The 60,948-nt window shown below is 47.9% G+C and overlaps 3 protein-coding genes across 5 annotated transcripts in view; all 3 read right to left on the reverse strand.

The window, feature by feature from the left end:
- rasal2 (RAS protein activator like 2) overlaps positions 1–8,359 on the reverse strand; it is an 83,076-nt gene extending 74,717 nt beyond the window's left edge. For 2 of the 3 annotated variants that reach the window (XM_054743784.2, XM_054743782.2), the window contains exon 1: positions 959–1,605. In XM_054743784.2, coding sequence (XP_054599759.2) covers positions 959–1,421 — 463 coding nt within the window. In that variant the 5' untranslated portion in view covers positions 1,422–1,605. Of the gene's footprint in view, positions 1–958; positions 1,606–8,016 lie in introns of those variants that run through there. The other variant, XM_054743787.2, reaches the window with a different exon arrangement.
- Positions 8,360–14,016: 5,657 nt separating this feature from the next.
- On the reverse strand, positions 14,017–58,310 carry lamc1 (laminin, gamma 1). The gene is made up of 28 exons (XM_015956425.3): positions 57,719–58,310; positions 48,420–48,724; positions 42,740–42,870; positions 39,204–39,367; positions 38,622–38,810; positions 38,429–38,546; positions 35,294–35,392; positions 35,080–35,216; positions 34,872–34,994; positions 34,605–34,794; positions 34,290–34,402; positions 26,355–26,576; positions 25,264–25,452; positions 24,901–25,146; positions 24,164–24,317; positions 21,949–22,091; positions 20,939–21,117; positions 20,711–20,867; positions 20,398–20,603; positions 20,246–20,325; positions 20,031–20,168; positions 19,724–19,868; positions 19,504–19,653; positions 19,320–19,434; positions 18,810–19,009; positions 18,584–18,742; positions 18,410–18,509; positions 14,017–14,501 (listed from the first exon to the last, which is right to left on the reverse strand). The coding sequence occupies exons 1-28, from the start codon at positions 58,080–58,082 to the stop codon at positions 14,245–14,247; spliced, it is 4,773 nt and encodes a 1,590-aa protein (XP_015811911.3). The 5' UTR covers positions 58,083–58,310; the 3' UTR covers positions 14,017–14,244.
- On the reverse strand, positions 36,484–38,182 carry LOC139061673 (uncharacterized protein PF3D7_0210200-like). Its single transcript, XM_070541512.1, has 4 exons — positions 37,640–38,182; positions 37,283–37,597; positions 36,842–37,240; positions 36,484–36,799 (listed from the first exon to the last, which is right to left on the reverse strand). Exons 1-4 carry the CDS (start codon positions 37,994–37,996, stop codon positions 36,614–36,616), a joined length of 1,257 nt encoding a protein of 418 aa, XP_070397613.1. The 5' UTR covers positions 37,997–38,182; the 3' UTR covers positions 36,484–36,613.
- Positions 58,311–60,948: the final 2,638 nt, after the last annotated feature.

The raw sequence follows: 60,948 nt of genomic DNA on the forward strand, positions 1-60,948 counted from the left end.
CCATACTCCCCACAGGGCTCCCCACAGGGCTCCCCAAAGGACGCGGTCAAACACCTTCTCCAAATCCACAAAACACATGTAGATTGGTTGGGCGAACTCCCACGCACCCTTCAGGACCCCCTAAGGGTATAGAGCTGGTCCAGTGTTCTACGGCCAGGACGAACACCACATTGGTCCTCCTGAATCTGAAGTTTGACAATCCGACGGACCATCACCTCCAGAACCCTGAATAGACCTTACCAGGAAGACTCAGGAGTGTGATCCCCTGTAGTTGGAACACACTCTACATACAAGTTGTAGAGCTGGTTTAGTCATGAAAGAAATTACTGATGGGGGTATCTTCTCTTACAGCAAAGTTTTTTATCTAACAGTTAGGAATATCAGACCTAGAACTTAGGGCTGGGTGATATGGCCTCTCAGATCTATATTGCGATATAATCTGAAGCATGTGCGGTAACGATATATATTGCGATATATTTTTTCCTCTGTTTATATATGTCAAAATGACATGCTTTTAAATATCCTCATGTGGCAAATATATGCCACTTGAGGCATATAGGCCTCCTCCTCCACCCACTCCTTGCTTGCAGTCACTGCCATTCTGTTGCCCCAATGTCAGCAGGGTGCACATCTTAAGTGACGTCATGTGTTATCGTGATATTGCGATATAGCCAAAAACTATCATGACCCAATTTTATATTGTTTCTACCTTATATCGTTTATATTGCCCACCCCTACTAGAACTTTTATTGTTTTTACACTCACACAAGCGCGCGCGCGCACACACACACACACACACACACACACACACACACACACACACACACACACACACACACACACACACACACACACACACACACACACACACACACACACACACACACACACACACACACACACACACACACACACACACACACACACACACACACAGGGATCAGATAAACTGCCCTACCCGACTGTGGTTCCGGTCCATCCCTCAGAACTCGGCTGATCCGATGAGTCAGCGAACTGATGAAGCCCCTGACGGAAGGTTGGTGCTGCTCTGCATCTGATTCCGCCTTCCTGAGCAGCGCCCTCTCCGGACCAGCAGAACCAGGCTCAGATAGGGACCTGAAGAACCTATGCAAGGATCTGGGTCGGTCTGGGCTTTCTGGAGGCTGGGCCAGGTTCTGGTTCTGAGGATGTGGTAGAGTCCTAGACCTCAGAAGGCCAAACAGCTGGGGAAGGACCAGGTTCTGGTCTACATCTTGAACTGTCATCTGGGTCATGGTTTCCCACTGGTACCGATCCATGGGTTTGTTAGGAACGAGCTGAGGCTCAAACATCCTCCAGGATGTTGCGCAGTGGTGCCATAGGTACTGACTGGGCTGAACCGGGCCCTCACAGCCGTGTGGAATGTTTCCGGTTCTACTCATGGTCCAGAACCAACGGGATTGTTCCTGGAATCAGCAGAACCGGGCAGACAGTTGTGGCCTAACAGAGTCATTGTCTAAACCCGAACTAGATGACTCTGATCCATCGTCATGCTGTCATTTCTCAACAGACCGAGTGTCTTCCTGACAGGAAGTATGTGTCGGGCCAGCCAATCAGAGCGCAGCTCAGAGGAGCCTGTGGTTTTGTCTGAAACTGATCTCGGATCAGATCATTTGTTCCACTTCCTGGTGAGTCTCTGACAGACAGAACCAGGCCTGCAGGTCATGCGAGTCTCGTGTGGGAGCATCCAGAGTTTCTGATTCCTGCTGGAAACCACCTCCCAGTGAAGTAGTTCTGTGGCTCACATCAGAACCACACCCTCATGGGGGTTCTGGTGAATCCGACCTTCTCCATCTAAGACCAGAACCAGACAGGAGAGACACACATGACTGTCATCCAGTCAGCAGAACAAAGGTCCAAATCAGCCGAACTACAAACTCCAGTGAATCAGACCAATGAGACCGTAGTCCCGGTTCTTCTGGTCCAGTTGGACCAAAATGGGTCGGGTTATACCAGGTGACCATTTTCCTTTGGTCCCTCTGGGCTTTAGGAAGCACTCTGCTGGCTGACCCATTTACGAGTTATAGGATGACAACACTGCTGGTGTCCTGGACCGCACCGCATGTAGGTCAGAGGCTGATCCGAGGAATCCAGAACCGGGCCAAGTTCTCCAGGAGCCTGAAAAGGCTGATCTGAGGAAGCTAGAACCAGATTCAGGGAGCTGAGAAGACCCAATTCTGGATCCAGGAAACGTCAGAATAATTTAGATCATCGTCTGTGACAGAATCGGACCAGAACCTCATTGAGTCATGACATAAAAGCACACTTTCATCCTTTATTCATGAGCCACTCAGGGGGTGGGGCTCCAGGGATCAAAATCATATTACTGATGGCATCACTGCAGCAGGTGGAGGTGCTGCTGGTCTCACAACATCTGGATCGGACAGGAGAGCAATTCTGCTGCCGTACATCTGGGTTTAAGATCACACACACACACTCAAATACACACACACACACACAATTCTGCTGCTGTACATCTGGGTTTAAGATCACACACTCAAATACACACACACACACACACACAATTCTGCTGCTGTACATCTGGGTTTAAGATCACACACGCGCGCGCGCGCACGCACACACACACACACACACACACACACACACACACACACACACACACACACACACACACACACACACACACACACACACACACACACACACACACACACACACACACACACACACACACACACACACACACACACACACACACACACACACACACACACACACACACACACACACACACACACACACACACACACACACAATTCTGCTGCTGTACATCTGGGTTTAAGATCACACACACACACAAATACACACACACACAGATACACACACGAACACACACACACATACACACACCTTCCTATCATAGTGAGGACCCTCCATTGCCTTCCATCCATGTTGGCGACTCCACCGTACCTGACCCTGACCCTGACCCGTACCCCAACCCTAACTAAAACATAATTCACAACAAACCTCTGAAACCAAATGGACCACAAACATGTCCTCACTTTGTAGGGAAAATAGTGAAAAACTTCATCAGTACCAGAACACACACACACACATACACACAAGTGTTACATGTTTTCAGGAGGAACGGGGTCCACAGGGAATCCATCACACCTGCAGCAGCACCTGGATGGTTCCCAGGTGCTGCTGCAGGTGTGATGTCCTAAAGGTCCAACATGATGGACTCCAGAGATGTGAAGAGGAGCTTTAGACCTGGTACAGATTAGCTAATCCATTTAAAAATCAAGTCCCCGTGAGACCGGTCCAGAAGAACACACAGTTCTGGATCTGACCGGGTTGCTTCCTGCTGTGGGAGCCTTCATCTGAGCCATAAGGTTCTGGCTCTGGGCGGGCTGCTACGTCAGCAGCACAGCCGCAGTCTGACCCAATGCTGGAATCTCAGTCGTTTCCTGGCTCCCATCCCAAAAACATTCCAACTCGGTATCATCAGACAGGAAATGACACAGGAGAACGGGTCGGCACCAGAACCAAGCAGGAGCAGCAGCTGAGAGGATTAAAGCTCCTCAGACTTATTGGACTGATTGGGGGGGGGACTATTTTCCAGGCCTGTAAATAAATAGTTCCTGTTTTCCAAGTCGTGACTGAAGCTTTGAAAGGTTTGGGCTCATGAGGCTAAAAGCAGAACCAGAACCAGAACTTGCTGCTTCTATCTTCTTCAAGTTATAAATAACAGGAACATGTTTCTGCGTAATGTTTCCTCTTTTACTTCCTGTTTTCATCTGAGCTGATTATGTCATAGATGAGCTCACACATTCCATCTGAGCTGATGATGTCATAGATGAGCTCACACATTCCATCGGAGCTGATTATGTCATAGTTAAAACTTTTCTGAGACACAAAATCCAGAATCCTTCAGCTGGAGGTCAAGGGTTCAGATCTGCTGCTGCGGGTCTCTGATCCACTTCCTGTTGGGAGACTAGAAGACCTGTAGCAGCTTCTGACAAAAACAGACCAGCAGGGGAGGGTCCTGGACCTAGACCTGGACCAAGGGGATCAGGGGCCTGGTGGTCTACTACGGCTGGATGGACCTCCATAATTGGTCCAACTTCAGGAAAATCATCTGAAAAGAAACATAAGCTTGGACCCATCTGATCTGATCCTGTACTGAAACAGAACCGTTAGTCCAGAGAGAATCAGACAACCTCCACATCAGCTGAAGTAATCAGATTACTTCCTGTTGATAACAAGAAGTTGTCATATGGAACAACCTTTAATCAGCCTGAGGAGGAAACGGGAAGAGAACCCGAACATGTTAGAGGACCTGACTTGTCTCTGGACCTGGTTGTCTCTAGTCCAGAACACAGGTACGGTTCAGTAACCCGCTACAGCCCTGAGACTTTACAGAACCATTAACACGTTTTTCCTGGACTGGGGTCAGGAGCTCTGGACCAGACTGTAGAACCTGTGTTTGTCCACTCTGTGTCCTGAAATAGAAACCCGGTGGTTCTGGTTCGGACTTGTCCATCGGAGGGGAAATCCTGCTGACCCCCATCCTGATAACAGCCGGCTGCTGAGGAACTTTCTATTTCCTGCCCCATCAGAACCCATTGTCCTGATGCGCACCCAGAACCGGGTCCAGCGGCAAACCAAACAGACTGTTTCTGACCATGTTTGCTGGTCTGAGACCAGAACAGAACCGGTCTGAGACCAGAACAGAACCGGCAGGAGACCAGAACAGAACCGGCAGGAGACCAAAACAGAATCGGTCTGAGACCAGAACAGAACCGGCCGGAAACCAGAACAGAACGAGAAAAGGTCAAACAGAACATTATTACCCAGAAGCATCAGAACCTGGACCGGGCCAAGAGAACACAGGCACAAACAATCCACAGCCTGGCAACAGCTGAACCACAAACTACCCACAATGCAACAGGGCACTGAGGCAACACCTGGGTGTAATCCGGAGCCTGCCCACGTCTGCATTCCCAGGACAACATCCTTGTCTCGTGGCCCGCCGGCGCCAAAGCAAACAAACCAGGTCTGGGTTCTGTTTCCTGTCAACACCAGGATGACACGCCTCGTCTGTGCGGTCCAGTCCTGGTTCTGTTTAGACTCTGGGACTGCCAGGTTCTGATCTGATGAACAAACTCCAACAATGACAGCACAGGACTTTGTAATCAATCAGAACCCTCTCCTTCCAGAACTTTCAGGAAGGACCAGAAGGAAGAACCTGGAGTTCAGCATCAGAACCCGTCCGGGTTTCAGGATCACCTGAAGAACATCAGAGCTCTTAAGAGACACTCCGATCCAGGCTGAGCCCCCTCAGGAAGCATCCCAACCCAACACCAGGAATCAGCAATATTCCCTGTCCCGGAAAAGGCCCACAGCAGGGAGATGGAGGCCTTTCAGACCAGTGGAAGCACATGGGAACCCGGATAGAACCAGGAACCAGGGTTCAGCCTTGCACAGATTAAACATCTATATTTATATTTAACATGTTTATATTTACATCGTTAAGCCTCCAAAACGGACCAGAGGTAGAACTGAAGGAACCGGAGAACTTCTGGTTTTAAACAGCAACATAATCCTTCATGGCATAGATTCAACAAGCTACTGGGAACATTCCTCCGACATCTTGGTCCATGTTGACATGACAGCATCACACGGTGGCTGCACATCCATGATGAGAATCTCCCATTCCACCACATCCCATACTGGACTGAGATCTGGTGACTGTGGAGGCCATCTGAGTACAGTGAACTCATTGTTATGTTCAAGAAAGCAGTCTGAGAGGATTCCAGCGTTATGACATGGTGCCTCATCCTGCTGGCAGTTGCCATCAGAAGACGGGTACACTGTGGTCATAAAGGGATGGACATGGTCAGCAACAAAGGTCATCAATTAGTACCAAGGGACCTAAAGTGTGCCAAGAAAATGTCCCCCACACCATTACGCCTCCACCACCAGCCTGAACCGTTGGTATAAGGCAGGATGGATCCATGCTTTCATGTTGTTGACACCAAATTCTGACCCTACCATCCGAATGCATCGTCATTTCCATCAGCTCCAACCAGCCTGGACGTTCTCCTCAGACCTCCGGCACCAGCAAGGCCTTTTCGCCCCACAGAACTGCCGCTCACTGGATGTTTTCCCCTTTTCAGAGCTAGGCGTAAGCAGAATGAGAACATGGATCCATCATGCCTTGTTACCACTGTGCAGGCTGGTGGTGGTGGTGTCATGGTGTGGGGGATGTTTTCTTGGCACACTTTAGGCCACTTGGTGCCAATTAAGCATGGTTTAAATGCTACGGGCTACCTGAGCATTGTTTCTGACCATGTCCATCCCTTCATGACCACCATGTACCCATCCTCTGATGGCTACTTCCAGCAGGATAATGCACCATGTCATAAAGCTCCACGGTCACCAGATCTCAACCCGATAGAGCCTCTTTGGGATGTGGTGGAACGGGAGCTTCGAGCCCTGGATGTGCATCCCACACATCTCCATCAACTGCAAGATGCTGTCCAATCAATATGGGCCAACGTTTCTAAAGATGCTCTCAGCACCTTGTTGGATCAACGCCACATAGAATTAAGGCAGTTCTGACGGTCAGTGGGGTCCAACACCGTATTAGTATGGTGTTCCTGATAGTCCTTTAGGTGAGTGTATTCACACACACACACACACACACACACACACACACACACACACACACACACACACACACACACACACACACACACACACACACACACACACACACACACACACACACGTTTAACCCATCAGGACGTTTTGTTGTTCTGAGAGATCATTTAGACGTGAGAATCGGTTCGTTTTACAGCCTCAGTAACATTCCAGGTGAAAATTATTCCGAGTACATGAAACTCCCACAATCCCTCTGCAGCTCACCCTGACTCACCTGAGGGGGGCGGAGCCTTTTTCTAGTGTTGATACAGACAAAAATATGTCCGCCCTCAGTTTCAAAATAAAATGTAGATTTCACAAGAAACCTGCAGGAGCCTTATTTATTCTGAAGGGTTCTGGACGTCTGGAGGTTCTAACCGAAATTCTGTAGGTCCAGAAGTTCTGACAGAACCAACTACAATCCTGCTGGTGTCCCCCTGCTGATTTGTCAAGGATCCACATAGAAACTGTTCCTTCACCTGCCGGGCGGTGTGGTTCTGCCTCATCACATTAAGCTACAGCAGGAGGACGTTCCACAGCAGATGTTCTGATGGGCCTCACCGGGCCTGAGGGCTGTTTACATTGGAATAAAGTTTTTTTTTTTTTACCGTGTTTCCAAAAGTCCCCGTGACTAAAACATGTTTATGTTCTTAATACTACTTACTAATACTGCTAGTCATGACCTGTTGTGTTTACTAGTCATGACTGTTTATAGTTGTGAGGCAAATTATTAATGACCTGTTATGAGTCACTTGTTTATGGATTAATCCTGATGAAATCATGAAATCCAGATTAAATTGAACTAAATTATGTTTGATATAAAACCTAAAATCTGATTTGAATAATTAAAAAATACTAATCTGACTAAATATGAATAAATCGAACCGGAGATTCGGTTCCGCCTGAATCAGCTGATCAGAACCAGAACCCAGCAGCGGTTCGGTTCTAGAAAACTTTATAAAAGTTTCTACCTCTGAAAATCGAAACATGCGGTCCGGTTTTTCTGGGTTTAGAACCGAACAGACTATCCAGCCCAGTTGGTGTAACAGGATCTCACTAAGCCTTGCCAGGAAGCTGGCTCCGAACCGAGCCGGTCTATTTAAAGAGATCCGGTCCTGAGATCTGGACCCGGTTTGAGGGTCAGACCTGCATCCCGGAGGTTCTGGAGTCTTGACCCTGATATGTGGACGGATCGGGACTGAACTCGGGTCAGAACTGACTGAGTGCTGCTGCAGACCCACCAGTGACTTCAGTACTTGCTGACCCGCTGAAAAAAAATTTCCGAACCGGACCGGACTGAGTTCTTACCGTAAAACCGGATCCATCCCTGCTGCTGGGACACGGTGTCCACCAGGATCCGGTCCAAGGGGTCCCGGAGGTTCAGTCCGCCGTGTAGAGACTCCGAGTCGCCCAGGTCCGTGTCCATTTCCATGTCCGAACCGGGACAAACTTGTTCCGTTACAGAGTCCCTCCGGGACACTTCGTTAATTCAGGAAATGCGGGTTCGGTGACCAACAGGAACCGGTCCAGTCCCACATGGACGGTCCAGTTCGGCTGAGACCGTCCAGCTGCTCCAGCTAGCCGTTAGCTGCCGGCGGGTTCTGCCTCATTGTTTCGACTCACTCAAACCGGACTTCTAAGTTCCCACCAACCGGACCCGGGAGGAGGCAGACACACGGTGCTGTCGGTCCGCTCAAGCCAGCTCCGGAACCGAGTTTAGAGACCTCACAGCCGCTGAGAGCGGAGCCACGCGGCGGTCGGTGCGTCTCCCGCGGGCTGCTCCCCTCTGACGTTACCCGCTGCCTGGAGCTCAGCTCAGCTCTGGTCCGGGGCCACGGGGACGCGCACAGCGGGCGCGAGCTGAGCGCAGGAGCTAGGGTCTGAGGGAACGTGCACGGACGGGTTCAGAGCTTTTGAAATGCCTGTGTGTGTGTGTGTGAACTTTTGAAATGCCTGTGTGTGTGTGTGTGTGTGTGTGTGTGTGTGTGTGTGTGTGTGTGTGTGTGTGTGTGTGTGTGTGTGTGTTTTACCTTCTAACCCTTACTGACACTTTTTCCAACATTCATTGGCACAAAACACGTTTCAAAGATAAAAGCTGTAAGTTTCTCAGATGTTTCCAAAATAAAAGGAAGATGAAACAAAATGTGATGACGTTTAACTTGTGTTTGTGGAAGTGAAGGCTTTAAGAACAGGTGAGTTTCATCTGAAGGCTGGAAAACCACCAGGTGAGTTCATTTGTGTTTCAGCCCTCTGCTGCCACCTGCTGGTGGAAATTAGCACAGCGCTGGGTAGTTTACACGAACAAAATCCTAACTGTCTCGTTAACTCTGAAAAACATCACAGATCTTAGGATTTGGACCGGTTTGTGTGTTGGTTTTTTCATCCTGTCATCAGGAGCGTCTATCGGGTTCTGAGCTGGTTTTGTTCCCCCACAAAATCTTTTTACTGTAATAAACATTTGTATTTGGTCAAATTCAACATTCAACACTCAGAAACTCAAAAGGTTGATTTGTCACATGCTCAGTCATACAAAAACAACCCTGAGCCACTCCATAGACTGCAACGCCCAACACAAATGAATGTAGATGGTCTAGACTATATGTACAAAGAAAGAAAACAATCTTTTATATACAGGTGCTGGCCAGTAAATTAGAATATCATCAAAAGGTTGAAAATATTTCAGTAATTCCATTCAAAACGTGAAACTTGTACATTATATTCATGCAATGCACACAGACCAATGTATTTCCAATGTTCATTACATTTAAATTTGATATTCATAAGTGACAACTAATGAAAACTCCAAATTTGGTATCTCAAAAAATTAGAATATTCTGAAAAGGCTGAATATAGAAGACACCTGCTGCCACTCTAATCAGCTGATTTACTCAAAACACCTGCAAAGGCCTTTAAAAGGTCCCTCAGTCTTGTTTTGAAGGCACCACAATCATGGGGAAGACTTCTGACTTAACAGCTGTCCAAAAGACAATCATTGACACCTTGCACAAGGAGGGCAAGACACAAAAGGTGATTGCTAAAGAAGCTGGCTGTTCGCAGAGCTCTGTGTCCAAGCACATTAACAGACAGGCGAAGGGACGGAAAAAATGTGGTAGAAAAAAGTGTACAAGCTCTAGGGATAACCGCACCCTGCAGAGAATTGTGACGACAAACCCATTCAAAAATGTGGGGGAGATCCACAAAGAGTGGACTGCAGCTGGAGTCAGCGCTTCAAGAACCACCACGAGGAGACTCATGAAAGACATGGGATTCAGGTGTCGCATTCCGTGTGTCAAGCCACTCTTGAACAAGAAACAGCGCAAGAAGCGTCTCGCCTGGGCCAAGGACAAAAAGGACTGGACTGATGCTGAGTGGTCCAAAGTTATGTTTTCTGATGAAAGCAAGTTCTGCATTTCCTTTGGAAATCAAGGACCCAGAGTCTGGAGGAAGAGCGGAGAAGCACAGAATCCACGTTGCATGAGGTCCAGTGTAAAGTTTCCACCGTCAGTGATGGTGTGGGGTGCCATGTCATCTGCCGGTGTTGGCCCACTCTGTTTCCTGAGGTCCAGGGTCAATGCAGCCGTCTACCAGGAAGTTTTAGAGCACTTCATGCTTCCTGCTGCTGACCAACTTTATGGGGATGCAGACTTCACCTTTCAACAGGACTTGGCACCTGCACACAGTGCCAAAACCACCAGCACCTGGTTCAAGGACCATGGTATCCCTGTCCTTGATTGGCCAGCAAACTCGCCTGACCTTAACCCCATAGAAAATCTATGGGGTATTGTGAAGCGGAGGATGCAATACGCTAGACCCAACAATGCAGAGGAGCTGAAGACGACTATCAGAGCAACCTGGGCTCTCATAACACCTGAGCAGTGCCACAGACTGATCGAGTCCATGCCACGCTGCATTACTGCAGTTATTGAGGCAAAAGGAGCCCCGACTAAGTATTGAGTGCTATACATGCACATTCTTTTCATGTTCATTCTTTTCAGTTGGCCAACATTAGAGAAACAAACATTTTTTCATTGGCCTTTAGAATATTCTAATTTTCTGAGATACCAGATTTGATGTTTTCATTGGTTGTCACCTATAAATATCAAAATTAAACGTAATAAACATCGGAAATACATTGGTCTGTGTGCATTGCATGAATATAATGTACAAGTTTCACGTTTTGAATGGAATTACTGAAATATTTTCAACCTTTTGATGATATTCTAATTTACTGGCCAGCACCTGTAGCTCACCTGTTCAGGCTTTGGTGGGACCTTCATTACCACCCTCTCTGTGTTCTGCTCTTATTCCGCCTTTCTCTGGATCCATGGATTTCCCCCTTTCCTGTTCATTTTCTCTCTCCTGTCCTTACGTTTTTTTACTCAAATAAAAAAAATTCTAATTTTAAACATATTTTTAATCTTACCCACTTTGACCTTGGAACCTCCAGTCCATACTCCGCACAGATGTTCCTGGACATGATGCCAAACACTAAGTTGTGGTGTTCCATGGATGCTTTCCCTGCCAGCATCTTACACCCTGCAGTTATGTGATGGACTGTCTCAGGGGTCTCTTTGATAGCCTACACCTTGGGTCTGGTCTGGTCTGGTAGATCCTGGCCTCTGGTGTTCAGGGCCTGTTCCTGTGCAGCCATGATGAATGCCTCTGTGCAGTCCTTCAGACCAGCTCTTTCTAGCCATTGGTAGGATTTCTTGATATCAGCCACTTCAGTTGTTTGTCTGGTACATCCCAGGTAGGGGTTTGTCCTCCCGGCGATAGTATTTCCAGCTTCTCCTCCTCTGATCGCCAGTGTTTATGTTTATTTATTAGGCAGACGCTTTTATCCAAAGCAACGTCACTCGTTAACCTATAGGGTGTGTTGTGATCTGAGGGGGAAACCGGAGAACCCAGAGGAAACCCACACATGCATGGGGAGAACATGCAACTCCAAGCAGAAAGGTCGCAGCCAATTTTCAAACCTGCAACCTTCTTGCTGCGAAGCAACAACTGCACCACCATGCAGCCCATTGGCTGAGACATTCACTGAGCACATCATCGGTTGGGGCTTTATCTTTGATGTACTTATGGATCTTTGATGTTTCATCCTGGATGGTGGCTCTCACACTCAGCAGCCCTCTGCCTACTTCCTTACGGTTAGTGTACAGTCTCAGGGTGCTGGACATGGAACCTTCATTTATGGTTAGGAGCTTCCGTGTCTTGAAATCTTTGGTCTGTATTTCTTCCTTTGGCTAGCAGGAGATCTGATTACTGGCAGGGTGTGGCTGTTTATTGCCCAGATCTTGTTTTTGCCACTGAGCTGACTTCTTAGGACTTGTCTTACTCGTTGTAGAGATTTGGCTGTGGCTCCTATTCTTGAGGCTCCATCAAGGTTGCCATTTGGTTGTGGGATACCGAGGTACTTGTGGCTGTTCTCAATGGCTGCTATCCTCTGGGAGTGAGAGCCCTTCTGTCTGGACTACCTTCCCTTTCTTTGTCACCATCCAACCACGCTTCTCAAGTCTGAATGACATTCAGGTATCTGGGCTGTAGATCCTGGTGGTGTGGATCAGTGGGGCAATGTCTCACTCACTCTTGGCATACAGCTTCATGTCATCAATGTAGAGAAGGTGGCTGATTGTTGTTCCACTCGAGTCGTTATCCATAGCCAGTCTTGTTGAGTATTTGTTTTCTCGCCCCGTCATCCGAAGTTTGCAGTTTTGAGCCTTGCTTGGTCTGTTGCTGCTGTTGCGTCCTTGGGCAAGACACGTAACCCACCTTGCCTGCTGGTGGTGTTCGGAGGGACCGGTGGCGCCTGTGTACAGCAGACTCACCTCACCAGTGTGCCCACAACCAAATGACTGCAGGGTCTACCCGAAGTACTTCAGCCGGAAGTGCTACGACCTCGCAGGATAAAACCCTCACCGGATAAAACACTAATAAAAACCTCGTCGGGTAAAAGCCTCATGGAAACATCCAGAGATGCTCTTTCTGAGTTAATCTGGTCAGAATCAGGCGCAGGCAGGTCAGGAGTCATTCGTTTATTATGGAAATGTTACGTTAAGATTTACAAGCAGGTGAGAAGGCTCGGTTCTGGTGGGCCGAGCTGCTCCACCAAAAACTGAATCGGTATAACTTAATTACAGTTTAAACAGGAAACAGCTGCTGGCTGCACTGGGATCAGATTAAAAACCGGACAACAACACAGTGACAACAAAGAATCCGAGCCTTGTTTACACTCCAGTAGGGATAATAATCATTACTGTAACAATCAGACGTTATCATATGGGATATATTCCACCTGGAGCGGGTGGGATCCGACCCAACGGGCTGTTGGTTCTGATCCAGAATCATTTATTTACACAGAAAGGATAAAAACATTCACACAAAAATATAACATTTAACATAATTAGCACCAGTGTTTCAGATCGAGTCGTCGCTACGCAGAACGTTGCATAAATGTGACGGAGTGGGGGGGGGGGGGGGGGGGGGGCAGAGGGAACAAGCCGACCTTCATCTCAGACATGTGAGAGACCACACGCGTGCTCAGATCAACACGCTCTCCCGCGTGATGATCCTACAGGTTCAGTCAGAGAAACCGGTCCAGAAGAACCAACAACAGGTTTCCATCACAGAGCAGCTCGACCTGCCTGGAGCTGGTTCTGAGGGGTCCAGTCCAGAAATCCAGATCCAGCAGTGGTGAGTGCTTCTGGATGACGAGTTCTGGCTTTCTGAGGGTCCGATTGTTTGTATTTTTACATGATTTTTCTTCTGTTTCAGTCCCGGGACCAGAACTCCAACTTCTGAACATCCAGGCTAAATAGGCTCCTAACTCAAGGGATGAGCCCAATGTTGGTTTGGGTCGGTACCGATGCCGGCTCTGCCATCAGATCTCTGCTTTAATTACTTGACTTGATTCTGAAGTTGATAAACTGTTTAGGGTTAAAACCCAAAGAGTCGAGCTGCTACTAAGATGGAAAACTGTCACTTCCTGTTCTGTAAGAATCACAGCTGAAAACATCCCAGTTCAGATCTACAGAACCGGTTCACCTCAAACCGGAACTTTCTGTTCCCTCTGCTCCTCGTGGGGAACCGAAGGTGGAGCGTCACCAGAATGTTTGAGCTGCAGTCAAGAGAATAAAGTTTTCATATTATTTAAACGGGTCATCAGAACATGAGCTCTGCCCCGGTTCTGAGGCAGAATGGGGACTCAGAGGAACTGGATGAGGGTTCCTGTTAGAGGAGCAGCGGCTCCTGCTGGAGGAGGAGGAAACTGCTCTGGAAAGAAGATCAGATGACGCCTGAAACTGGCTTCCTCTGTGGCTGCAGTCCTGTTGGGGCTGAAGTTCTGTCCGTGGTTCTGGTTCTGTCTGAACGGCATCTTGACGCCGCTGAGTCCGTTCAAACCCACATCAGGAAAAGGAACCAGCTGCTCTTTTCCTGTGGAGGAAAGGAATCTGAGAGCAATAAGCGTTTTGGTAAAAGTCGTCTCGTTCGCCGGAGTGTGGGGGTGGGCGGAGCTGATGGAGCAGTTGGGCGGTGCTAAGGCAGCTCCAGCGACGCTGTGTTGAAGCAGCCGTTGGGTAACGTGTTCCTAATGTCGTTGAGGTTGGCGATGTCGGCCCGGATCTCACGGATCTGCCGGTCGTAGTCGTTGATCATCTCCTCCTGAGAACGCGCCACATCGTTTAACTCCGCCAGCTTCTTGTCCAGCTCACTGTCGGCCATCTTGGCCTTGGCCCGCTTCAACGACTCTTCGATCTGGGTTAGTTTGCTCAGGTCCACCTTATCGATGTTTCCTGCAGAGAAAACAGACCAAGGTAAGTTGGAGTGAAGTTTCTCCTACAAGATAAGATAGACTTGGTGGGGTTCAAAAGTAGGTTGTCGCGATAGATAGATAGACAAATGGAATTTTAAGATTCTTTTAGGATTCTGAAATCTTGTATCCTATTTTCTGTGAAGGGGTATGATTTAAATGTATGTATTTTAATGGTAAATAACTTCCAAAACGTCTGAATTGTCAAAATAGAAAGAATTCTGATAAAATTGTGATCATGATTTTGCAAAAACAAAATCGTGATATGATTTTTTTCTATATCACCCACTCCTAGCCCCAACCACCCTCCCTAGAGGCACAGGGTATTATGCTGGGGGCTGCAGCTAGCAGCCGCCAGAGCCCTGGGAGATAACAGCAAGCCCCCGGGCTGGCCGAGCTCGGAATACAGCAGCCTAGGACCCAAGGGTGACTAATCGACTTTGTTGTCGTCTCATCTGATCTGCGGCCACATGTCTTGGACACTCGAGTGAAGAGAGGGGCGGAGCTTTCACCTGACCACTACCTGGTGGTAAGTTGGCTCCGATGGTGGTGGAGGATTCCGGTTAGACCTGGCAGGCCCAAACGTATTGTGAGGGTCTGCTGGGAACGTCTGGTGGAGTCTCCTGTCAGTTTCAAGTTTCAATTCCCACCTCCGACAAAACTTCCAAAATGTTCCGGGGGAGGCGGGGGACATTGAGTCAGAGTGGGCCATGTCCTGTGCTTCCTTTGTCGAGGCAGCCGACCGGAGCTGAAGCCACAGGGTCGTCTGTGCCTGTCGTGGTGGCAATCCCTGAACTCGCTGGTGGACACCGGCGGTTAGGGATGCCGTCATGCTGAAGAAAGAGTCCCATCAGATTTTTTTAGCTTGTGGAACTCTAGAGGCAGCTGACAGGTACCAAGAGGCTAAGCAGAAAGCGGCCCAGGTGGTCAAAGAGGCAAAAACACGAGTATGGGAGGAGTTCGGTGAGACCATGGAGCAAGATTTCCATTTGGTTTCGAGGAGATTCTGGTCCACCATCCGGCACCTCAGGAGGGGAAAGCAGTGCGCTACCAACAGTGTTTTTAGTGGGGATTGTATGCTGCTGACCTCTACTCGGGACGTTGCGGATCGCTGGGCAGATTAATTTGAAGACCTCCTCAATCCCACCGGCATGTCTTCCAGTGAGGAAGCAGAGTCTGGGGACTTTGGGTAGGACTCTCAAATCTCTGGTGCTGAGGTCACTGAGGAGATTAAAAAGCTCCTTGGTGGCACGGCGCAGGGGGTGGATGAGATCCAACCAGAGTTCCTTAAGGCTCTGGATGTTGTGGGGCTGTGTTGGCTGATGCGGCTCTGCAATATCGCATGGACATTGGGGTCAGTCCCACTGGAATGGCAGACTGGGATGGTGCTTCCCTTATTTAAAAAGGGGGACCGCAGGGTGTGTTCCAACTACAGGGGCATCACACTCCTGAGCCTCCCTGGTAAGGTCTATTCAGGGGTTCGGGAGAAGAGGGTCTGGCAGATTGTTGAACCTCGGACTCAGGAGGAACAATGTGGTTTTCGTCCTGGCCGTGGAACACTGGACCAGCTCTATGAGAATGAGAATCAGCTCCTCTAAATCAGAGACCATGGTCTTAAGTCGGAAAAGGGTAGAATGCCTTCTCCAGGTCAGAAACGAGGTCCTGCCTCAAGTGGAGGAGTTTAAGTATCTCTGAGTTTTGTTCACGAGTGAGGGAAAGCTGGAGCGTGAGATTGATAGGTGGATTAGTGATGCATCTGCTGTGATGCAGGCGTTGTACCGGTCTGTCGTGGTGAAGAGAGAGCTGAGCCAGAAGGCAAAGCTCTCGATTTACCGGTCGATCTATGTTCCTACCCTCACCTATGGTCAAGAGCTTTGGGTAGTGACCGAAAGAACGAGATCTCGGACACAAGCGGCTGAAATGAATTTTCTCTGCAGGGTGGCTGGGCTCTCCCTTAGAGATAGGGTGAGATGTTCTGTCATCCGGGAGGGGCTCAGAGTAGACCTGCTGCTCCTCCACATCGAGGGGAGCCAGTTGAGGTGGCTCGGGCATCTGATCTGGATGCCTCCCTGGTGAGGTTTTCTGGGCACGTCCAACCAGGAGAAGGCCAAAGGGAAGACCCAGGACACGCTGGAGAGACTATGGCCTTGTTCGAGTTGAGCAGCGCCTCGACTGGAAAACAGACAAGAGCAGACCGACGCAGCAGGGGGAGTGGCTGAAAGCCGGCGTTTAAGTCAAACAGATTTCCCTACATGTGTAGTTCACGGGTGACGATGGATGAAGATGCTTATAGGAAAGTGACAAAATAAAACAAATCACATTTGTCTTTATGGCCTATATAGTTGTCATCATCAACGTTACATGATTTACAGAATACATGTGACAAATTAACGTTTCACATTCTCCCACTGGATGTTTGGATCAGAATGAGAACCAATCAGATCTTAGATCAGGTGAGAGCCAGGCATTTCTCGTCATGCCCTCCGTTTTGCAGCTGGTGGAGAGCAACTGCAGTGCGTCCGCCTTGATCTCACAAGGTTATCGTTGCCTATGTAGGCGTGACGTCAGAGCAAGTCGGCGTCAAGTCGGACACAACTCTAACCGGATAGCACTACACGCCGATCACCGGTGATCTAATCTGCGCAGAACTGGCTCATCTCAAACACAGCCTATGTCTCTCGCCTGGCCAGGGAAGAATACCTTAGGATTCCCTCGGAGGAATTGGCCCAAGTGGCTGGGAAAAGGGAAGTCTGGGTCTCCCTGCTTAGGCAGGGACCCGACCCGATATATTGATTATGAACTGCTGACATTCGTGTCCCAGCTGCTGCTGTTTGAAGTTCTATTAACGTAGTTTCTTATTTTAATAATGATATTCACTACCTATTTGCAAACTGCCCCTAATAATCAAGTATTAATTGATAAATAAACAGATGTGTAATCTCTAAATATGTTGGGGGCTATGGTGTCTCTATTGGGGATCACAAATCAAAGCGGATCACCATGACATGTGGGGTCCCCCAAGGCTCAACTCTAGGACCAGTACTATTTAATCTCTATATGCTGCCCCTGGGTCAGGTCATACTTAATAACAACATCTCCTATCATAGCTATGCTGATGACACCCAGATCTACCTAGCCCTATCACCTACTGACTGTCGTCCACTGGACTCACTCTGTCAGTGCCTAGAACAAGAAAACGACTGGATGCAGTCAAACTTCCTTCAGCTTAACAAAGACAAGAGTGAAGTTATTGTCTGTGGCAACAAGAAGGATAGAATGGATGTTATTGCTCAGCTAGACTCCAGGGTAACAAAGACAACGACCCAGGTTAGAAATCTAGAAGTTATCATTGACTCAGACCTGAGCTTCTCTGGACATATTAAGGCTATGACTAAATCAGTGTTTTATCACCTTCATCAAACATCAAGAGTCAGAGGTCTCATGTCCAGACCAGGCTTAGAAAAACTTATTCATGCTTTTATTTCTAGTCGACTGGACTACTGCAATGGTCTCCTAACTGGTCTTCCCAAAAAGCTGTGAAGCAACTGCAGCTTGTTCAGAATGCTGCTGCTAGAGTCTTAACAAGAACTAAGAGAACGGAGCACATCACTCCTGTTCTTAGATCTCTACACTGGTTACCAGTAAACTACAGAATAGACTTCAAAGTGCTCCTACTAGTTTATAAATACATAAATAAATAACGCAGCACCCCATCCCCCCCTCCACTCAATCATCTGGATCCATCTGGTCTGATACGACCTCTGTCATACCATTTTATGTTTCTGTGTAAAATTAGAGGATTGTCGTCATAATGCTGTTGTGGTGAATTGATTTGCTGAACTCGCTCTGAAGGCCCAGGCACCAAACGCATGGCCCAGCCCTGAAACTCACCCAGCTGATCCATCAGGCTGGAGATGAGCGTCAGCACTGTTTTCACCTTGCTCTTGGCATTGCGAGCGTTGTTCTCGGCCTCCTTGGCGCTGTCGGATGCCTGCAGCAAACAAAATCAGTCGTTAGCGCTGTGCCCGACTGGCTCTCCTCTGAGATCATAGGTCATATTTGTACCATTCCAGCCATCATCATGTCATTATCAGCTTCATCTTTCTTCTTCTGCAGCTCCTGCTCAGCGGCGCTAAGCTGATCCATCATAAGGTTGACCTCTTCGTCTAGCTTGTTGGTGTCCTGCAACGCTTTCTCCGCCTCCTCCTTGGTCTTGGCCGATCTCTGTGAGGAGACACGTTAACGTTTACGATGAAAATGATGATAAAGCCAGCAGGGGGCGCCGCCCTACCTTCTGCACATTGCTGGCAATCCGCTCTGCCTCTTCCGCCTTGTTCTTGGCTTCTCGAGCATCGGCTGCAGCGTTCCCTAGCGCCTCCTCAGCTTGCTGCGTCTTCTCGTTGGCGGCCATGATGGTTTCGTTGATCTTGGGGATCTTTTTCATGGCGTCTTCTGCAGCAGTCTTGTTGTCGTTGACCCGTCTGTCGAAGTCTGTAACCAAACGGAACCAGAATCAGACACCCGAAGGTCCAGTTATTTCATTTGAAACTTAACTTGGCTTCAGCCCAGATCCGTTTCAGTTTTATTTCTGAATTTTGTCTCGATTTTCAGTAACTTGTTCTTTATTTTAACTTTGGTCGGTTCCAGATCACTTTGGGGTTTTCTTTTACTGGACCGGTACCGACTGTTCTGTGTCTTTAAAAGAACCCATTCAAATATTTCTTATCAGGTTTCAATTAAAACTAAAGAATTGTTTTCTTAAAAAGAGTAGTTCTGTGTGATTTGGGCCTGGTTCTGTTACCTCGGAGGTCGTCCAGGATGCTCTCGGCCTCCCTGAAGGTGGACTGGCCCTTCTTGGCCGCTTCCTCCGCTACCGCCTTGGCGGCGTCGGCCCGAGCCAGCAGCTGGTCTGCAGTCTGAAGAAGAAAGAGGCTCAGGTCCACTGGTCGGTTGAGTCGTGCGAGGCGGATTGGACCAGAACCTACCTGCTGCTCACTCTTGCCTTTCTCTAGCAGCTTTCGGACCTCCTGCTCTTTGGGCTTCAGGTCGTCTCGCAGGTCGTTGTACTCTTTCTCAGTCTTGTCGATCAGGTGGTCCAGGTCCGATGCCTCCATCTTGATCTTTTTGGCTTCATCCTGAAAACAAATATGGTTGTCACTGTGGTCCAGGTTTTATGGTCCGTGTTGGTCCAGTGGTCCTGCTCACCTCCAGGCTCTTGGTGTCGAACACCGGGAGGCTGGTCAAGTTAGCGAAGACCTTCATGGCCATGTTCCCTGCCTCTTCAGCCTCAGCATGGACCTTGGTGGCCTGGCTCTCCAGCTCCTTGGCCAGGTTTTTCGCCTCATCGTACCTGAACAGGAAGTGACAGACAAGGACAAACAGTCAAAACCTGTCTTCCTAGAGCTCAGGGTGTCCCTGTCCTGGGGGGTGGGGGGTGGCAAACACAACAGAAGGAGACACAAACACACGAGAGTTCTGGTTCTGACCCAGAACACAGCTTAAGTGTCCGTACTTCCTGTTGAGTTGTTCGATCTCCTCACTGGTCCTGCTCTCTCCATCCAGCGTCTTCAGCAGCAGGTTATAGGCTTTGGTGGACGTGTCGTTGGCGTCTCTGGCAATCTTTTCGATCTGATCAGCGTCCATCTTGTGCCTGCGGGGAAAAGAGGTGATGTCATTGCTCTGGGACAGCTGACCCGGTACTGTTCAGGTCAAACGGAACAGTGTTACTTGTCAGCCAGTCGACGAGCCTCCTCGGCCAGCAGTGTCATGTTGTTGGGTTCTCCGGTTTCGCTGGGCGGGTTGATTTCCTGTAGATCAGACCGGTTCATTTACACCGCCTCCATGCTGTTAGTTACCATGACAACAGCAGACACACTCACCACTTTGCTCACAGCCTCTTTGGCCTTCTCTAGCTCCTGACGGGCTTGGTCGATCAGGCCCTCAGCATCGCGGACCCGGTCCCGAGCACGGTCCGCCTGAGCGCCGGTCTGGTCCACCGTGTTGCGGATGCTCTGCAGGCGGTTCCACTGGGTCGTCAGAGTGTTGTTGATGTTGTTCAGACGTTCCAGCAGGCTTTGGTCCAGATCTGCAGGGTCAAAACCAGACCAGAGGGTGTGTTAGCAAAAATTGGTCAACCAGAACCTCTGCAACCAGCACATTTGGATCCGGTCTTGGGTTTCAGAGCCGCCATGCCTTTGCTGGTCTGTGCCTCTTCCAACAGCTCCATGATAGCCTTCTCCGCCTCCTTCAGACGGTCCTCGAAGGCCGCGTCGGTGACCATGTCCTGACCGGAACCCAGGTTGTCGATCAGAGTCTGGAGTTCTTGGAGTTTCTGTCTCTGCTGGTTCACCTGGGCCCAAACAGAACTTTAATTCACCTGAGTTTCTGAGGGAGAGGAGACCAGCAGGGCCTGGTCCTCACCTTGTCTCGGACCAGACTGTAGCAGGAGGGACACTGTTGGCAGCCCGGTACGGAGCGGTTGTAGAAGTAGTTCTCCTCACACATGTCACATCGAGCTCCAACAAACCCGGGTCGGCACTCGCAGCGTCCGTCCTCCTTACACTGACCTGACTGGGATCCTTCAGGGTCGCAGTCGCAGGCTGCAGAGGAAAGCCAAAGGTGAAAATAATCAACAACCGATTCCCTGCCTGCAGGAGTCATTCAGGTCTCGGAGCTCGAACCCTTTTCAATAAATCCATATTTATCATCATCTAATCTATCAGAAATGCAACTAAAGATGAATAAAAGCTTAGAAAGTTTGATATTTTCTGATGTTTTACTTGACTTAAAAGGATCTTAGGTTCTTTGTTCCCTTATCCATCACCTTCAGCTGAAGGTCTCCTACCTACACCTTTTCCAGAGTACAGTGGAACCCAACAGAAGCTCTAGAACCCAAAGGGCTCAACACTATTGACTATTTAAATTCCTTCAGGACCAATATGTTCTTCTCAGGAAACTGGTCAGCTTCTGATGTGTGGTTCAATGACGGAGGAGAAGCTTCAGAGCAACCGCATCTCTCACTCCTACCACGTGTGACTAGCGCTTACATCTGTTCTGATTGGCCGTTTAAACAGAACCCAAAGGTTCTGATGTCAGTGGCGGTGCTGTTATTTCTGTTGTGTTACTGTTGTTACACTGGGCGACTGGTTAGAAGTTTGTCCTGTGATGGTGGGTTGCAGGTTCAATCCCAGGCTCCCACAGCAATGTCAGTTGTTATGGTGATGGATGGAGGGGTGGGTGGTGCTTGTGTACGGCAGCCTCGTCCCAGAGCAGCTGTAGCTACGATGTAGCTCATCACTTCCAATGTGTGAATGGATGAATGATTTACTGCATTATAAAGCGCTTTGGAGTCCTCTGACTCAGAATGTAGCTTTACCGGTGCGTGTCATTTATCATTTGTTGTGTTATTAATATTATTGAGTCATTCTCACGTTTGCATCCAGACAGGCTGAAGCCGAAGAAGTTGACCTCACAGCGTTCACAGTGCTGACCCGCGACACCAGGCTGGCACTCACACTGACCTGTGATGATGTCACACTGACCATTGGTAGAGCCAATCGAGTTGCAACTACACCTGAGAAGGAATCAGGGGGAAAAAATCACGGGTACGGGTTAGCAACTACTTAAAAAGAGGATTAAAATCTTTTTTACTAAGTTAATAAAAATTTCTTTTTACTTTTTCTTTTATTTACTTTTTTCAGTTTAAACATATTTTTTTTGTTAACTTAATTTTCGTTATCCAGATTTATTTTGATATTATATTTGACAATTGAAGGGGGATGGGGAGCTGCTGACGTCAACTGGAGCTATAGTCGGACGGTGGAAGGAATACTTTGAGGAGCTCCTCAATCCCACCTATGCGCATTCCCAGGAGGAAACTGAGCAGGGAGACCTGGGGATGGACTGTCCAATCTCGGGGGCAGAAGTTGCTGAGGTAGTCAAACAATTACACAGCGGCGGAGCCCCGGGGGCGGATGAGATTCATCCTGGGTATCTCAAGGCTATGGATGTTGTAGGGCTGTCGTGGTTGACACGTCACTGCAACATTGTGTGGTCATCGGGGGCAGTTCCTGTGGAGTGGCAGACCGGGGTGGTGGTCCCCATCTTTAAGAAGGGTGACCTGAGGGTGTGTTTCAACTATAGGGGGATCACACTCCTCAGCCTCCCTGGAAAGGTCTACTCCAAGGTACTGGAGAGGAGGGTCCGATCGATAGTTGAATCTCAGATTGAGGAGGAGCAATGTGGTTTTCATCCTGGCTGTGGAACTGTGGACCAGCTCTATACCCTTGCAAGGGTGATGGAGGGGGCATGGGAGTTTGCCCAACCAATCCACATGTGTTTTGTGGATTTGGAGAAGGCTTATGACCGTGTCCCCAGGGGCACCCTGTGGGGGACGCTCCAGGAGTATGGGGTGGGTGGCTTTCTGTTAAGGGCCATTCAGTCCCTTTACCAGAGGAGCGTGAGTTTGGTCCGTATAGCTGGTAGTAAGTCGGACCTGTTCCCGGTGAGGGTTGGACTCCGCCAGGGCTGCCCTTTGTCACCGGTTCTGTTCATAACCTTTATGGACAGAATTTCTAGGCGCAGCCGTGGTGTGGAGTGTGTCGAGTTTGGTGGCAGGAGAATCTCGTCTCTGCTTTTTGCGGATGATGTGTTCCTCCTAGCTTCATCCAGCTCTGACCTTTAGCTCTTGCTGGGTAGGTTCGCGGCCGAGTGTGAAGCGGCTGGGATGAGGATCAGCACCTCCAAATCTGAGATCATGGTTCTCGACCGGGAAAGGGTGGCTTGCCAACTTCGGGTCGGGAGAGAGGTCCTACCTCAAGTGGAGGAGTTTAAGTATCTCGGGGTCTTGTTCACATGTGAGGGTAGGAGGGATCGGGAGATTGACAGGCGGATTGGTTCAGCATCTGCAGTGATGCGGACGCTGAGCCGATCTGTTGTGGTGAAGAGGGAGATGAGCCAGAAAGCCAGGCTCTCGATTTACCGGTCGATCTACGTCCCAATCCTCACCTATGGTCATGAGCTTTGGGTAATGACCGAAAGAACGAGATCACGGATACAAGCGGCCAAAATGAGTTTCCTCCGTAGGGTGGCCGGGCTCAGCCTTAGAGATAGGGTGAGGAGCTCGGACATTCGGGAGGGACTCGGAGTAGAACCGCTGCTCCTCCGGATCGAAAAGAGTCAGTTGAGGTGGTTTGGGCATCTGGTCAGAATGCCTCCTGGACGCCTCCCTGGGGAGATGTTTCGGGCATGTCCTGCCAGCAGGAGGCCCCCGGGTCGACCCAGGACACGTTGGAGAGGTTGCATCTCCAATCTGGTCCGGGAACGCCTTGGGGTCCTGCCGGAGGAGCTGGTGGAGGAGGCCGGGGAGAGGACGGTCTGGAGCTCCCTAGTTGGGATGCTGCCCCCGCGACCCGGATAAGCGGAGGAAGACGACCATGACAATTGAATTTATTTGTATAACTGTTTATTTGAAAAAATGTATTATTGTGTTGGAATTGTAGTAATCTTTCAACTGTTCCTTTGAAGGCCTGAAAATGGAAAATAAAATATTTTCACGCGCAGCCCCATCTCTAAACCTTTAAATGAAGTGATAAAAACAAGAATGGCTGCTACGTAGATTTTTGGAGAAGCTGCAGATGAACTAACCCCTCACAGCCAATCCCACTCTGCAGGTTGAAGAATCCCAGCTGGCAGGCGCTGCAGTCGCGTTTGATCACGTTAGGGAGACATTGACACTGACCGGTGACTTGAGAACAGCTGGTCTGCTGGTCCACCGTCCCCAGAGGAGAGCAGGAACAGGCTGGGGGTGGGGCAGAGACAACAGATTTATCAACAGTCTTGAGATTATTTCAGCTCTTCAACAAACATTGTGTGATGACATATTCGACTGAGGTGTTTCGCTTTTAGCCCCGCCCAGTGAAGACAAGAAGGGGCGGGGCTGGACCTGCCAAGCTGTTGGTTACTTTGTGTAAATCTAAAATTCATTTGTGATGACACAAAAATCAAACACCAAACGACTGGGTTTGGAAATGACTGAATAGAGTTTAATATGACTTATGTTGGGTTACAACCTGGATAAGCCCCCAACTTTTCTGTAATCACAAAAATATGTCAAAGATCACACAGCAGAGTTAATCCTGAGAGGAAGCAAAACCACAGAGTTTCAGTTTTCATCGATCAGACTTAACTGAAACATTTTTCATCTCGTTTGTTTAATTTATAATTGAACATTTCTATCAACAGTTAATGGTAACTAGACAATTTAATGACTTTTCTTTTTTACAATATGATAAAAAAATTATATATATATATATATGGCTACTGTCCTGTTTAGTGGGTTTAATAATGGCCATCATGTGAGCAACCATAGACCAGACTCTTACCTTTACACTTGTCAGCAGGGTTTGAGGCCAGGGCATTGCCATAGAAACCCTCTTTGCAGTGGTCACAGAAAAAGCCATCAGTGTTGTAGATGCACTTCAGACACTCTCCAGTCTCCCGGTCACAGTTTCCGACAGCGTTGGGGTCGATGTTGTTGCTGCACTGGCAGGCGCGACAGGCTCGGACCGGCCCATTCTGACCCAGAGGATCCCCAAAGAACCCGTCATCACAGAGCTCACAGCGCTTACCTGCACACAGGTGAGTTCACATCATGCCTCCAACACCTGCTTAATAAATGGATCAAACCAAGAGAAGAGACCTGACTGAGGGACGGGTTCAGACATAGGGCTGGTCCGGTCCAGTACCTGTGGTTCCAGCAGGACAGTTGGTGCACACCACCTCTCTTGTCCTGGGGACAACAGCGCACGTGGCTCCTGCAGGGCAGGGACATGACTGACAATCGTCAGGTCTGCCCTGAGTGGCGTCGCCATAGAAACCATCCTTACAGCGCTCACAGCTGAGACCGGCAGTGTTGTCCTGACAGTCACATGCTCCTGAAGTAACAGAAGGCAAACAGACAGTTTTTTTTTTTACTTTTTTGAAATTTTCTTTTATTTGGAAGGGCATGGTCAAATCACATCACATTTCCATTTTACAATCAACCTGAGCAAACCGCATTCGCACAAAGAGGTGTAATCCTTACGTTTGAATGGTTGTGTTCATCTGCCCCTCCCCATTTTCTTATTAAGCCCTGTTACCCAGTAGTTCAAAACATTAACAAATCACCAACCAAACCGGGGGGCGCATCTTACACTCTCATATATATATATATATATATATATATATATATATATATATATATATATATATATATATAGGGATCTGTTCCCACCTTCAAAGTTGTACTTTTAATAGTTAGATCTGGTAGGCTTGACAGTCCACTTGGTCCAGATTTTATAAAATTGTTCTTTTTCTACTTTGAGGGATGAGGATATCTTTTCCATAACATATATCTCATGGACTATTTCAATCCACTCTCCCACCGTGGGAGGATCTGCTTGTAACCATTTCCTTGTGACCGATTTCTTACTTGCTGCCAGTAGCATTAATAACAGTTTCTTGTCTTTCATGTTGTATGTTACACCCGACATGTTGCCCAAATACATCGTTTCACAATTAAGTGGGATTGTTACATTGAATACATTATTAATGTGTTTGTTGATCTCTGACCAGTAGGGCCTTATCACCTGACAGTCCCAGAAGATGTGAAAGTGATTTGCTCCTGTAGTTCCACAAAGTCAAACAGACAGGTTTTTGCCTGCTGGAGGTTGGCTCAGCTGAAAACATCAGCTGATCAATATTCTCCAACCAGTCAGATCCAGTAAAAGCCAGGATAGACTCAGCAAAAACTCAGTTATACCAGTAGACCCAGTCTTACTAGTAGACCCAGACTTACCAGTATCTGGGTGGCAGGTGTCGCTGTGCCCATGACAATTGCAGGACTCACAGGAGCTGAAGGCTCCAAGCTCTGGCTGCGTGCGGCGGTATCCCACAGTGCATTTCTCACAGTGTTGACCATGGTACCCCTGAGGACAGGTACATCGCTCTACCCAGTGAGCAGGAACACCTGGCCCCACCCTTGCTGTCACCAAAGAGACGCTGTCCAGGTAACCAGCACCTGCAAAAGGAACCTGGAATGAGATCTGAGAGGGAAGTCCACCTAGAGAGGGGGTGAGTTTGTGTGCAGCTGTGTGTAGTTGTGTGTAGCTGTGTACAGATTTGTGAAGTGATCACGCACATGTTCAACCTTAGCCTTCACCTGGAGAAGGTCTCCATTCTGTGGAAGACCTCCTGTGTGGTTCCAGTTCCCAAAACTTCACATGCCCAAGAGCAAGACCACTACAGACCCGTCACCTTGAACTCCCATCTGATCAAGATTATGGAGAGACTCATCCTCACCCAGCTACGCTACGTGGTGAGTCCAGAGATAGATCCACTGCAATTTGCGTGTGTAGTTGTGTAGCTGTGTGTAGTTGTGTAGCTGTGTGTAGCTTTGTGTAGTTGTGTAGCTGTGTGTAGTTGTGTAGCTGTGTGTAGTTGTGTAGCTGTGTGTAGTTGTGTAGCTGTGTGTAGTTGTGTAGCTGTGTGTAGCTTTGTGTAGTTGTGTAGCTGTGTGTAGTTGTGTAGCTGTGTGTAGTTGTGTAGCTGTGTGTAGTTGTGTAGCTGTGTGTAGCTTTGTGTAGTTGTGTAGCTGTGTGTAGTTGTGTAGCTGTGTGTAGTTGTGTAGCTGTGTGTAGCTTTGTGTAGTTGTGTAGCTGTGTGTAGTTGTGTGTAGCTGTGTGTAGTTGTGTGTAGCTGTGTGTAGTTGTGTAGCTGTGTGTAGTTGTGTGTAGCTGTGTGTAGCTTTATGTAGTTGTGTAGCTGTGTGTAGTTGTGTGTAGCTGTGTGTAGTTGTGTAGCTTTGTGTAGTTGTGTGTAGTTGTGTAGCTTTGTGTAGTTGTGTAGCTTTGTGTAGTTGTGTGTAGTTGTGTAGCTGTGTGCAGTTGTGTGTAGCTGTGTGCAGTTATGTAGCTGTGTGTAGCTGTAAGTAGTTGTGTAGCTGTGTGTAGCTGTAAGTAGTTGTGTAGCTGTAAGTAGTTGTGTGTAGTTGTGTGTAGCTGTAAGTAGTTGTGTAGCTGTGTGCAGTTGTGTGTAGTTGTGTGCAGTTGTGTGTAGCTGTGTGTAGTTGTGTGCAGTTGTGTGTAGCTGTGTGTAGTTGTGTGTAGCTGTATGTAGCTGTGTGTAGTTGTGTGTAGCTGTGTGTAGTTGTGTAGCTGTGTGTAGTTGTGTAGCTGTATGTAGCTGTGTGTAGTTGTGTGTAGCTGTATGTAGCTGTGTGTAGTTGTGTGTAGCTGTATGTAGCTATGTGTAGTTGTGTGTAGCTGTGTGTAGTTGTGTGTAGCTGTATGTAGCTGTGTGTAGTTGTGTGTAGCTGTGTATAGTTATGTGTAGCTGTGTGTAGCTGTATGTAGCTGTAAGTAGTTGTGTGTAGCTGTATGTAGCTATGTGTAGTTGTGTGTAGCTGTGTGTAGTTGTGTGTAGTTGTGTGTAGCTGTATGTAGCTGTGTGTAGTTGTGTGTAGCTGTATGTAGTTGTGTGTAGCTGTGTATAGTTATGTGTAGCTGTGTGTAGCTGTATGTAGCTGTAAGTAGTTGTGTGTAGCTGTATGTAGCTGTGTGTAGTTGTGTGTAGCTGTATGTAGCTGTAAGTAGTTGTGTGTAGCTGTGTATAGTTATGTGTAGTTGTGTGTAGCTGTATGTAGCTGTGTGTAGTTGTGTGTAGCTGTATGTAGCTGTGTGTAGTTGTGTGTAGCTGTATGTAGCTGTGTGTAGTTGTGTGTAGCTGTATGTAGCTGTGTGTAGTTGTGTGTAGCTGTGTGTATTTGTGTATAGTTGTGTGTAGCTGTGTGCAGTTGTGTGTAGCTGTGTATAGTTGTGTGTAGTTGTGTGTAGTTGTGTGTAGTTGTGTAGCTGTGTGTGGTTGTGTGTAGCTGTGTGTCATTGTGTAGATGTGTGTAATTGTGTAGTTGTCTAGTTTTGTGTAGTTGTGTGTACTTTTGTGAAGTTGTGTAGCTTTGTGTAGCTCTGTAGCTGTGTGTAGCTGTGTGTATTTGTGTATAGTTGTGTGTAGCTGTGTGTAGTTGTGTGTAGTTGTGTGTAGTTGTGTGTAGCTGTGTGCAGTTGTGTGTAGCTGTGTATAGTTGTGTGTAGTTGTGTGTAGCTGTGTGTAGTTGTGTAGCTTTGTGTAGCTCTGTAGTTGTGTGTAGCTCTGTGTAGCTGTGTGTAGTTGTGTGTAGCTGTGTGTAGTTGTGTAGCTTTGTGTAGCTCTGTAGTTGTGTGTAGCTCTGTGTAGCTGTGTGTAGTTGTGTGTAGCTGTGTGTAGTTGTGTGTAGCTCTGTGTAGCTGTGTGTAGTTGCGTGTAGCTGTGTGTAGTTGTGTGTAGCTGTGTGTAGTTGTGTGTAGCTGTGTAGCTGTGTGTAGTTGCGTGTAGTTGTGTAGCTGTGTGTAGTTGTGTAGCTGTGTGTAGATGTGTAGCTGTGTGTAGCTGTGTTTAGTTGTGTAGCTGTGTGTAGTTGCGTAGCTGTGTGTAGTTGTGTAGCTGTGTGTAGTTGTGTAGCTGTGTGTAGTTGTGTGCAGTTGTGTGTAGCCGTATGTAGCTGTGTGTAGTTGTGTGTAGCTGTGTGTAGCTGTGTGTAGCTGTGTGTACTTGTGTAGTTGTGTGTAGCCGTGTGTAGCTGTGTGTAGCTGTGTGTAGCCGTGTGTAGCTGTGTGTAGCCGTGTGTAGCTGTGTGTAGCCGTGTGTAGCTGTGTGTAGTTGTGTGTAGTTGTGTAGTTGTGTGTAGCTGTGTGTAGTTGTGTGTAGTTGTGTGTAGTTGTGTGTAGCTGTGTGTAGCCGTGTGTAGCCGTGTGTAGCCGTGTGTAGCTGTGCGTAGGTGTGTAGTTGTGTGTAGCTGTGTGTAGTTGTGTAGTTGTGTGTAGCTGTGTGTAGTTGTGTGTAGCTGTGTGTAGTTCTGTACTTGTGTGTAGCCGTGTGTAGTTGTGTGTAGCGGTGTGTAGCTATGTGTAGCCGTGTGTAGCTGTGTGTAGTTGCGTAGCTGTGTGTAGTTACGTAGCTGTGTGTAGTTGTGTGTAGCCGTGTGTAGTTGTGTGTAGCTGTGTGTAGCCATGTGTAGTTGTGTGTAGTTGTGTGTAGAAGTGTGTCTTCAGGCTGTGTGTAGCTGTGTGTAGTTGTGTAGTTGTGTGTAGCTGTATGTAGTTGTGTAGCTGTGTGTAGTTGTGTAGTTGTGTGTAGCTGTATGTAGTTGTGTAGCTGTGTGTAGTTGTGTAGTTGTGTGTAGCCGTGTGTAGTTGTGTGTAGCGGTGTGTAGTGTGTGTAGCCGTGTGTAGCTGTGTGTAGTTGCGTAGCTGTGTGTAGTTACGTAGCTGTGTGTAGCCGTGTATAGTTGTGTAGTTGTGTGTAGCTGTGTGTAGTTGTGTGTAGAAGTGTGTCTTCAGGCTGTGTGTAGCTGTGTGTAGTTGTGTGTAGCTGTGTGTAGTTGTGTGTAGCCGTGTGTAGTTGTGTGTAGCCGTGTGTAGCCGTGTGTAGCTGTGTGTAGTTGTGTGTAGCTGTGTGTAGTTGTGTGTAGTTGTGTGTAGCTGTGTGTAGCTGTGTGTAGTTGCGTGTAGCTGTGTGTAGTTGTGTGTAGTTGTGTGTAGCCGTGTGTAGCCGTGTGTAGCTGTGTGTAGTTGTGTGTAGCTGTGTGTAGTTGTGTGTAGCTGTGTGTAGCTGTGTGTAGCTGTGTGTAGCCGTGTGTAGTTGTGTGTAGCTGTGTGTAGTTGTGTGTAGTTGTGTGTAGCTGTGTGTAGCTGTGTGTAGCTGTGTGTAGTTGTGTGTAGCTGTGTGTAGTTGTGTGTAGATGTGTGTAGTTGTGTGTAGCTGTGTGTAGCTGTGTGTAGTTGTGTGTAGCTGTGTGTAGCCGTGTGTAGCTGTGTGTAGTTGTGTGTAGCTGTGTGTAGTTGTGTGTAGTTGTGTGTAGCTGTGTGTAGCTGTGTGTACTTGTGTGTAGCTGTGTGTAGTTGTGTGTAGCTGTGTGTAGTTGTGTGTAGCTGTGTGTAGCTGTGTAGTTGTGTGTAGCTGTGTGTAGTTCTGTGTAGCTGTGTGTAGTTGTGTGTAGCTGTGTGTAGCCGTGTGTAGCTGTGTGTAGCTGTGTGTAGTTGTGTGTAGCTGTGTGTAGCTGTGTGTAGCTGTGTGTAGCTGTGTAGTTGTGTGTAGCTGTGTGTAGCTGTGTGTAGCTGTGTGTAGCCGTGTGTAGTTGTGTGTAGTTGTGTGTAGTTGTGTAGCTTTGTGTAGTTGTGTAGCTTTGTGTAGTTGTGTGTAGTTGTGTAGCTGTGTGCAGTTGTGTGTAGCTGTGTGCAGTTATGTAGCTGTGTGTAGCTGTAAGTAGTTGTGTAGCTGTGTGTAGCTGTAAGTAGTTGTGTAGCTGTAAGTAGTTGTGTGTAGTTGTGTGTAGCTGTAAGTAGTTGTGTAGCTGTGTGCAGTTGTGTGTAGTTGTGTGCAGTTGTGTGTAGCTGTGTGTAGTTGTGTGCAGTTGTGTGTAGCTGTGTGTAGTTGTGTGTAGCTGTATGTAGCTGTGTGTAGTTGTGTGTAGCTGTGTGTAGTTGTGTAGCTGTGTGTAGTTGTGTAGCTGTATGTAGCTGTGTGTAGTTGTGTGTAGCTGTATGTAGCTGTGTGTAGTTGTGTGTAGCTGTATGTAGCTATGTGTAGTTGTGTGTAGCTGTGTGTAGTTGTGTGTAGCTGTATGTAGCTGTGTGTAGTTGTGTGTAGCTGTGTATAGTTATGTGTAGCTGTGTGTAGCTGTATGTAGCTGTAAGTAGTTGTGTGTAGCTGTATGTAGCTATGTGTAGTTGTGTGTAGCTGTGTGTAGTTGTGTGTAGTTGTGTGTAGCTGTATGTAGCTGTGTGTAGTTGTGTGTAGCTGTATGTAGTTGTGTGTAGCTGTGTATAGTTATGTGTAGCTGTGTGTAGCTGTATGTAGCTGTAAGTAGTTGTGTGTAGCTGTATGTAGCTGTGTGTAGTTGTGTGTAGCTGTATGTAGCTGTAAGTAGTTGTGTGTAGCTGTGTATAGTTATGTGTAGTTGTGTGTAGCTGTATGTAGCTGTGTGTAGTTGTGTGTAGCTGTATGTAGCTGTGTGTAGTTGTGTGTAGCTGTATGTAGCTGTGTGTAGTTGTGTGTAGCTGTATGTAGCTGTGTGTAGTTGTGTGTAGCTGTGTGTATTTGTGTATAGTTGTGTGTAGCTGTGTGCAGTTGTGTGTAGCTGTGTATAGTTGTGTGTAGTTGTGTGTAGTTGTGTGTAGTTGTGTAGCTGTGTGTGGTTGTGTGTAGCTGTGTGTCATTGTGTAGATGTGTGTAATTGTGTAGTTGTCTAGTTTTGTGTAGTTGTGTGTACTTTTGTGAAGTTGTGTAGCTTTGTGTAGCTCTGTAGCTGTGTGTAGCTGTGTGTATTTGTGTATAGTTGTGTGTAGTTGTGTGTAGCTGTGTGTAGTTGTGTGTAGTTGTGTGTAGTTGTGTGTAGCTGTGTGCAGTTGTGTGTAGCTGTGTATAGTTGTGTGTAGTTGTGTGTAGCTGTGTGTAGTTGTGTGTAGCTGTGTGTAGTTGTGTAGCTTTGTGTAGCTCTGTAGTTGTGTGTAGCTCTGTGTAGCTGTGTGTAGTTGTGTGTAGCTGTGTGTAGTTGTGTAGCTTTGTGTAGCTCTGTAGTTGTGTGTAGCTCTGTGTAGCTGTGTGTAGTTGTGTGTAGCTGTGTGTAGTTGTGTGTAGCTCTGTGTAGCTGTGTGTAGTTGCGTGTAGCTGTGTGTAGTTGTGTGTAGCTGTGTGTAGTTGTGTGTAGCTGTGTAGCTGTGTGTAGTTGCGTGTAGTTGTGTAGCTGTGTGTAGTTGTGTAGCTGTGTGTAGATGTGTAGCTGTGTGTAGCTGTGTTTAGTTGTGTAGCTGTGTGTAGTTGCGTAGCTGTGTGTAGTTGTGTAGCTGTGTGTAGTTGTGTGCAGTTGTGTGTAGCCGTATGTAGCTGTGTGTAGTTGTGTGTAGCTGTGTGTAGCTGTGTGTAGCTGTGTGTACTTGTGTAGTTGTGTGTAGCCGTGTGTAGCTGTGTGTAGCTGTGTGTAGCCGTGTGTAGCTGTGTGTAGCCGTGTGTAGCTGTGTGTAGTTGTGTGTAGTTGTGTAGTTGTGTGTAGCTGTGTGTAGTTGTGTGTAGTTGTGTGTAGTTGTGTGTAGCTGTGTGTAGCCGTGTGTAGCCGTGTGTAGCCGTGTGTAGCTGTGCGTAGGTGTGTAGTTGTGTGTAGCTGTGTGTAGTTGTGTAGTTGTGTGTAGCTGTGTGTAGTTGTGTAGCTGTGTGTAGCTGTGTGTAGTTCTGTACTTGTGTGTAGCCGTGTGTAGTTGTGTGTAGCGGTGTGTAGCTATGTGTAGCCGTGTGTAGCTGTGTGTAGTTGCGTAGCTGTGTGTAGTTACGTAGCTGTGTGTAGTTGTGTGTAGCCGTGTGTAGTTGTGTGTAGCTGTGTGTAGCCATGTGTAGTTGTGTGTAGAAGTGTGTCTTCAGGCTGTGTGTAGCTGTTTGTAGTTGTGTAGTTGTGTGTAGCTGTATGTAGTTGTGTAGCTGTGTGTAGTTGTGTAGTTGTGTGTAGCTGTATGTAGTTGTGTAGCTGTGTGTAGTTGTGTAGTTGTGTGTAGCCGTGTGTAGTTGTGTGTAGCGGTGTGTAGTGTGTGTAGCCGTGTGTAGCTGTGTGTAGTTGCGTAGCTGTGTGTAGTTACGTAGCTGTGTGTAGCCGTGTATAGTTGTGTAGTTGTGTGTAGCTGTGTGTAGTTGTGTGTAGAAGTGTGTCTTCAGGCTGTGTGTAGCTGTGTGTAGTTGTGTGTAGCTGTGTGTAGTTGTGTGTAGCCGTGTGTAGTTGTGTGTAGCCGTGTGTAGCCGTGTGTAGCTGTGTGTAGTTGTGTGTAGCTGTGTGTAGTTGTGTGTAGTTGTGTGTAGCTGTGTGTAGCTGTGTGTAGTTGCGTGTAGCTGTGTGTAGTTGTGTGTAGTTGTGTGTAGCCGTGTGTAGCCGTGTGTAGTTGTGTGTAGCTGTGTGTAGTTGTGTGTAGTTGTGTGTAGCTGTGTGTAGCTGTGTGTAGCTGTGTGTAGCCGTGTGTAGTTGTGTGTAGCTGTGTGTAGTTGTGTGTAGTTGTGTGTAGCTGTGTGTAGCTGTGTGTAGCTGTGTGTAGTTGTGTGTAGCTGTGTGTAGTTGTGTGTAGATGTGTGTAGTTGTGTGTAGCTGTGTGTAGTTGTGTGTAGCTGTGTGTAGCCGTGTGTAGCTGTGTGTAGTTGTGTGTAGCTGTGTGTAGTTGTGTGTAGTTGTGTGTAGCTGTGTGTAGCTGTGTGTACTTGTGTGTAGCTGTGTGTAGTTGTGTGTAGCTGTGTGTAGTTGTGTGTAGCTGTGTGTAGCTGTGTAGTTGTGTGTAGCTGTGTGTAGTTCTGTGTAGCTGTGTGTAGTTGTGTGTAGCTGTGTGTAGCCGTGTGTAGCTGTGTGTAGCTGTGTGTAGTTGTGTGTAGCTGTGTGTAGCTGTGTGTAGCTGTGTGTAGCTGTGTAGTTGTGTGTAGCTGTGTGTAGCTGTGTGTAGCTGTGTGTAGCCGTGTGTAGTTGTGTGTAGCTGTGTGTAGTTGTGTGTAGTTGTGTGTAGTTGTGTGTAGTTGTGTGTAGTTGTGTGTAGCTGTGTGTAGCCGTGTGTAGTTGTGTGTAGCTGTGTGTAGTTGTGTGTAGTTGTGTGTAGTTGTGTGTAGCTGTGTGTAGTTGTGTGTAGCTGTGTGTAGTTGTGTAGCTGTGTGTAGTTCTGTGTAGTTGTGTGCATACTCCTCTCGCTGTAGGTTCCGCGGATCTTGATGGACGTCAGGTTGTGGAGAAGCCTCTGGAAGTCCAGGTGACTGATCCGGGGCTTCCAGGGGTAATCTGGGGTGTCATGCAGCCTAGACCAGAAGCAGATCATTACCAAACAAAGGTCCAATCTGATTCAGATCACCAGTCTGAACCAGCATGAACACTTTATTTAATTCATTTGAAATAAAGAAAATGAAGGAACAGATTTCAGGGATGAATAATTAAATACATCCATCTGTTGCATTGGATCCAGATTAGATTACAGGAAAACTTGCAGAAACACACCCTCACCTGAACACAAATGGCTGCTTGTTGTCATTGGGGTAGCCATTCCCCTGGGCGATGAGGGGGAGTGACACCCGAAGGCCCGCCCCCTCGAGCATTAGGTCCTCGGCCGACAGCCGAACATCTCGACGTTCCACTCGGAAGTGGAAAGTCAGATTCTGTCCGTAACTCAGCATCTGGTTCCCCAGAAACTTGTCTGTGGTACAGAGAACCCACCGGGTCGGTGTCGACTCAAGCAAATAAACACAAACATCAGTGCAGCAGTGTGTGTACCTGGAGCAACAAAGTACATGGGGAAGTAGTCGTCAGAAGTGAGGGACACTTCCTGTCCAGTGGAGGACCAGTAGACGGGGACACTAGACCCATCCCTTCGCTGCCCGCTCCACTTCTCGTCACCTGAAAGAAAAAGTTCTGGTTCAGTTCTCAGGACTCGGAGCTGTGGGTTATCTCTGCCCTGAGCGTAGCCTGCAGGCGGCATTGCCTCGGTCAAAGGTGGAGCTGATGGCGTGGACGCTGTAGCCAACGGCGCTTTCGCAGACAGATGAGTGCTGGAAGCAGAAGCAGGGCAGGCAGCCCTGAGGGTTGTTTGGGTCCAAGTTGAAGAAGCCTAGTTTACACCTGATGGACAGAAACAAGAAAACGTTTAGTGGGCTCAGAGCTCCTCGTGTGGCTGAAGGTCATCGGGAGGTTTTTACCGATCACAGCTGAAGCCCTCTACGTTGTCCTTACAGCGACACTGACCCGTGTTCACGTCACACTCCTGAGTGCTGCCTGAAGGGGAGCAGGAGCACGGCCTGGCAGACAAAACAGAGGGATTGATCACACCAGGGTATGGTGTGGGGCCAACAGGAGAAGTCTATCCCACAGGTTATTCCCAGAGTCGTCGCTGTGCAGGATCACGTCTAGTGAGAAAATGGATCCTGCTCCTATTTTACACTCAGCTCATCTCCGGGATTACACGTTGGAATGATATATCACCCACCAAAGTATGACTCGGACCTTTTTAAGGACCTCTCAGATCTAGTGATGGACAGCTTGTTAAAATATGATCATGACACTCATTATTCGACCATCATTGCAGGTGTGTAAGCGTCGCCTGAAGACACACTTCTGCAGCATGGCGTTTATGTGATGGATTTTATCTTAACAGCTTGTGATATGACCTTTTTATCTGTGTTTTAATGCTGTTTTATTTAATTGCTCCTTTGTAAACGGTAAATGGCCTGTATTTGATGTAGCACCTTCTAGAGTCCGGGAACCCACCAAAGCATTTTACAACACAGTCGGTCATTCACCCATTCACACACACAATCGCTCACTGGTGGGGATGAGCAACTTATTAGTCACAGCTGCCCTGGGGCGCACTGACAGGCTCTCCTGCAAGCCTAGTGGAATGTGCTATATAAATAAAATTTGATTGATTGATTTTATTTAGTGGCTATTAGCTCCTCCCACATGACACAGGTGTGTTTCAGGAATGTTGCATCAGAACAACCGTTACTTAATGTTATTAAACCACTTAAACATTCTCCCTCTCCTGAAGACATTTTACTTTCTTTGACATTGAATGTGCTACTACTAGTTTACCCGTTTAATTATATATTCACTAGGACAAATACGTGTGTGTGTGTGTGTGTGTGTGTGTGTGTGTGTGTGTGTGTGTGTGTGTGTGTGTGTGTCTGCTCTGTCTTCTCCATCCCCAGTGAGTCGTGGTATATGGCTGCTTATACTGAGCCAGGATCCTCTGGAGGTTTGGTTTCAGTTTTCCTCTCCACTGTCGCTGCATGCTTGCTTAGTATGAGGATTGCTGTAAAGACTCTGACACTAGTCAGTGACTCGATGCAACCTGCTGGGTTCCTTATACAGGAAACTTTTTACTGACTGGCTTAATGACCTGGCCTGTGTTGGAATGTTTACTGTGTGAAGGTCCTTGAGACGACTCTGGTCCTGATTTGGTGCTTTATAAATAAACTTGAATTGAATTGAATCAAAAGGTTTAAAATTCTGACATGAAATTAGAAAATAAATAAATAACACACATGGTTCTGTCTCACCTCTGTGTGGTCCTGTCTCACCTCTGTGTGGTCCTGTCTCACCTCTGTGTGGTCCTGTCTCACCTCTGTGTGGTCCTGTCTCACCTCTGTGTGGTTCTGTCTCACCTCTGTGTGGTCCTGTCTCACCTCTGTGTGGTCCTGTCTCACCTCTGTGTGGTCCTGTCTCACCTCTGTGTGGTTCTGTCTCACCTCTGTGTGGTCCTGTCTCACCTCTGTGTGGTTCTGTCTCACCTCTGTGTGGTTCTGTCTCACCTCTGTGTGGTCCTGTCTCACCTCTGTGTGGTCCTGTCTCACCTCTGTGTGGTTCTGTCTCACCTCTGTGTGGTCCTGTCTCACCTCTGTGTGGTTCTGTCTCACCTCTGTGTGGTCCTGTCTCACCTCTGTGTGGTTCTGTATCACCTCTGTGTGGTCCTGTCTCACCTCTGTGTGGTTCTGTCTCACCTCTGTGTGGTCCTGTCTCACCTCTGTGTGGTCCTGTCTCACCTCTGTGTGGTTCTGTCTCATCTCTGTGTGGTCCTGTCTCACCTCTGTGTGGTCCTGTCTCACCTCTGTGTGGTCCTGTCTCACCTCTGTGTGGTTCTGTCTCACCTCTGTGTGGTTCTGTCTCACCTCTGTGTGGTCCTGTCTCACCTCTGTGTGGTCCTGTCTCACCTCTGTGTGGTCCTGTCTCATCTCTGTGTGGTTCTGTCTCACCTCTGTGTGGTCCTGTCTCACCTCTGTGTGGTCCTGTCTCACCTCTGTGTGGTTCTGTCTCACCTCTGTGTGGTTCTGTCTCACCTCTGTGTGGTCCTGTCTCACCTCTGTGTGGTTCTGTCTCACCTCTGTGTGGTCCTGTCTCACCTCTGTGTGGTCCTGTCTCACCTCTGTGTGGTCCTGTCTCACCTCTGTGTGGTTCTGTCTCACCTCTGTGTGGTCCTGTCTCACCTCTGTGTGGTCCTGTCTCACCTCTGTGTGGTTCTGTCTCATCTCTGTGTGGTTCTGTCTCACCTCTGTGTGGTCCTGTCTCACCTCTGTGTGGTTCTGTCTCACCTCTGTGTGGTCCTGTCTCACCTCTGTGTGGTTCTGTCTCACCTCTGTGTGGTCCTGTCTCACCTCTGTGTGGTCCTGTCTCACCTCTGTGTGGTTCTGTCTCATCTCTGTGTGGTTCTGTCTCACCTCTGTGTGGTCCTGTCTCACCTCTGTGTGGTCCTGTCTCACCTCTGTGTGGTCCTGTCTCACCTCTGTGTGGTTCTGTCTCACCTCTGTGTGGTCCTGTCTCACCTCTGTGTGGTCCTGTCTCACCTCTGTGTGGTTCTGTCTCACCTCTGTGTGGTCCTGTCTCACCTCTGTGTGGTTCTGTCTCATCTCTGTGTGGTCCTGTCTCAACTCTGTGTGGTTCTGTTAGATGTTCTAAACTAGAGGTGCCCAATCCTGGTCCTGGAGGGCAGGTTTTGTGGTTTTGCTGCTCCAACATACTTAATTCAGTGATTGAATCACCTGTGCAGCAGCTCATCGGGGCCTGCAGAAGCCTGTTAATAACCTGCTGATTGAAATCAGGTGTGTTGAAGAAGAGTTAGAACTAAAACCTGCTGGATACCGGCCCTCCAGGACCAGGATTGGACACCCCTGTTCTAAACACAGTATTAAAGAAACAAGACAGAATATAGCCAGCAGGGGGCGCTCTGGATCCAACAGAAGGGTTGGACTCATGCTGACGGTAAAACCAAACAACACCATGTTTGGGTTTGGGGGTTCTGGTCCCAGCAGATGCCAGGTGGTCCCAGGTGTGATGTGTACCTGCAGCCAGCCTCAGTCAGACTGTGGAACCCCGGCTGGCAGCGGTCACACTTCTCTCCAGTCACTCCTGGTTTACAAGCACACACTCCTCTGTCGTCGCACTGCGGAGACTCAGAACCTGCAAACACACAAACGGGCCGGGTTAGGGTCAGAAACGTGTCCCAGTAGCCAGGCCAGGAGGTGTTGTACTCACCAACGGTGCTGCAGCTGCAGGGCAAACAGCGGCTGCCGCTCGTGTCTCTGTAGTAGTGATCCAGGCAGCGCTCACAGTTGGGCCCATCCGTGTTGTCGGCGCAGCTCCTGCAGTGACCTCCGTGACCCGTGGCCCGGTAAAGCTCTGCGTCAAAGTAGCACTCAGAGCTCTTCCCATTGCAGTTGCAGGCTGACACACAAACAGATCCACGTTAAGTTTAGAAAAGAACAACAGGCGTGGTTCTGAGGTACTGAACAAGGTAAACATCTGGCGCCAACGCTAACAAGTGGTTGTTCCCATCCTGTTCTTCCAGCTTCCTGTAACATTCCCAAGACAATAAAAATGGTTCCGTCACACATCTGCTATGAGAAGTTCAGGCACTAACTACAACTCCCACAATCCCTCAGGGCCCCCGGCCTGAGAACAGGGTCTTTATGAGCCTCTGTGTTAGATTTATGGGTTTTATGTGTTTATTGTTAGTAAATCCTGTTCTGAAGTGTTTCATAGGGTCTCTGTTAAAGTAAAACATGTTTGAGCAGCAGAATGATGCGTTCAGGGCCTGTTGGACAGCAGAAGACTTACGCAGACATTCATTGGCGTGGTCAGCTGTAGCTCTTCTCCAGGGCCGGTCGTTGTAGAAGGGTTTGCAGACATTACAGTCAGCGCCCTCCGTGTTGTGTTTACAGTCACACACCAGTCTTCCACTGTTCCTCACACACTCGCTGGCGTGGCCGTTGCACTTACACCTGACAATAGACACACACACCCATTACACCTGAATGAGACACAAATCAGCATCTGACTAACAACCTGGAGAGGAAATGAGTGTTTACTCTCAGATTAAACTAACTCTTTCTGAGGACTAAGGAATGCTTTGATGTTTTTGATTGGGCCCATTTTTGTCTTCATATTTGTTTACATGTTTTTATACGTTTGTGCTTTTCATAAGTATGTTGTTCCAGTTTGCCAGTTCTTTTCCTGTTTTTTTGTTTTTCTTTCATCTTGTTGAGGTTTTTCTGCTCCTCGACTCTGACTGAAGAGGTTTGATCCTCCTCAGGTGGAGAAATCCTCTGTACAGGTCCAAACTCGCTCAGCAGCAGCTTTTGTTTCAGGTGGAAAAACCGACATCAGAGAGGAAAAGAGAGCTTTGAGGCTCATCCTGAACTCAACCATAATAAAAGTAAATTAAAACACACCTGGATCTCAAAGCTTTGCTTAAAGATTAAAAAAAAAGTTTATGGTTCAAATGTTATGATCTAAGGATGGAAAATAAAGTACATGAGTTTTTATCAGTTGAGCTCAGAAGACATAAACCCATAAACCTCGTCACAAAAGACAAAGATGGATTTTTCATTTCCTAATCTAGTTTCAACTGAACATGAAGTTAATGGCAGAATAAAAAAACATGAAGCAGCTGGCAAATATTTCACTATAATAATGGAAAAACTTTGGAAGAAATAAATGTACCCCGAGGGTACTAAAAGCTAGTGGCTTAAAGATAGCAGCTGGAAACTTAGCAGCTAGGAACTAGAGTCCAGAAGCTAAAAGCTAGGAGCTAGATGCCAGAAGCTAAAAGCATGAAGCCAGAGGCCAGAAGCTAAAAGCTGGGAGCTAGAGGCCAGAAGCTAAAAGCTAGGCACTAGAGGCCAGTAGCTAAAAGCTAGGAGCTAGAGGCCATAAGCTAAAGGCTAGGAGCTAGATGCCATAAGCTAAATGCTAGGAGCTTGAGGTCAGAAGCTAAAAGCTTGGAGCTAGAGGATTTAAAATAAAAGCTAGGAGCTAGAGGCTTTAAACTAAAAGCTAGGAGCTATAGGCCAAAAGCTAAAAGCTAGGAGCTAGAGGCCAGAAGCTAAAAGCTAGGTGCTAGAGACCAGAAGCTAAAAGGTAGGAGCTAGAAACCAGAAACTAAAAGCTAGGAGCTAGAGGATAAACACTAAAAGCTAAAGGCTAGAAGCGAAGATAGGATGGGGAGCCTGTCTCCTCAATTTTCGGTTGGCTCATGGGTACCCGGAAGAATGAAAAAATGAATGCAAATCAAGATAGTAGATTTATCAACTAGTAAAAATTCGTAATTAGCATGACTATAAACTAGAAATCAGCACGTCGCCACATAATCTCCTCTCCCCTAGCGTAGCTGCTGCTCACCACATGACCAGATTTATGGTGGTTCTTTCCTCCTGTGGGAAGTTTGATGAACTTACAACCCTTTTCCCTCAGTTTTCTCCATGTCTGGTTCAATGACGTCACTTTGGTGAAGCGCATTTGTAGTCCTGGACTTATTTTCACACTAAACCTAAAATGTCGTTCCCCCATTAGAAAATAAGCACTTTCTTGGTATCAAAATGTGTCTTTAAAATTCACAGACATCATATGTGAAATCCATGGCACATAACAAACGGGATTAGAAAATAGCATTTTTAGCCCCGTTGACTGGCATTCATGTTTTGTTCTTCTGGGAACCCGAAGTAGGTGGGCGTGACTTAGGCTCCCTATTGAGGCTAGAAGCTTGACTTTAATTTTATTTTTAACAGTTTTGCTTTAACTGGCTGCAGTGACCTTTGAATTTAATGATCACCTTGAAAAGATGTTCTGTTTACCAGCTGGGATCTTATTATTGTATTTGACAGACCGAACACATCAAGACTATTTCCTAAACCAAAGAAAAATTCAACACTAATGTTTTAAATGAATCCATCCATCCCGCTGTCAAATCTGACTTCTATAGGTGCCTAAGTCATTCCCATCTACTTCTGGTCTATGGATCCCCTACTGCCCAAAACATGAATGCGAGTCAATGGGGTGATAAAAGTTATTTTCCGATCCCGTTTGATATGCGTCATGGATTTAACATATGATGTCCGTGAATTTTAAGAACATTTTGATGCTAAGAAGGCACTGATTTTCAACAGGCATCAAAAGTTATTGTAGGCTATGTGTGAAAAGACATAGTGGACTACAAATGTTTGTCTCACCATATTGACGTCCTCAAACCAAGAGGAGGTAAACATGAAGAGGAGGAGAAGAAAATGTCTGAAATTAGCGAGCTTCATGTACATTTTCAAGGACGACAGAAGAAGCATTAAAGGTGGAGAAAGCCACCATAAATCTGGTCATGTGGTTAGTAGCTGCTACGCCAGGGGAGAGGAGGTTCTGCTGTGATGTCATATATGACACATCTGATCTGTAGTTGTTTTAATTACCAATTTTTACAAGCTAATAAATCTCAGGTTAGCTAATAAATCACAGATTATGTGACCGACAGTTGAAACTCACAACACAGTGACTTATCATTTACATTGTAGAAGTACTAGGTCCCTGAAGTCCAGTGATCAAATCCTACTGGTTGTGCAGCACCAGGCTAAAGGTCAAAGGTGACAGATCATCGGCTGCTGTGGCCCCCAGACTCTGGACCTCTGTCCCCCTGAGCCTGAGATCAGAGGACTCCTTTAAACTCACCTGTTCAGGCTTTGGTGGGACCTTCATCACCGCCCACTCCTGGTTCTGCTCTTATTCCGCCTTTCCTGGGATCCCACATCTTTACTTTTCCTTTCCTCTCTCCCTTTCCTTAAATTTTTAATCACAATCTTTTTTCTCATTTCAAAGATATTTTTAAATAATTTTTAAAATTATTTTTTATGTCTGGATTTTTTTGCTTTTGTGAAGCGTCTTGTGATTTTTATCTTCAGAGGCGCTAAAAGATTGTGTTCTTTCTTTTCTTTTGAGGCAGAGCAGATTAGAATATAATCCCGCTCAGGGACCCATGGGCCAACTAGAAGGCACCCTGTTTATCTCTCCAGCAGTCACATGACTAGTGAACTGATAAATCAGGGCGGCACTCTAACTCAGAGGCCTCCCCTTCCACCAGCTGGGGCCTCTCATTTCGTCTTCCATTCATCATGAGAATCAACCCGCTCCGTTCTGGTCTCCTTGTAATCCAGCCCTGCCAGCCAGGAATGTCAGGAATGCTGGCTGGCTGCGTAAAGGAAGTCTGCTCCGTATTTCAGACAGAGCTGTGCAGGAACCAAATCTATCTTCCCCCCCCCCCCCCCCCCCCCACCACCACCACCACCACCACCACCACCAGGACCAGACCAGGACCCACAACCCCAGACCTTTACCTTCCTCCCACAGCGAAGTCAGAGATGGCGTAGTAGTAGGACTTCAGGACCTTGGGGTCGTTAAAGACCTCGTCTCCGAAGGTGTTGAGTCGGTTCAGCGTCACTCTGATGTCCGTGGCTGTCACCCAGTCCTGAAAGCAGACCACATCGGACCTGGTTAGAGACCTGAAACCATACCTAGTTTATCTAAAGCAGGGGTATTCAATTCCGGGTCTCAAGGGTCGGTATCCAGCACGTTTTAGTGGTTTCTCTGCTCCAACACACTGGACTCAGTGGCTGCATCGCCTCCTCAGGCTCGGCTGAAGCCTGTTCATCACCTGCTGATGAAAATCAGGTGTGTTGAAGCAGAGTTAAAACTAAAGCATGCTGGGTACCGGCCCTCCAGGCCCGGAATTGAATATTTGATCTAAAGAGACAAATCGGAGAACCCTCCCCTCAGGAAAACCTGTCAGAGATGCATCATGGGAAAAACCTGAGCTGGACAAAATTCGGTTGAATCTAAATATTCAGTCGGATCATTCAGCGGAACAACGGCAGGCGTGACAAAGGTCATGGTCCTCGGAACGGATTAGGAAGGTCCTCCAGGAGCCGTCGTCTCCGTGTTGAGACTGGATCCTGGAACCTTGACTTTAATCCTGGTTTAGAGTCTGGAAACGGGAATTTAATGACTTGTCAGACATTTAAGAAACTTTTGTTTTTCAACATTTTAGATGTTTGGGAACAAATTTCCCAGCTGCAGCTTTCCGAGGCTAAAACACTCCGTGACAGGAAAACAAATGTCTCGTTGGAATCTAAGAGCTCTAGCAGAACCCGAGATCCGGTACCAAAGCTGGGTCTGTGTCCAGATCGTGGATCTGGCCTGAATTAAAGAATAATGATCAAACATCCAGATAAACATCAGAACCTGCAGCTGATGTGACCCACTGGGAATGTGGACCCGTAACTCCTGTTTCCAGCAGGAAGAGGACTTGTCCTCATTTGACATTCCGACGTTCCTCACAATGCTCCGGTGTACCAGAACCGGAGCATTTAGACTAAATTAAAACCACAGAAACAAAAAAATAACCTTTAGAGAAATCCGACCCCTGGGGCAGAACTGGGTCGGGCCACCAATGAGTCTGGTCTAAGTAACATCTGATGATGGGACGGGGTTTTTCCAGCTGTAGGTGGGACGTGGTCCGGCTGATGATGGTTCCAGTTTATCTGCAACTTCAACTCATCAAGAATCGCTCGGAGGGAGCCAGCAGCTGCTGCTCCGCTGGTCCAAGACTCTCCCACGGTCCTGAATCAGTTCTACAGAACATTTGTTTTCCATCCATCAGGAGGAGCTCTGGGGCGGACAGGAACGCCGCCGCCCTGACGCGGGACGTCAGAAGAACCGGCACCTGAAGGCCACAGTTGTTTGTTCAACTCCTAACCTCCTTTATTCGGTCTTTAATGGGTCAGAACTCCATGTGTCATCTGAGCCTGCTGAGTCCAAAACCAGGAGAGGAGGCGGAGTCTCAGAAGTTCCATCGGAGTTTTATTTGAATCAAAACAGCAAATAAAAACTCATATGGATCAGAACCAGTGTTCGAGTTGATAGAACCATTCATGTCAGATCCGGGCTGGATAGAACCAATCGCTATCAATCAGGTGTAAAATAAAAGCATCGCGTTAATCATGCGGGGCGCACCAGAATCGTCGTTCATGTTGACGTCTAATGTGTAATTCTGATCTCATTTTAAGGAGATTGTAGTCACCAGTTTACGTTGGGTGTGTGTGTGTGTGTGTGTGGGGGGGGGGGGCATCATTCCATCAGCAAAGATACGATTTCTTGTCTGAAAACCTACCAGGTGGCATAAATCAGCTGATAATAAAAACAACACTGAACTGTACTGAAGTGGCGATGATTTCTTTTAGAAACATTTCTCCTCAGATTTAGACCCGATCCCAAAACCTGCTCTTCCACCATCGTGCCCTTCAAGCTGTGCGTTCTCAGCCTGGGGCGCGAGTGTGTAGGGTTGTCCCGATTCTCAAGAGCGGAAAGTGACCACGCCCCTTTGCACCCTTGAGCCGCACTTTGCCGAAGGGTAATCCATTGCTGCATGGGAATTTTGAGAAGAAGGTGGCGCAAAGGCTCAAGTAAAATTTCAATTTTCTAATGAAAGACGTTCATTTTAGGATGATTAATGATATTTATTCATGCTCTGAATGTTTTTGACTTAATGTAGACAGCAATGAACGTGAAATTAGTCAAATAATTGTTTGTAATTTGCGATTAAAGATTTTTTTTAAGTAGCACAAACGGCGACCAGCATCCCAGCATGCAATGTGGTCTATCTCCCAAATGGACACTTGTGTGCTCCGCACTCGAAGCCTTTCTGCGCTCCTCCTCCAGAATGGCGCAGGGCAAGTTTTGGGATTGGGCCTGCGACCAAACTCAGAAGTCAGCTGATTCAAAAAGGCGTCACAGTTAACGAACGTTAGCTAGCGTTGAAACCTCACTGACTGTGTTACAGATATGTAGTGAAGATCAGACACGTTTTATAAAGTGGATTAAATAACTCAGATTATCTGAGATTAAAAATCCGATGAATGACGGGACATAATCTGGCAAATTACAAAAACAGGAAGTGACAAAAAAGGAAGTACCAGAATTCAATTCAAGTTCATTTATAAAGCACCGAGTCACGACCAGAGTCGTCTCAAGGACCGGCACACAGTAAACAATACAGGTCAGGTCATTAAGCCAATCGGCAACAAGTTTCCTATGTAAGGAACCCAGCAGGTTGCATCGAGTCACTGACTAGTGTCAGTGACTTTACAGCAATCCTCATACTAAGCAAGCATGCAGCGACAGTGGAGAGGAAAACTCCCTTTTAACAGGAAGAAACCTCCAGAGGATCCTGGCTCAGTATAAGCAGCCGTCCACCACGACTCACTGGGGATGGAGAAGACAGAGCACACACACACACACACAAACACACACACACACACACACACACACACACGCACGCACGCACGCACGCACGCACGCACGCACACACACCAAGTAGTGTTTCTATGGTTACACTGTGATTTCTTAGTAAATATTCTGTTTGGTGAGAGTTAAACTTTATTGTATTTATCTTAGAACCAGGAATTGTCAGAACCAGGAAGAACTATAAGAATTGATGTTAATCAGCTGACTGAACAAAGAAGAAAACAGAAGCTTGGAGCTTTTTAAGGTTTCGCTCCAGGCCAGCTGTCTGTTCAGGTCGACACTCCAGTTTACAGAAACACTCAAACGCCTCATCTGCAGGACGAATGGATGAATCATCTCAGCTGTTTCTGGTGCTCACCGCAAAAGCTGCAGGAAGTGTTTCAGAATAAAAGCCTCTGTGTGTTTAGAGTGTGGGAGACTACCCTCCACCCCCACCCAGGTCAGAAAGTCTAGATTCATCACTACGTCACACCCAACAGAACGTTTACAGAACCTGGTCTGTTATGGTTCCTGGACCTAGCGGTTATTTCCCGCTCCGGGCTCAGAGGTGGAATGTCAACGAGCGACCCAGCGACCGACAGACCGCCGCCTCCAAAAAGAGTTCTGGTATAAATAGCTTTGTGCCGACAGGTCAAATAAGGAAGTTTAAAGTGGAGCTGCAGAGCTAAATCTGTTCATTTACACCGGGTCGGGTCGGTACCACCTCCCACAGCCGGGCCGGCTGAGATAAACCCAATACCTGTCAGACTGAAATGTCAGTTCTTAATAAAGTTAACAGGTTCTGCTGCCGAGACCAGAAAGCAGAACTAAACATGGACTCAACAGCAGAGGCGCTGGGCCAGGTCGGTTCTGTTGTTCTGAGGATCCAACCCCCCCACCAGGGTCAGCTGACAGGAATCAGAACTGGGCCGGTCCAAAACAGAGCAGCAGGCGTGTGTTGGGGTCAAAGGTCATTTAGACTGCAGACGGAAAGATGTTTCAGACTGGGATGTCCTGGCAAGGTCAAATTGGGGTCAAAGGTCAAATCAGATAGACGATCCCAGATGCAGATCCCAGACCCAGATCTGGGTCCAGATCCCTGATCCAGATCTGGGTCCAGGTCCCTGATCCAGATCTGGGTCCAGGTCCCTGATCCAGATCCAGACCCCTGATCGAGATCTGGGTCCAGGTCCCTGACAAACAATAACTGGGATCAGACTCGGGTCTGAGGTGAATGCTATTTTGTATTCCAAAAGGGTTCAGATGAAGGCAGCTGGACTTCTTTGGTTCTTGAAGATGTTTAACTTCTCATCCGAGGAGACTTGTCAGTTCTAACGGGAATATGGGAGAGTCCAGCTTATAATCTGTAGCTGTCTGTTGTTGTTTAACGAGCAGAAACTACTCTGAATACCCCTCCTCTCCATCCCCTGATGAGTGGTTGTGTTGATGAGATGCAGGAAGGTGTGACCTAGACTGAAACTTAGGAATGAGATCCAAAGCTGCATTATAGGTACTGGAAAGGTGAAATCTAAGCCCCGCCCCTATTTAAAGTGGGGTTTTCCACATTTGACATAGATAGCTTATTTTACTCCTCTCTCACATCATCTATCTTCTCTGTCCAGAATGTGGACTTTGTCATTTTCAAAATTTGAAGTTGACAATGTACTCAAGGTAGTTTCTGCTCGTTAAACAACAACAGACAGCTACAGTTTATAAGCTGGACTCCCATATTCCAGTTAGAACTGGCAAAGCTCCTCGGATGAGAAGTTAAACATCTTCAAAAAAACCAAAGAAGTCCAGTTGCCTTCATGTGAACCCTTAGGATCACCATGACGTGGATGACTGAGAACCTTCAACAGCTATTTTGTATTCTTAAAACTCTTCCTGACAAAAACATTCCGAGTTCTTGGAGCGTTTCAAATCCAGGCTGATGATAAAAGGATGAGAAGTTTCACAAGAAAAATATGTGCTCTCCCGCTCTGAGGCAACCGTATCCTCCGAGGCCTATCACGGAAACATAAACAGGGGGGGGGGGGGGGGGGCTCCAGCTGCTGCGGTGGGAAATCCGGGGGCGTTGCTTAGCAACATTTGGCCGGCGTCAAATCCAGCTTCAGGACAGATCTGAGCTCAGTGAGCTGAGTTTCTACCGAAAGCCGACCCAGACCCGGGAATCAGAGATCTGGGTTCCTGGGTTTGTCTGATACCAGCGATCAGATGATCTGCATGCTTTCACAACAGAAGCAGAACCAACAGAGCACTGATTTGTATTTATGATGAGTTTGGTCAGGAACCTGCTAGCATGAGTTAGCGTGTAGCGATGCTGAGTTCACAAACCAGTAAAATGGGTGGGAATTTAAAATGCCAACTGGGGACGAGGTGTTCCTGGACAGGAATAAAAAAGTCAAACATACGTTTGTTTAAAAGTTAGAGACACATCAGAAACCTTTAAATCATAAAAAAATCCCTTCTGGAATCGGTCCTCAGCAGCAGAACTGGTGCTCCTAACAGCGAGCGGCGTAAACATGATTCCTGCCATTATTAACAACCGGAGGAGTGCTACGGGGTGGTTCCGTTTCGTGTGTAGGCTCCGGCACAACAAAACATCTGGATGTGAGCTCTAACCCCACAATAGCTCCGTTCTTCACATAACTCCACATCTGTAGAGCTTTGGTAAATGACTCAAACCTTAATAACAGTGTTGACCAAACCGGGCCTGGTACCGGTACCGGTTCTCACCTGCAGAACGGGGCTGTGGTCGAAGTTGTAGGCGCTTGGCCGCCCCTCCAGCGTGGAGAAGGCCACGCTTCCTCCGGTGAGCGGCGAGATGTCGCTGAAGTCATCCGTGCAGAGCGCCTGCTGCTCGTTGTCTCCGGTCCGCATGAACCCGCGGTTCGGTTTCTGGTAGGTCTTTTCACAGGAACCACTGTAGTACTGGTACGGGACCCACGGACCACCCTCTCTGGTCCGCTTGTAGATGGCAAAGCTCTCGGGTCGGCTGGTGTGGAACTTTAACCTCACATAGGTGATGTCAAAGGATTTACCTGCAGACAGAAGGTTCAGAGGGTTAGCTCAGGCCAGAACCAGAACCAGATCCAGGATCCAGCCTTGATCTAAACTTTATGAGGGTCTAAAGATGTTGTTCTCTGACTTTGTCTGATTTTTGACCCGGTTTTAGATGCAGAACTTGTCATAGAACCACAGAACCCCCTATTTCTAGTCCGGTTCTTCTCTGGTGGTTCTGACAAATCTGACTGATCAGGCAGAACCAAACTGGGTTTGGATCAGAACCTCTTCACCTGATTGTCTCTGCAGTTAATTTGGTTCTGGGTGAACTGGATCTGGCCTGATGGTTGATGGAACGCCGTCAGAACACAACTGGTCCATTTCCACAGAGGGAGTCAGAGCAGCGCGCACACACACACACACACACACACACGGACGCGCGCACACTCACACACACACACACACACACACACGGACGCGCGCACACTCACACACTACTGGTACCCCTGGACCAGCAGCCTCTGAGATAAAGGAGCAGCTCCTTAAACTGAAGCATCATGGAGGTTCTAGAGGAGTTCTGTGGGAGGGGAGGAGAACCTGGGAGTGTTTACTGGATCAGACCGAACCATTAGGTTCTGTCAGCACCTTCAAATCAGACGCTGGCCCGTCCCGGGTCAGCTCTCCCGAGGACAGACAATCAGTGATCAAACAGGAAGTCCTTAGACTGAGAGGAAGTCCTCACACGGTCAAAGGTCAGGAGAACAAAGAGTTCTATTTAATTCTGACAGAGAACATCTGGACCTGAAGCTTCACTTAACGTCTCCATGGAGACGGACCAAAGTCCAGACAGGAGGACTGTAATGAGGAGGTGTCAGAGAAGAGCCGGTGGGGAGGCTGACATCTCCTCAAATAAATAAAAACAGCTCAGCGTCCTCCTTAAGGGACAGATGCCTCCATCAGGACAGTGAGAGGACAGCTGGAGGACAAAGAACACAACGGGATGAAGACAGGAGGAAACGGGCTGATCCCACAGCTGGCTTAAGCAGGAGAAGGAAGTGAAGCAGCCATCTAGCTCCTCCTCCTCCTCCTGAACAACCAGGATCCTGATCTCAGGAGTTGTTTTTGAGCGAGGAGAACAAAGACCAGCCTGTGAAGCTTCCTGCTCTTCAGCAGATGAAAGCCTGGAGGAAACACTCTGAGGTTCTATGAAATATAAATCTTTTTAAGGTCCCACCAAAATAAAAGCTCAAATAAGACTTTTATTTTGACTTTCAAAGCTACATGTGTTTGGTGTTCTGACTTCCTTTTGGAGAAATGGAACAATCTCCTGGACATAGTGCAATGTTCTTACTGTCCTCTGTTGCTCTTCTGACCCACCAGCAGAACTTGGACTCATTACCCATGAGTGCTTTTGGCCACACCCACCAAGGGGAGTCTGTAGCCTGTTGGGTAATTTCCCAATAATGCTTTGCGGTTGTTTTCCATCATAAATTAGGCAGATTCAGATGTTCTGGGTTAAACTGTCTGCTTTTAACAAGAACTCAAAAATTCCTGAGATTCTGTTCAAACTTCTCCCCGTTACCTCCAGATGTCCCACCACACGGGACCTCCAGAGGTCCCTCTAGATGTCCCGCCAGACCATCAGAGGTCCCTCTAGATGTCCCACCACACGAGACCTCCAGATGTGACTAGGATCAGTTATGGAGGACACAGCCTTCCCTCAGAACATGGAACTCAAGTGTTCCAGACTGAGTCTGGACTTTATTCTCAAACATTAAATAATTTTTTTGTTTCCCATCAGAAAAGAAGCAGATTAAAATAATGACCCCACAAACGTTTGGTTTTCCCGAACCGCCGGCGTTCTGTCCCAGCTGATGTTCTCCTTTCTAAACAGGAAGTGGTTCTTTAATAAAGAGCGGATTACAACCCAGAGACCGGCTGCTGCGGAGATGCTCCAGAGCCAAACGACATGGTTAATTAGCTGGTTGGGATAAGCTGAGCTGACCTGCATCATTGTTGAGCACCGACCCTTCAGGGGCCTCCTCAGGGGTCTGGATTCAAGCCGGAACATGAAAGACCTGCAGTAGACAGCCTTTCATTCTCAGGCTTTAGGGAGGACTGGGGGGGGGGGCTGGAGTGACACGGTGATGGAATGTGTTTCCGGCAGGAATACTGATGCTGGACAGCTGTAGGAAGGGGCATTCCTTCTGTCCAGATAAGGAGGACATGGGGACAAACAGAGGATCAGAGACGTCCAAAAACTGATCAGGATGAATGGCGCTGAAGTCCAGGAAACACCCAGACAGGCTGTGGCAGATGCCAGATTATATAATCTAACACGGAGAAGTCGGAGCAGCTACAGTCTGATCGTAATCTCGGATTTAGAGTAGAGTAGACTTTACTGATCCCACAGTGTGAGATTCACTTGTTAAAACACTGCGCACACACCACACATAAACAGCACAGGTACATGTACACACATGTAGGTGAGCATCGGAGCCGTGGAACGCTGGAAACCACAAAGAAAAAGAAGCAGTTGGGTTCTAGAACTATGCAACAAACTGTAAGGAGCACGGACAGCACATGTAATTCTGGTATTGAACAGAAATGTCTGAGTGCAGCCTCTCAGTTGTCATTCTGTCCGGTTACCATGGCAACGCCTGTGTGATGGGGAGCAGAGGAGGTTCTGGTGGATTTGCGCGGTTTATCTGTCGCTCCACAAAGATCCCAAATCCCAGCACAGCTCCATGGATCTACTGTCAGCGCGCTCACGGAGACGCGTTTCCTCCAGAGCAGCTCTGACAGATCCTTCATAATAATATAGAAATGATCTTTTATCCAACGCGTCTGACGCAGAATCACGAGGACACAAATATTATATCATTACATTAAATTATATTAATTAATAAACCATTAAGAACAGAAAAGCGGGAACAGAAACAATCGTGATTACAAAAACACGACATCCGTTCTACAAAGTCAGGATCCCGTCGGGTGTGTCAGCACCAGTCTCATGACTCGGCGCCAGTCATGTGACTCAGATGTTCTACAGAAATATTTATTTAATACTAAAATAATGAGTGGATGAGTGAGACCTTCGGTGGTGCGGTTCCCTGTTCTACCACTAGATGTTCCTACACATGGTCTGAAGTTTTCTGATGTTTAGGAACATTTCCACTCACAGGTACAACATGATGAAGACCACACACTCCTACACACACATCTGATACACGAGGGCCTGGAGTCTTCCGCGTGGACAATCCAGTTCTCATGGGTTCAGACAAAGACCCTCAGATGGGCGCAGATGTTCTCCATCCTCCTCAAAGTATGAATGTCCTTCAGGGGGACACATGGAGACGGGGGAGGACAGTCTCAGGGAGATTATCAGCTCTGGTTTCCTTCTGAAAATCTGACTCAGGACAATTCCAAATAAAGTTTATTCAAAGTTTCATTTTCAGAATCCAGGAATGAGCCAGCAGACATGTCCTCCAGGACTTGTCTCTCTTCAGGCTTGATTCCTCGGGGGGGGGGGGGGTCTTAACAGAGCGGTCCAATTAGACTTCGTCCCATGACCTCATCACATTCTTCTGCTGCAGAACGAACAATGGCTGCTTTGACTTTCAGACGTGTGGGCCTGAGCGAGCCTCGGCCTGCTGCACAGTAATCTGATTACCCAGTCTGCTGCTAGGCTGCAGCTACACGAACCACAGGTAGAAAGTAATCTGATTACTGGGCTCATAGTTCATCTGACCGACTCGGACGGTGGGAGGGATTCTGACTCGAGACAGGCAGGTCACACCCCAGAGGAGTTACAGATTAACGAGTTGCATGAACAGAACCAGTGAGGCGTGTTTGTTTCCACATTACAACACGTCTCTTATCTGGTCACGTGCTGGAAGGTGACAGGTAGGCCTCACCTGGATCCTGCTTCTACAGACTGATCCTGAATCAGCGTCAGAACAACAAGATCCAAAATAATCACAAAGTTCAAACCCAGAAACCCACATGAGCTAAAGCCAGTTTAGATTCTATTCAGTTTAATGAAATGAAGTGTGTGTTCCACCTCTGAACTGGACCGACGAATCGAAAATCAACAGGAAAGATTAAAGCTGCACCGATAATGACTAATAAATATTATCTGTGCGCACACGCACGCACACACACACACACACACTCCTGTCTTTTTATCATAGTGAGGACCTCCATTGACTTCCATTCATGTTTGTGACGCCACCGTGCCTAACCCATACCCCAACCCAATCATAACCAATGCCCATCTATTACTAACCCTAACCTTAACTAAAACTTAACTCACACCAGACCTCTAACTGGTAGTAAGCTTCTAAAAATGTGAGGACCAAAAAATGCCCTCACTTTGTAGGGAAGATGTTCAAAATGGTCCTCGGTATGTAGTATGTACAAGAACACACACACTTGCATACACACACTCACACAGACACACACTCGCACGCACACTCACACAGACACACAGACACACACTCGCACACACACACACTTACACTCACACACAGACACACACACACACTTACACTCACACACACACTCACATTCTGAAGGTGAAACAGCTGAGACCACCAACGAAGGTTCTGCTCTTCCTGGAGGTGTTGCAACACCGGGGCGTCAGGAACAAGCCCCCCCATAAACACACACACACACACACACACACTCCCAACAGCTGCAGGAGTAGAAACTGGGGGCCATGTTTACGGGGTGGGGTCTGCAGCTTGAACAGTTTACCAGGACAACAGAGCCCGACTCGAGCCCATCCTGACGTTTTGGATTTTACAGAACCAATAGGTTTTATTTGAAGTTTCGTTCTTCAGCCGACGACAGAGGAGCTCAATACACACACACACACACACACACACACACGTGTCCAAAGCTGCTCCTGTTTCTGTCCGATCTGGTTACCAAGGTAACGTTCCCTCCACCAGAAAAGAAATACTCCGTGTAGTCAGGTCAAAGGTCAGCACCAAGGAGCAGCCACTTCCCAACATAACCAGAATCCAATCAGAACTCTGCTGATCTCCATGGGATCAAAAAACAGAACCTATTAAAGGTTCTGCCTGAAGAACAAGAAGAAAGCTGGAGTCGGTCCTGATCCAGAACCTTTTAGAACCCTGTAATGTAAACAGTACTTTTGGAGACCACCATTAACTTTGTTTTGGGTCCAGTTAGAGCTCTGGAGGATAAAACCATAATCCTGGTTCTCTGGTTCTGATTGGATCTCTGACAACAGCTACGTGGTTTCTCTGGTTCTCCTGAAGGTTCTGGTCCTGTAGACTGATCTGATCTGAGGGGTAGGAGATAAGCCCAGAACTTAGAAGGGTTCACTAAGGATGTTTGGGTTTCACACATCAGGATCCGGATCAGTCTGGAACACCTTCAGATGCATTCAGGGACAGGCTGATAAAATCAGACGCTACAGAACCAAACTGGGACCCGTAGCAGAGATAAGCTCAGTGGTTCTGGAGGTTCTGATGTCGCTGCAGACGCTGAAACCTTTCATGTTTTGTCTCGTCAGCTTTGCTTCATTCCTGAGTTTTGGGCCTGCAGCACATTCCAGAGAGCGTTGGGATGAGGCTCATTTGGAGTTGTTCACACAGACGGTCCCGGTTCGGACCAGAACCAGAACAAACTCGTGAGAAGATCTGATTCTGAGCAGGAACCCCAATAAAACCTGACAGGACCAGATTAACAGGCCAATCAGGAAACAGGTGTCCAGGATTCAAAGCTAAATGTTTGAGCGGGAATCAAACCAGCAACCCGGAACATAACCACATCTTTTCACAATAAAAGCACAAAAAATGCACATGCCCAACATAAGCAAATATGAGCTTTAGCAACATTTCTATGATGTCATCAGGAACATGTGACCCATTCCAGACGGAATGCTAGGAGCTTCAGCAAAACCTGATCTTTAGGAATAATCCGGATAATATCAGTGTTCAATCCCTAAGCAACCTTTCTGAGAAATGTAAGAAAATACAACCGAAAACATTTTCACCTGACGCCTCTGATCTCACTGAAGCCTGACTTAATCCATCAGAACTCAGATTTTAATCCAGGTTTGGGCTGATGGCACCAGCTTAAGTGTGAGGCTGGAAATACAGATAAATCCAGGAAAATGGGCTGTAATTACCACTTCCCGTCACTTTATCGCCTCCTGATGAAGGTTTGATCCAGATGTTAAATAACAGGCTTTGCTGGCCTGACCTGCAGAGCTCCAACCAGACAAGCCCCGACGAGCTCCGACCAGAAGATCACTTTTATTCTAAAGTGGACGTCATCCATCTGAAGCCACTCAGATTGTTGGAAGTATTGGAATTTACGACCGTCTTTGAACTACACATGTTTATAAACTCATCTGATTTTATTCTTTTATTCTTGTTATTAAAACTATCAGATCATTAGATGTCGGTCATTTCTCAGACCGTCAACATGCCTGCTGCTGTTTGACGTGTGTGTCACCGAGTCGACCCTGAACGCACCACGAGCCTTTTCATTAAGAGAAGAATTCAGTCTGAGCTTCAAAGTGATGAAAGAACAGTTTAACCGTGTGTGTGTGTGTGTGTGTGTGTGTGTGTGTGTGTGTGTGTGTGCGTGTGTGTGTGTGTGTGTGTGTGTGTGTGTGTGTGCCAGCCCACCTCACACACGCACGCACGCACGCACACACACACACACACGATAACAATAGCCTCTCCTTTCTCACACAGCAGTGATCAGGCTCCTTGTGTCACGTCTAAAATGGTCCAGGAGGAACAAACGGACAATAGGCCACAGAATAACAGTGAGCAGGGATGGGCCGGTACCAGTACCTGGTCACGGTTCTTCAACCTGTTGAATCGGATCAGAGACGAAGTAATAATGTGTGTGTGTGTGTGTGTGTGTGGGGGGGGGGGGGTCAGAAGAAGTATGTGTGAAGTCTCCGATCAGCTGTTATCATGGAACCAACAAACCTGATGACATCATTGGCTTGGCTAAGACCCAATCAGGAAGCACATTCGTTGTTTGGATTTAACCATCAGAACCGGTTGGAACCGATCCAAGCCCAACAGAGACTGGGTCAGAGAGGAACTTCCTTAAAGAGATCAGGTCAGAGACCAGAACCGGGTCACTCTGACCTTCAGCTCCAGATGGAAGCTTCAAGGTTGTGGAGATAAGAGCGGGGCCCTGAATGCCTCGAGATCCACATCACAGGCTGACCAGAACCGGGCCGGGCTCGTCTCCACAAACTTTGAATCTCTGATCTGTACATTCTTAAAAACATCTTCCATAAAGTCATGATTACGGATCAAACAGGTTTTTGTTTTTCCATATGGAGCCGTTTCACCCACCGAAGCCCACGTGGAAACTTCCAGACCGTCGGAGATCATTTGGATCAGAACCTGAAAGTCTTTGAAGTCAGAACATCAGAAGCTTCAGACGGATAGAAGGAAAACAGCTGATTTCCTTAAAGAGCCTGTGTGTGTGTGTGTGTGTGTGTGTGTGTGTGTGTGTGTGTGTGTGTGTGTGTGTGTGTGTGTGTGTGTGTGTGTGTGTGTGTGAGTGAGGGGGGTGGACGTGTGTGTGTGTGGGGGGGGGGACGTGTGTGTGAGTGAGTTTGTGTGTGTGTGTGTGTGTGTGTGTGTGTGTGCGTGCGTGCGTGCGTGTGTGTGCGTGCGTGCGTGCGTGCGTGTGCGTGTGTGTGAGGGGGTGGACGTGTGTGTGAGTGACTGAGTGTGTGTGGGGGGGGTTGTGGATGTGTGTCTGTGGGGGGATCCCAGCCCCCTAAAGCTGTGCTGATCCTGTAATCTCTCCTCCCGGTTTCCCACACTGCCAACCCCCCCCCCCCCCATAACAACACACTGCTGGTTCTGATGAACTCAGGTCAGTTCAGTCAGCTGCTCTGACACAAAGATGAGATATATTGATTCGGTATGATTCAGACTCGGTTTAGGCCCATCAGAACCACACAGGGTAACCTGGGTCCAAACTGAAGCAGACCGGTTCGGTTGAAGCAGGTTTCTGAATAAATATCAGCACAGCTTCCGGGTTCTCCAGGGGTCGGGTACCACAGAACTTCCAGGTTCTCCAGGGGTTGGGGTCGGTTGAGTCCAGATCAGCTGCAGGAGGACAATGATGATGTTTGTTCTCCTGCCTCCTGAGTCAAGGACACCGTGTCCTTTCCCTCATCAGAGGGGCATCTGGAGGGTTAGGAGGACCTGAATGAAGCACACAACTGATCTGGACCAGAACCACTGATCTGGGCCAGATCAGTGGTTCTGGTCCAGATCAGTTCTGTAAACTTGTCTGTTCTGATAGTGTTTCCTGCTCCCCCGATCCATCAGCAGGTTCTCCTCTCTGCGGGTCTTTCATGTCGCCACGGGACTCATCGAGTTGGGACACGTTGTCTTCCTGCCCAGCTTCAAAGAGTCCAAACACACAAACCCAGCCCTGACACCGGTGTCTGAGTGGAGAATGTTCAGGAGTCCAGAACCCATCTGGACCAGGACCGTGTCTAGGATCACTTCACAATTACCCCTGGACCCCCCCCCCCCCCACACACACACACACACACACAAACACCACTAACAGGAGGAGCCACCAAGGCCTCTGGCTGCTGGAAATAGAGAGGATATTTTTAAAGATGCCTGAAGGAACTCCACCACTTCCTGTGTGAACAGGAAGTGGTGGAGTTCTAATAGTTCTCCTGGAGTTGATACTTTAACTATATTTTTAATTATTTTAAAATCAAACCAAAGCCAGTTCTGGGCTGTTAAGAGTCCAACACTCAGAACAGCCCACCAGAACGATGTAGTTCCACCAGAACCACCGGTCCAGGTGACGCGTTCAGAGGCAGCTGGGACAACAGAACCTACAGGTTCGGTTGTTTATAAGGAAACCAGACCTGGGCTGACCCCCAGCAGAACCGCAGCTGGACCTCCACACATAAACCCGGTCCAATCTGCGGATGTGGTCCAGGTTCGCGTGTGTGCGTTGAGTGCTCCCCGGACCGGGGCGGGTCTTACCGAGGTGCAGGGTCAGGTTGATGGAGTTCGGGTACTGGATCCCGGCCAGCATGGTCTGGCTCTGCCACCAGGTGGTGTCCTGCTGGTTGTTGTAGTCCGTCAGGTACGCGGCGTTGTGGTGGTTCCGGGGGTCGCGCGCGTCGCAGATGTGGCAGGACTTGGTAACGCCGGTGGCGCCGGTCTGGACGCAGTACTCCTCCGGCGGAGAGCCGCAGGTGTTGGTGGCCTGCACGGTGGCGTTGAAGGCTGCGTTCATGAACTCCGGCATGCAGCGCTGCAGCTGGCCCAGTTCGTCCACACAGCCGTCCATCATGGCCCGGACGGCCCAGCTCCAGGCCACCAGAACCAGGATCACACTCCGCATTCTGTCGCTCCGCTCCGTCCCCCTTTACGGCTACGAAACTCCGCCAAACTTCTCCAAAGTTTTCCCAAACAAAGTCCCGATTCCGGTACCGGAACCGCGGGGCTGTGCTGGTCCGGGCCGCGTCCCGGCTGGTGCTGCTGCTGTGGGTCGCTCTCAGTTCGGTTCAGCCTCAGCTCTTTGTGTCGGCCGCCATGCAACAAGTCCAGCAGGAAGAGACGGGGGTCCGGACTAGACTACACCCAGTCCGCTACTGCGCAGCTCCGAGGCGCACGGGAGGTCCGCAGGCGCGAATCAGCGCAAAGCTGCAAACGGCGCAAATAAACCAGCGCAAACAACCGCAGCCAGAAGCGCTCAGATGTGTACACCTTCAGGGTAAGGGTTCTCTCCCGACCCAGAAAAGTTGTTATTCAGGATTTCCTTCATTTAAAAAGATCCAGAAGAAAACGTTATGAGCTGAACTTGATAAACTTCAGCTTCAATCCGGTTTTATTGAATCAGATCGTTTCTGTATCAGGGATGGAGGGCGGCGTCCCCTGGTGGCCACGGGGGGTTAACGGGTTCTGACCCGTTCCAGAGGAGAGCAGAACCCCAAAACGCAAGGATTCCTGGTTTTGTTGGTCTCAAACCCGAGTCTCTTCATCAGCTGCTGTCCTCCTCATTAGGACACCTTCAACAGGACCGAGACACAGTGGCACCCCAAGGAGTGGTGAATCATTAATGTTCACACAAACTATCAATTATTTAATCAAACATAAAGTAAAACCCAACAAAAACACAATTAAAGAGTAAATATAGTTACCGGCATGTTTCTCCTGAAACCACACAGACCACTTCGGTGTGCCACCCCCAAATGTCTCTGGCCCTATCTGGCCACCCAGAAAATAATCTGCCCGGACTAAGTAGCCCAACAGAAAGGATGAATCCAGATTAAACCAGAACAGTCATGGATCTCTGGTGTCTCGGATACCGTCAGACCTCTCTTACACTGCTCCAGACTCGCTGTGGTCCAACCTTCCCCAGAACAAGTCACCCAAATGTCCTCCTGTCTCCCCTTCACCTGCATTTTGACTCCTGAGCAGCTGACTTAGGGCTAGATGACGTCATGGAGACAACTGAGTCTGACTGATTCCTGCACTTTACACCAATAGAAGCGTTTAAACAAGCTAAACAAACAAACCCATGGAGCTGATGAGAAACCAGCTGATAAACACAACACTTGTTAATGTTTCCATTTTTCATGAGCTGAACTCAAACATCTGATAAATTGTCTACATGCACAAAGCACCGATGACTCTCAATTATTGTTCTGAAATCTGTGTGTTAGTGAGCACTTTTCCTCCATGCATCCATCCATCCATGCATCCATCCATCCATTTTCTTCCGCTTATCCGGAGTCGGGTCATGAGGCAGCAGCCTAAGCAGAGAGACCCAGACTTCCCTCCCCCCAGCCACTTGGGCCAGCTCTTCCGGGGGAATCCCAAGGTGTTCCCTGGCCAGGTGAGAGACATAGTCTCTCCAGTGTGTCCTGGGTCTTCCTTTAGGTCTCCTCCCGGTTGGACGTGCCCAGAAAACCTCACCAGGGAGACATCCAAGAGGCATCCTGACCAGATGCCCACGCCACCTCAACTGGCTCCTCTCGATGTGGAGGAGCAGCAGGTCTACTCCGAGCCCCTCCTGGATGACCGAACTTCTCACCCTATCTCTAAGGGACAGCCCAGCCACCCTGCAGAGAAAACTCATTTCAGCTGCTTGTATCCGTAATCTTGTTCTTTCGGTCACTACCCAAAGCTCGTGACCATAGGTGAGGGTAGGAACATAGATCGACTGGTAAATCAAGAGCTTTACCTTCTGGCTTGTCTGGAGACAACCCAGGGTCCAGACCAGGAAGCAGAGTCATAGTTTAACACACCCCTCTGCAGCTTCTGTACTGTTACCCACCCACTACCCCATAGAGACTGTGTCCTGCCCATGGCCAAAATCACACAGATTAAATATCAGGCTTAATAAAGCAAATCATGGAAATCTCATAAATATTAGAGCAAATTCAACTGAGCAGAAAAATTAGAAAAATTAAATGTGGGTTATTGAACATTAGATCTATTTTTTCTAAGACTTTGTTAGTTAATGAGTGATAATCAGATCTCTTTGCTCTCTCACAGAATCCTGGCTGCAGCAAGAGGACTATGTTAGCTTAAACGAGTCGACTCCTTTTAATTATTTAAATCATCATATTGCTCGAGGTACAGGGCGAGGAGGAGGAGTAGCAATCATTTTCATTTGGACTTATCAATCAGTCCCTTACCTATTAATAGCTACAGTTTGTTCGAACATCTTATTCTTAGATTTCCTAATCCAGATTGCAAAACTGTAAAACCACTCTTGTTTGTAGTTTTATATCGTCCACCAGGCCCTTACTCTGAGTTTTTGGATCAGATCTCCGATTTTTTATCTGATTTGGTGCTAAATACTGATAAGGTCATTATAGTGGGGGATTTTAACATACATGTGGACATTGAAAATGATAGCCTCAATGTAGCCTTTAGTAATATCGTCGTCGTCGTCTTCCTCTGCTTATCCGGGTCTGGGTCGCGGGGGCAGCATTCCAACTAGGGAGCTCCAGACCATCCTCTCCCCGGCCTTCTCCACCAGCTCCTCCGGCAGGACCCCAAGGCGTTCCTGGACCAGATTGGAGATGTAACCTCTCCAACGTGTCCTGGGTCGACCCGGGGGCCTCCTGCCGGCAGGACATGCCTGAAACACCTCCCCAGGGAGGCGTCCAGGAGGCATCCTGACCAGATACCCAAACCACCTCAACTGGCTCCTTTCGATCCGGAGGAGCAGCGGTTCTACTCCGACTCCCTCCCGA

The sequence above is a fragment of the Nothobranchius furzeri genome, chromosome 11 (genome assembly GCF_043380555.1).
Source record: "Nothobranchius furzeri strain GRZ-AD chromosome 11, NfurGRZ-RIMD1, whole genome shotgun sequence".
Lineage (NCBI taxonomy): Eukaryota > Metazoa > Chordata > Actinopteri > Cyprinodontiformes > Nothobranchiidae > Nothobranchius > Nothobranchius furzeri.

Excerpts from the sequence above, each read along its gene's own strand:
- LOC139061673 (XM_070541512.1), bottom strand. The coding sequence starts at position 37,996 with ATGAGACAGAACCACACAGAGGTGAGACAGGACCACACAGAGGTGAGA. Across the intron at positions 37,598-37,639 it reads TGAGACAGGACCACACAGAG|GTGAGACAGGACCACACAGA; the intron begins GTGAGACAGAAC and ends AACCACACAGAG. Across the intron at positions 37,241-37,282 it reads TGAGACAGGACCACACAGAG|GTGAGACAGAACCACACAGA; the intron begins GTGAGACAGGAC and ends AACCACACAGAG.
- lamc1 (XM_015956425.3), bottom strand. The coding sequence starts at position 58,082 with ATGCGGAGTGTGATCCTGGTTCTGGTGGCCTGGAGCTGGGCCGTCCGG. Across the intron at positions 19,654-19,723 it reads TCGACACCAAGAGCCTGGAG|GATGAAGCCAAAAAGATCAA; the intron begins GTGAGCAGGACC and ends ATTTGTTTTCAG. Across the intron at positions 19,010-19,319 it reads CATCCTGGACGACCTCCGAG|ACTTCGACAGACGGGTCAAC; the intron begins GTAACAGAACCA and ends GTTTGGTTACAG.